General features: G+C 42.3%; 1 protein-coding gene across 2 annotated transcripts; it reads left to right on the plus strand.

Moving 5' to 3' along the window:
• The first annotated feature begins 22,194 nt into the window (after positions 1-22,194).
• On the plus strand, positions 22,195-46,610 carry LOC129811997 (zinc finger protein 420-like). Of its 2 annotated transcripts, XM_055863865.1 has the most exons (4): positions 22,195-22,469; positions 37,997-38,050; positions 38,727-39,465; positions 39,865-46,610. In XM_055863865.1, exons 3-4 carry the CDS (start codon positions 38,895-38,897, stop codon positions 42,690-42,692), a joined length of 3,399 nt encoding a protein of 1,132 aa, XP_055719840.1. In that variant the 5' UTR covers positions 22,195-22,469; positions 37,997-38,050; positions 38,727-38,894; the 3' UTR covers positions 42,693-46,610. The 2 variants fall into 2 exon arrangements, with proteins under 2 accessions (XP_055719840.1, XP_055719839.1); XM_055863864.1 differs by lacking the exon at positions 37,997-38,050.
• The last annotated feature ends 25,479 nt before the right edge of the window (positions 46,611-72,089 follow it).

The raw sequence follows: 72,089 nt of genomic DNA on the forward strand, positions 1-72,089 counted from the left end.
TCATGGGAAATCAGCCAAGACCTCAGAAAAAAACCCAGATACACATGAGAAGGGAGAGACTCTTCATAAAACAAACAATAGAATGGATGGTGTGGGCTTCCTCACTCCATTTACCATGCGGGTCTGTCATTGTGCACCAATCACTTGATCCAATTCTTCATATCCAGTTGAAGTCGGAATTTTACACACACTTAGGTTGGAGTCATTAAAATTCGTTTTTCAACCACTCCACAAATGTCTTGTTAACCATCTATAGTTTTGGCAAGTCGGTTAGGACATCTACTTGCTTGTGCACAACACAAGCAATTTTTCCAACAATTGTTTACAGACAGATTATTTCACTTATAATTCACAGTATCACAATTCCAGTGGGTCAGAAGTTTACATACACTAAGTTGATTGTGCCTTTCAACAGCTTGGAAAATTCCAGAAAATGATGTCATGGCTTTAGAAGCTTTCTGATTGGCTCAAATTATGTTAATTAGCCTATTGGAGGTGTACCTGTGGATGCATTTCAAAGCCTACCTTCAAACTCAGTGCCTCTTTGCTTGGCATCATGGGAAATCAGCCAAGACCTCAGAAAAAAAATTGTAGACCTCCACAAGTCTGGTTCATCCTTGGGAGCAATTTCCAAACGCCTGAAGGTACCACGTTCATCTGTACAAACAAAAGTACGCAAGTATATACACCATGGGACCACGCAGCCATCATACCGCTCAGGAAGGAGACGCGTTCTGTCTCCTAGAGATGAACGTACTTTGGTGCGAAAAGTGCAAATCAATCCCAGAACAACAGCAAAAGACCTTGTGAAATTGCTGGAGGAAACAGGTACAACAGTATATACAGTGGGGAGAACAAGAACAAGGGAGGCCTGTTGTCCGGGCCTCTGGCAGTCTCTATGGGGGTGCCACAGGGTTCAATTCTTGGGCCGACTCTCTTCTCTATATACATCAGTGATGTCGCTCTTGCTGCTGGTGAGTCTCTGATCCATCTCTACGCAGACGACACCATTCTGTATACTTTTGGCCCTTCTTTGGACACTGTGTTAACAACCCTCCAGGCGAGCTTCAATGCCATACAACTCTCCTTCCGTGGCCTCCAATTGCTCTTAAATACAAGTAAAACTAAATGCATGCTCTTCAACCGATCGCTGCCTGCACCTGCCCGCCTGTCCAACATCACTACTCTGGACGGCTCTGACTTAGAATATGTGGACAACTACAAATACCTAGGTGTCTGGTTAGACTGTAAACTCTCCTTCCAGACTCACATCAAACATCTCCAATCCAAAGTTAAATCTAGAATTGGCTTCCTATTCCGCAACAAAGCATCCTTCACTCATGCTGCCAAACATACCCTTGTAAAACTGACCATCCTACCAATCCTCGACTTCGGTGATGTCATTTACAAAATAGCCTCCAATACCCTACTCAATAAATTGTAGGGCCGCCAGAGCCGCCCGCCAATCAGGAGCCGCCAGAGCCGCCAGAGCCGCCCGCCAGGAGCCGCCAGAGCCGCCCGCCAGTCAGGAGCCGCCAGAGCCGCCCGCCAGTCTGGAGCTGCTCTTCAGTCCGGAGCTGCCCTTCAGTCCGGAGTTGCCTTTCAGTCCTGAGCTACCCCTCAGTCCTGAGCTACCCCTCAGTCCTGAGCTGCCCCTCAGTCCTGAGCTGCCCCTCAGTCCTGAGCTGCCCCTCAGTCTGGAGCTGCCCCTCAGTCCGGAGATGCCCTTCAGTCCAGAGGCGTCCTTCAGTCCAGAGGCGTCCTTCAGTCCAGAGGCGTCCTTCAGTCCAGAGGCGTCCTTCAGTCCAGAGGCGTCCCTCAGTCCTGTGGGCCCATTTATTAGGGTTCCCAGGCCAAGGTCAGCGGCGAGGGTCGCCGTTCCTAGGAGACCACAGAAGCGGACTAAGACTATGGTGGAGTGGGGTCCACGTCCAGCGCCAGAGCCGCCACCGCAGACAAATGCCCACCCAGACCCTCCCCTATAGGTTCAGGTTTTGCGGCCGGAGTATGCACCTTGGGGGGGGGGGGGGGGTTACTGTCACGTTCTGACCTTAGTTCCTTTGTTTTGTCTTTTGTTTTAGTATGGTCAGGGCGTGAGTTGGGTGGGTTGTCTATGTTAGTTTTTCTATGATTTTCTATTTCTGTGTTTGGCCTGATATGGTTCTCAATCAGAGGCAGCTGTCAATCGTTGTCCCTGATTGGGAACCATATTTAGGTATCCTGTTTTTCTGTTGGGTTTTGTGGGTGGTTATTTTCAGTCTTTGTTAACCTTGCCTAGTTAAATAAACTTTTATTTAACTAGGCAAGTTATTAGGCAAGTCAATTAAGAACAAATTCTTATTTACAATGACGGCCTACCCTGGCCAAACCCGAAATTACGATCATGTCACACGTATGCAGCGCACATTTCAAGCGAAGTTTATCAATTAATTGGGGAGAACATTGGATGAGTCTTTCCAGGAAGCTAATTCTGAAGACTGCTGCTGTATCAGTGGATCTGACCATAATGTAAGTATCAGAGTTCGATGAGTCTGACATGGTGGCTTTAACTGAGACTGTTTGACTTGTGAACTGCATATTTTCTGTAACACACCTGATAGTCACTATATGGCTTTTGTTCTTCCATCCCTAACCCCCCCTACATTGAGTCTGAGAACTGCTTGCACACGGCTGACACGAAAGAATGTTGTCCACAAAAGGAGATGCATGTGTTTAGTATTTTTAATTTACCCCTGAAAATCCTATTTTGTCATTTTGTCATACCTACCCATTTAAAACAAAAACATTTCCCTTTTCAAAAGCATTACAGGCTACACAGACCGGCTCCTGGATCTCCTCTACAACGAGGTCACCCTTGATCCAGTGCTGTATGTGGGGAAGCTATGCAAGCTGTCCATCCTAGGACGCCTGTCTGCCCAGTGTGAGAGAAGGAGGACGAGGAGGCCATAGCTGGATTTGTCTCCGGCTCCAATCTTGGGGGATGATTGAAGTCTGCTTGATTGAAGCGGGGTAAATGGGTCCCCCTCCTCTCCTGTTCCCCCCCCCATCAATCTCTGTAGTTGGTTGCGTTTCCTAAAGCCTTAGTTATTCACTTTTATGTGATATGATATCACATTTTGCTACTTTGTATTGTTTTCTTTCTTCAATCATTCGGACGGGAGATGAGTGTTACAAATTGTACGAATCAATGGGGTCCTGCACACTGTAGGGTGGCCGGATGCCTATATTAGGCGTACGGCTCTAATAAAAAAAATGTCTCGCCATTATATCTCACCTTTATTAATAATGATGAGTGTTCATGTTGATCAATGTTTTGCCTATTTTAAACATATTGTCATTTATAATGCTAATGCAGAGGCACCAAAAAATTGTCCAGTACACTTAATGCATGCTGTTTTGATGTACATTCCCTTATGTCTAAGCTTCTAAGGTGACTCAGGCTTTATTCATTCTTGTGAAGAAGTGTATCGCTGAACTGTATTCTGTAATTAGTAACAAAACAATAGAAATGCAATTGTGTATTTCCGCTGTTTGTCTGATATCCAACAGTCTATGATCAGCTCTGTTGACAATGAGTGCATTTTGCAGAGAACATGGGGTGAGGTATACTATTTAGGCTTGGAATGACATGTGGCCCATTTTTTTACCTGGTCGTCAAGGACATGTGGTCCATCATTAAACAGGTTTGGATGCTGATTGGTTGATATGCGAGAGTTATGGGACAACATCTTCTGCTAAAAACATTATGTGTTAAACTCATAATCCACTGTCCCGCAGCCCAGGCAGGAAATTCAATTCAACGTAATCTACCTCGAAAATAAAACGTTTACACAGAAGTTTTCTGCTATTTGGTTTGCAACAGTTAGACAGATAGGTTTATACGACCCCCAACTCTACAACCTGTGCAACAATGTATACTTTTACAAATGCGAACTCTCCCATGCCGGCAAAGAAGAGGCATTGCACTGGTTGACACCAACCAGCACTCAGAACAGCCCCTGTAGGGAGTTGTCACACAAGAATTATTGGGTTCTCAGGCATGAGCTCATGAATATAAGCACCACGCCCACTCAGCCTGCTCTTTCAGGCTTCCTGATTGTTAAATATGAGATAAAAGGTCAAATAAAAAAAATTGGAGTATATTAATAGTGTAAAAATATTATGGGTGATGTTTTGCTCATTCAAATGCTATTTTTTACTTGGGAAATAGATTGACTGTGTGGGACCTTTTAAATGCTCCGTATTTCTATAGGTCTGCATAGTACACCTTTGATGCGATGTCATCTCAGAACACCGGAGGAATGATCACTTGAGATGGATAACAAGGTTGCTACCATATTAGCCTATCTTGAGGGCAATAGGGCTGTTGGAGAAGCCTATTCGTTACAGTAAGTTTTGATTGGGCTATTACACAAGGCTATTTGACTTGCTTACAGGCTATTGTTAAATGTGCTACACTTGTTTTCTCGACTTTTAAGGTCACATGTAAGACCATTGCGCAATTCAAATGTAACTTATTAATGTTCTTTGTGTATAGGAGCAATTTCGAGGAACCCTGCAACCCGGTATGCCACGGATGAGGGTTTCCAGGTTCAGGTCACCCGTTACCTGAAAGGGACCTCCGATCAAGAAGGCAAAAGAAGGCGGGGTGCAGGGAGAGGGAGCCACAGTGAGGGTCAATGTCTCTGACCACCAGTCTCAAAGTTAGCTTCTACCCCCAAGCCATAAGACTGTTCAATAGCTGAACCCTGGGCTGACGACTGCACCTTACCACAAACATACCATTTAATTTACACTGTGTGTACAAAACATCAGGAGCACCTTTCTAATATTGAGTTGCACCCCCGTTTACCCTCAGAACTGCCTCAGTTCGTCGGGGTATGGACTCCACAAGGTGCCGAAAGCGTTCCACAGGGATGCTGGCCTACGTTGAGTCTAATGCTTCCCACAATTGTGTCAAGTTGGATGGTAGTGGATCTTTACTCTGAATTGCTCGTTTCATCTCATCCCACAGATGCTCAATTGGATTGAGATCTGGTGCAGGCCACTGTAGTAAGCTAAATTCACTGTCATGTCTGTGGAACCATTCCTGGACAATCAAAAAAGTATGGCATGGGGCATTATCCTGCTGAAAAAAATCTATTTACAGATGGATACACTGCTGCCATGAAGGGATGCACCCGATTCACAATGATGCTCAGATATCCTGTGACATTCAAACGTGTTTCCACTTTTATCAAGGGGCCCAATGTATGGCATGAAAACACACCCCACACCATCACCACCAGCCTGCAATGTTGAGACGTGGCATTATGGATGCATGTTTTCTCCATACCCTAGTCCTTCCATCAGAGTAAAACACAAGCAACCGGGATTCATCAGACCAGGAAATGTTTTTCCAATTGTCCAGTGTTTTCGTTCCTTAGCCCACCGCAACCACAGTTTCTTGTTTTCCGCTGAAAGAACTCTGTAAGGTAGTGCCATACCCCATCCACACCCCATTCAAATCAAGGTACGACGAGTTGTGCATTCTTTTATGGGTTTTTGGGCACCAAAGTTGTACTGTTCTGTCAGTTGACTAACTGTAGCCCGTCTGTTGCTCTGCACAATTCGTGTCAGCCTCCTTTGTCCTCTTTCATCAATGACCCATTTTCTACCACTGGCCTACCGTTGGCTGGACGTCCCTTGGATGGTGGACCATTCTTAATACACACAGGAAACTGTTGAGAGTGGTGAAAACCCAGCAGCGTTGCAGTTCTTGACACACTTGACACACTGCCCAGATTAAACGGCCTGCTCCTCAGTCATAGTTGCTAATATATGCATATTATTATTAGTATTGGATAGACAACACTCTGAAGTTTCTAAAACTGTTTGAATTATGTCTGTGAGTATAACAGAACTCATATGGCAGGCAAAAACCTGAGAAAAAATCCAAACAGGAAGTGGAAATTATTAGGCTGGTCGATTTTCAACCAAGATCCCATTGAAATCACAGCGAGATATGAATGAGTTTTCACTTCCTACGGCTTCCACTAGATGTCAACAGTCTGTAGAACTTTGTCTGATGCCTCTACTGATGCCTCTTCTGTTGAAACGATGTGGCTATGCAAAATCACTGGATGTTTTTGGAATTAGTGAATGTAACGCGCCAATGTAAACTCAGATTTTTTTATATAAATATGAACTTTATCAAACAAAACATACATGCATTGTGTAACATGAAGTCCTATGAGTGCCATCTTTTTTTTTACCTTTATTTAACTAGGCAAGTCAGTTAAGAACAAATTCTTATTTTCAATGACGGCCTAGGAACAGTGGGTTAACTGCCTGTTCAGGGGCAGAATGACAGATTTGTACCTTGTCAGCTCGGGGATTTGAACTTGCAACCTTTCGGTTACTAGTCCAACCACTAGGCTACCCTGCCGCCCCCCCCTTTGATGAAGAACATCAAAGGTTAGTGATTAATTTGATCTCTATTTGTGCTTTTTGTGACTCCTATCTTTGGTTGGAAAAATGGCTGTGCTTATTGTGGTTTGGTGTGACCTAACATAATCGTTTGTGGTGCTTTCGCTGAAAAGCATATTTCAAACCAGACACTTTGATGGGATTAACAACAAGATTACCTTTAAAATGGTATAAGACACATGTATGTCTGAGGAATTTTAATTATGAAATGTCTGTTTTTTGAATTTGGCGCCCTGCACTTTCACTGGCTGTTGTCATATCAATCCCGTTACCGGGATTACAGCCCTAAGAAGTTTTAAGTAGCCTTTGTATTTAAAGGCGTTTATCAGGGTAAACAAAAGCTGGAGGTCAGCTTTGATAGCTTGCTACTACTATAATTGATTTGATTAAAAACTATGTTTCTAGCCCATGATGTATTTGTCAGTGTTATTGACCTCACAATAAGCCAGATTCGAAGATCTGATATTGTGCTGCTGAAACTTGAAGCAGCAGCCGGGCGTATTCAATCGGAAATGGGACAGCTCATGGTGCTGAAAGCAAATTCAAGTAGGCATAATTCATTTCAACCATGTTCATTTTAATTAGACTTTACTAACAAGAGGGATTTATGATGGAGCCTATTTCTTCCTATTTAAGAAATATGAGTTAGGACTACCTGTTTGACAGATGAAATTAGGCTATAGGCTGCTGTATCCATAGATTTGTCAGTCACTTCCTCCAAACTATCAAAATAAAGTCGCTCATTCCATATATAAACTCCCAGCAATTTAATGGGTATTTACCAACGTTTCGGCATTACAGTGCCTTCCTCAGGGTGAATCAATTCCTCCACCCACCATGCACCCTTTAAATAGCCTGCCTCCATGTCAGTGAGTTAAGTTAAAACCAAGACTCAAATTGCGGATGTATGAGCGGGTATGCATAGGCCTACCTTTATTATAGAAAATGGCTCAGGCCTACCCCTTGTTAGCTTACGATTCTGAAGAAAATAAAACAGAACCAATTATATATAGTTATATATAACAGCGCTTTGGTCCACGATGCTTTATGCTAGAAACAAGCTGCAAAATTCCCAGGAAAGATGTGCCTGATGCATATAGGGATATCCTCGCTTAGCTACAACCTTCTACAGCCGAGGAGACAAAAAATTAACTTTGCTTGGGAAGTAATCTAATTCTGTCACTATCATATTGATTAAGCTTTTCACTTTTTGTACAATAGAAGATGTTTAAACCCAGACAGCTTTTAGGGAAACACTTGTGACCTTCTCTCATTGGGTTAAGCCACGGAAGAAGATTAACCAGCAATTAAAGCTTTTATTTTTCTGCTTTGGTAGGCCTACTCTGTCTGGGATGCTGCAACTTGGTCTCAGAGCATTTCGTATTATTCTGTAAGTAAATCTAAGACTCCATTTAGTATGGTATGTTACATTTCGTATGGTATGTATTAATTTGTGGATATCCCTCACCCATTTCATATTATACGTTATGAATTTGCAAAACGTACAATATGTTAGGAATTTGAAAAATGTACTATATGTTAAGAAATCTATCTAGGTATCTAACATTAGCTAGCTGGATAACATTTGGTTATGGTTAAGTTTAGGAGTTAGGTTAAAGGGTTAAGGTTAGTGTTAGGGGAAGAGTTAGCTAACATGCTAAGTAGTTACAAAGTAGCAAGTAGTTGAAAGTTGCTAATCAGCTAAAATGCTGAAGTTGTCCGTGATGAGATTCAAATTCGCAACCTTTGGATTGCTAGATGTTTGGGTTACACACACCAAGCCACCCTACTTTAGTTTTTGCCTCAAGTGACCATCTGTCTTATGTAACCATACCAAATGTACCATATGTTACTTGTTACTATGTTACTTCAAGTCTATGAGACCAGGCTGACTAGTGGAGCTGTGGAGAGAACTCAGCTGCCTTTTCAATATCAAAAGTTATTAAAAGTTATATTGTGTAGAATAGAAAGTCCATATGTTCCATGTCTGACCAACCATTTGCGGGTCCATATTCTGCGCCTCCGTCTCTTTTTTGATGATTCTGAACATAATAATTGTGCACACTAATAAAGCAGAACGCTGTTAGCGAGTTGCCATTTTTTTCCCCCTACAACAACCGAGAGACGTAGGTCAGGATCAACTAGAGAATCATCATGCAATGTGAGCACACATGTCCTGGGGTGGAGGACGGACAGAATGAAACATCTAGGACAAGGAAATCGGGAAATGTTTGGTGTATGCTCAGAATTTTCCCACGATGTGGACATTTTGTCTGGGATGGCAACATCGTGGAATAAGACAGCTAAAATCATACAGTCTGTGTGGGCCTTGTAAGGAGGATGCGCATGTGATAATAGATTAGCTAAAAGTCTCCTCCTACTCAACACAACTCCATAACATACAGTGGGGTCCGAAATGATTGACCCCCTGATTAAGATGAGCAATAATGACTGTACCAATGGAGGTCGGAGGAGGCAATTTTTTTTTTCACGAGCATGGCCTTATTTCTATTACAGCATATTGGATGACTGTCATTCATATTTTATTCACCCAGTTCAATGTAACATCGATAGGTTTAGACCACTACATGATACTCGAATTTGCCCTATACCCATCATGAGGTTGCTACTACCAAGCCTATGAATGGAAGTTTATAACTTAGGTGCACACAGGCCGAGAGAAACATTTGAGGTGACGGGCAGTGACACATTCAATACCGCTTTGCACACTCTTGCCTGCATCGAGCTGATCTAGGGTGTTTAATCATTAGGCCAACAGTTGCAAACAAGAGTTTCTATTGGACAAATTCAGGTATGTTTATACCTGTTTAGTTCCGTTTGCTTACGTTTAAGAAACGTTTTTCAACACAATTGGCAGAATGAATACACCCCTGATCACATCTAAACAGAGTTCACTTTCATAGCAGCCACATTGTATTCCTTCTCACATCTTTGTGCTCTACTCCTCTCCCCTCTCCCCTTCGCTTGTGGACTTCACTGCACAACACATCAGCTGTGTGTGACCAGGCGAAAATACCTTTCCAAGCCAAACCATATCATAACCGCTACACACAGCCTACATCGTTGTCACCATATTAGCTAAAGTAATGTCATGGTCAACATAGCTAACAGAACTAACGCGTTAGTAAACCCGGTACAATCATGCAGTACAGTGTATAGTAACTAAGCAGTATAGCAGTTACACCGGCGGGCCCCGGTGGCAATACATTAGTAAAACCAAAAGCTTACCTTGACTTTGATGAGTTCCAGTGTTGTGTTGGATAGTCATAGCCATCTAGCTAGCATAGCATCCCTCTGTTTGAGCCGGGTGCTTGAGTAAGCTAAACTAGCTAGCTGCAGTGAAATTAAAGTGAAAAAAAAGACAAAATCTTTCTTGCTCTCTCTCTCCTGCTTCTCCTTCATTTTGGAAGAAATTAATTTGTTGAAAACCGTTCAACTATTGTCTTTCTCTCTCTTTGAGTCAACTACTCATCACACTTTATGAACTGCAGTGCTAGCTAGATGTAGTTCATGCGTTCAGTACAATATTCATTATCTGATCCATTGATTGGGTGAACAACATGTCAGTTACCCCACCCACTAGCACCTGTTGGATCTAACCAAAACTGAACCAGTGGAAGCTGAGTTTATTCATTCGAGCAAAGTGAAATCACAGCCAGCAACAACAAATGGAACCCACTCAGTGTTATTCAAAGATACGGTGGGGCTTTGACAGCAATGCCAACTAAATGTATTCAGTGAACACAGACGCAATGTCGTGACTTGACTTCAACATTAGTACGAAGACTATTATCTAATTAACTAACTATGTTTAATTGTTACCCAATTAAATTAATAATGTAACAATTAACTCATTAGGAATTGGGGCACCACGAGAGTGGTTCTTTGAAGAGTTGCCATCTCCAAAATTAAACTCTAAAAGGTCTTAACCTATCACATCTATAAACAGTCAATGTATTAATCATAACCTTGTGTCATATAAGCATTCTGTACAGTCGTAACCTCATGCATCTGCAAAAACCCAAGCCTTACTTATTTGTTTGCAAGCGAATTAAATGGGAACACAGAATAAACATACACACTCTGCACTGAAGACGTAATACGCTGAAAACAGGTCCCTAGCGGAATGACGACAACATGGCTGCTTGTTGAAGACGAGATGGAGAGGAAGAGAGAGAGGGACAGAGGCACTTAACATTGGTACATTCAGAAACTACTCTCACCTACAGTAACCATATACTTTGCACACCAACCACCGCCCACTTTGAGTAAGAAATTCGTGAAATGCCTGGGTTCGTCGGGAATCTCTCAATGAACAGGGCAGCCTTGGAAAGGGGGTTGGGCCTTTTCGCAGCACGCTTGGAAGGCACTAATTGTCCGAAATGGTTCCAACAAGTCTTCTACTGTTGTTCTTCTTTGTAGTTGTCCGGTGACTTATTGTGTAGTCCTGAACAGAACTACAGAGTTGACTTTCCTTCCAAACACTCTTGAAGAGGCTTCTTTGAAGATAGGTTAGCCAGCCTGGTTTGAGCAAAGTAACAGGATGGTCCTACTTAAAGTCACTTTCGAAGATACTTTACTTAGGATGGCTAATCAGCCGTACCAGTGATTGTCCGGGAGGTGAGTTCATCATCTCCACCCTGTGTTGAGATTCAAAGTTCAAACCACTTTAAACGCGCAGTTGCATCTTCCCGCTTTTCTGTTCTAATGTCTTTTAACCCATCATTTATAATATTATTAACCCATCATTTATACATTATGCTTGAAAGTGGCGGTTCCGCCAGGCTGGCACACTCCCTGACCTCACTCCGGGGCAGTGACTACTCACTGTGCAAAGTTTATGGAAAACAATTATCTATTCTAGCAAATCACATCCCTCTCTTAACAAAAACACTTGAATTATTTTTCATATTACATGCACAACGCTTAGCATGGAAACTTCATACATGTAGTGGGTATACTTTCCAAGGTACAGTTTTTCCTTTATAACATTTTTAATAACATCTTAAAATAACCAATAAAATTACATTAGTGTTCTATAGGTCGACTCTGACCATTCCCCACGTTGTCACGCCCTGACCTTAGAGAGCCTTTTTATCTCTATTTGGTTTGGTCAGGGTGTGATTTGGGGTGGGCATTCTATGTTTTGTTTTCTATGATTTTGTTTCTATGTTTTGGCCAGGTATGGTTCTCAATCAGGGACAGCTGTCTATCGTTGTCTCTGATTGGGAACCATACTTAGGTAGCCCTTTTTCCCTCCTTTCGTTGTGGGTAGTTGTCTTTGTTTGTGGCACTATAGCCCTTAACTCTACTTCATCACCCTCCCGGATCCGGGATCCTCCTCATCAAAAAAGCTGACTAGCATAGCCTAGCCTAACGGGACAGGGATATCATATAATATAACTTTCATGAAATCACAAGTCCAATACAGCAAATAAAAGATAAACATCTTGTGAATCCAGCCATCATTTCCGATTTTTTTGTTTTTTACAGCGAAAACACTATGTATTTCTATTAGCTAACCACAATAGCCAAACACACAACCGCATATTTTCACCATGTTTCCACCGCATAGGTAGCTTTCACAAAACAGACAAAATAGAGATAAAATTAGTCACTAACCAAGAAACAACTTCATCAGATTACAGTCTTATAACATGTTATACAATACATTTATGTTTTGTTCGAAAATGTGCATATTTGAGGTATAAATCATAGTTTTACATTGCAGCAACCATCAAAAATAGCACCAAAGCAGCCAGAATAATTACAGAGAGCAACGTGAAATACATAAATACTCATCATAAAACAGTTATGAAAAATACATGGTGTACAGCAAATGAAAAATAAACATCTTGTGAATCTAGCCAATATTTCCGATTTTTTAAGTGTTTTACAGCGAAAACACAATATAGAATTATATTAGCTTACCACAATAGCCAAACACACAACGGCATTTATTCACCGCAAAGGTAGCTTTCGCAAAAAACAGCAAAAGATATAAAATGAATCACTAACCTTTGGACAACTTCATCAGATGACAGTCTTATAACATCATGTTATACAATACATTTATGTTTTGTTCGAAAATGTGCATATTTATAGCTACAAATCCTGGTTATACATTGTGAATACGTAGCAACGATTCACCAGAATCTCCGGAGATATTTTGAACACTCACCTAATCTGACCAAAGAACTCATCATAAACTTGACATAAAAATACTTGTTGTATGGCAAATGAAAGATACACTGGTTCTTAATGCAACCGCTGTGTTAGATTTAAAAAAATAACTTTACCATAACATACAGCTTGCGTTATTGTGAGACAGCGCTCACTAACACGGCGGAGAATAGGAGTCAACATTTTCCACAGAAATACGAAATAACATCATAAATGTTTTCTTACTTTTGCTGAGCTTCCATCAGAATGTTGTACAAGGAGTCCTTGGTCCAGAATAAATCGTTGTTTGGTTTTAGAATGTCCATTTCTTCTGTCGAATTCGCGCCACAATGCTAGCCAAGGTTGCTATCATTCCCATCCTCTCTTGGCGCAAAGAACGGAAAACTCCAAAAGTCCCAATAAACGTTGAATAAACTGATAAAACTCGGTTGAAAAAACCTACTTTATGATGTTATTATCATATGTATCAGATAAAATCAGAGCCGGAGATATTCGCCGTGTATACCGAATGCTTTTCAGAAGACAATGTCGAGGTCCCTCGCGCGCCGTCGAAGACAAAGATATAACGGACCTGTCACTCCAAAAGCTCTTGTTCGGCCTCAGATCAAGCTAGACACCCCATTCCACCTTCCACTGCCTGTTGACATCTAGTGGAAGAAGTATGAAGTGCATACAGATCGATAAATAAAAGCCAGTTGAATAGGCAGGCCCTGAAACAGAGCCTCGTTTTCAGATTTTTTACTTCCTGTATGGAAGTTTGCTGCCAAATGAGTTCTGTTTTCTCACAGATATAATTCAAACAGTTTTAGAAACGTGAGTGTTTTCTATCCAATAGTAATAATAATATGCATATTGTATGATCTAGAACAGAGTACGAGGCCGTTTCATTTGGGCACGATTTTTTCCAAAGTGTCACGTTCCTGACCTTATTTCCTTTGTTTAGTCTTTGTTTAGTTGGTCAGGACGTGAGCTGGGTGGGTGTAGTCTATGTTATGTGTCTCATTCGTTTAGGTGTGTCTGATTTGCCTGATATGGTTCTCAATCAGAGGCAGGTGTTTTACGTTGTCTCTGATTGGGAACCATATTTAGGTAGGCTGTGTTCACTGTTTGTTTGTGGTTGATTGTTCCTGTTCGTGCTGTTTGTTGTTCCTGTTCGTGCATGTTTTTATGTTCTCAAGTTCAGGACTGTAGCGTCGTTGGTTTCTTTCGGTAGGAAGCCCGAGAGACAGCCCCAAAAAATTATTGGGGGGGGGGCACTTGGAGCAGTCGGCGAAGTTGAGGGGTGAGTCTGAGATTGTCGAGGAGTTATTGGACAGATTGGAGGAGAGTGAACGAAGGGGAGATGAGACATTCGAGGAGTTGTTGACAAAATTGGAGGAGAGTGAAGAGAGAGAGCTGTTGGTTTGGCAGAGTATGCATGGCATTCGCCCTGAGGAGCGTGTTAGCTGTCCGATGCCACCTGTGTCAGTTCCTCGTACTCAGCCTGAAACTTGTGTTAACATTCATTTGTATTACACAGTCATTGTGTGATAGGCTACTGTAAAAACAATGTCAATACCATGAAAATGAGACACAGCCTACTTTTTTGCCTGTGTGTGTTGTGCTCGGAATGGAGATTTACTGATATTCGTGGAAGATTTAAATTAGCTACTGCCATGTAGGAAATTTCTCATCAGCTATGACTGTAGAATATTCATTTAGTTGATCTAGTTTGCTTTTCTGAAACTCTCCCACACAGAAAATATTGTGTACCTGGAGAAGTGGCAGCTCATTGAGTACTGTCACAAATGACAGAAATGTAGCCTAGTTCTAATTATTGAAGTGTAAGCTATGAAGCCTGAAAGAATCTTTGATAAGCTAGTGGTGCACATCTTGCCAAGCTGATATGTTCGCGTTGGTAGGCGCAAATTATGTGTAGGCCTACTGCAGCTATGGCTGTATTTCTTATACACATGTTGTAGTAGGACCAATCTACCTTGTGTTATTAGGGCTCTAAAGCAATAAAAGTTGTTTATAAAATTACAAAAACAGAAATACCTTATTTACATAAGTATTCAGACCCTTTAATATGAGACTCTAAATTGAGCTCAGGTGCATCCTGTTTCCATTGATCATCCTTTATGTTTCTACAACTTGATTGGAGTCCACCTGTGGTAAATTCAATTGACTGGACGTGATATGGAAAAGAATACACCTGTCTATATAAGGTCCCCCAGTTAACAGTCAGAGTAAAAACCAAGCCATGAGGTCGGAATTGTCTGCAGCATTGAAGGTCCCCAAAAACACAGTGGCCTTCATCATTCTACAATGGAAGAAGTTCGGAACCACCAAGACTCGTCCTAGAACTGGCCGCCCGGCCAAACTGAACAATCTGGGGACAAGGGCCTTGGTCAGAGAGGTGACCAAGAACCCGATGGTCACTCTGACAGAGCTCTGGAGATCCTCTGTGGAGATGGGGGAACCTTCCAGAAGGACAACCATCTCTGCAAGCACTCCACCAATCAGGCCATTATGGTAGAGTGGCCAGACAGAATCCACTCCTCAGTAAAAGGCACATGACAGCCAAGTTGGAGTTTGCCAAAAGGCACCTAAAGGACTCTCAGAACATGACAAATAAGATTATCTCGTCTGATGAGACCAAGATTGAACTCTTTGGCCAGAATGCCAAGCGTTGGCACCATCCCTACGTTGAAGCATTGTGTCGTGTCTTTGGCTATGTCGGATTAAGTGTTATGACATGCTATTCTATAAAATACTTTCTCCGTAATTAATATTACCTGATTGAGCTAATCATGTAAATGTAATTAACTAGAGAGGAGGGGCACCACGAAATAATATTTATAGAGCTGTTATCTTCCGAATAAACTCTTGAAGACCTAGTAATATTTTACATCAATAGCAGTCAGTATTAATCGTCACCTTATTTCAGTTTCATCTGAAAGTTGTAAATTCATGGTTATCTTCACGAACCCTGGCTAACAAGTTGAATCAGCAATACAAAAATTGGGTTTAATTATTTATTTACTAAATACCTAACTAAATCACACAGAATTACATATACACAGAATAAATCATACCTTGATTAGAAATTACTTCATAAAGGAAAACGTCCCTAGCGGGCGGAACAGATATGACAGCTTGTTACACAAAAGAAAAGGGGTTTGAGTGAAAGAGCGGGAAGACTGAGGAAAAGGGCGAAGCTGTGTTATCGTAAATGCAATATCTTATGCATTCTAAATTACCGCCCATTTGGAAAAGGAAAATGCAATAAACATTTACTCTGAGCTGTGCTTCGGTAGGTTGGTGGTAGATGGAAGGCCGTGTTGCCCAACCGGGTCCTTTGTCCTTTGAAGAATGTCTCTGCTGCTGCTGCTGAGTGGTAGACTAGATACTCTGTCTGTCCTAATTTACGTTTGCAGCTGCTGTTGCTAACAATGTCTAGGAGGTTTCACTTCTACAGTGAATAAGAGTTCAAAGTTCATACCATTCGCAACCAAAGCACATGCGGAGGTTGGCTTCGTTCTGTAGTTATTATCTGAACCATTCTGACATAGGACCGTCGTCCTCACATCCTCGGAACAGGAGGTTAAATTTTTGTCAATGGCTTATATAGTGGAGGGAGAGGGGTGTTTCTGAAAAGTTTATAACCCATGTCTCTTCACAGGGGCGGGCCACTGGTTGAGCAGAGCTCTAAACTTATGAAAACCCAAATCTCTCATTTGGAAGCTAAAATTACATTTAATCTCTTCACAAATAATTTAATATTCAAACATTTGAATTAAACAACAATTCCATGTGAATCCGATACCTCTGATGTGCAGACTTTCCATAGTAGAGTTTATGTAATTTTATCATTGATGAGAATGTGCCAGATGACAACCGAACTGACATAATATACCTTAAGTACCACCGCATATGTTCACTTGGTCGTATTACCAGAATATAGTTCATTTCCCCCCAACTTCTGATGTTCCCAGAATCTCTATGTTAACCAAAGGGGCTTTCTAATGTCACATCAGAGTAGGGAGAGGAAAGGGGGGGTGAGAGGTATTTATGACTGTCATAAACCTACCCCCAGGCCAACATCATGACAGGTGGCAGCATCATGCTGTGAGAATGTTTTTCGGCGGGAGGGACTAGGAGACTAGTCAGGATCAAGGGAAAGCAAAGTACAGAGAGATCCATGATGAAAACCTGCTCCAGAGCGCTCACCTTCCAACAGGACAACGACCCTAAGCATACAGCCAAGACAACGCAGGAGTGGCTTTGGGACAAGTCTCTGAATGTCCTTGAATGGCACAGCCAGAGCCCGGATTTGAACCCGATCGAGCATCTCTGGAGAGACCTGCAAATAACTGTGCAGCGACGCTCCCCATCCAACCTGACAGAGTTTGAGAGGATCTGCAGAGTAGAATGGGAGAAACTCCCAAAATATAGGTGTGCCAAGCTTGTAGCCTCATACCGAAGGCTATAATCGCTGCCAAAGGTGCTTCAACAAAGTACTGAGTAGAGGGTCTGAATGTGATATCCGTTTTTTATTTGTAATACATTTGCAAACATTTCTAATAGTCAACATTTTCATGTGTATTACACGATTTTCATCACAATGCATTTGTTGTGTATTACACAATTTTCTTTCTTCGTAACGAATTTCTGTACATTACACAAATTCCGATTTGTTGTGGCTAACGTTAGTTAGGCTAACTAGGTGGCTAACGTTGGTTAGGGGTTAAGGTTAGGGCTAGTTAACATGCTAGCTAAGTAGTTAAAGGGTTCGGTTTAGTAGTTCGGTTAAAATTGTTAGGGTTAGGGGAAGGCTAACATGCTAAGTAGTTGCAAAGTACCTCAAAAGTAGTATGTAGTTGCAAAGTAGCTAACTAGCAAAAATGCTAAAGTTATCGATGATGAGATTCAAACACACAACCTTTGGGTTGCTAGTGTCAGGACCCGGTGTGAGAAACAGTCACTAATAGTCGGCAGAACCCAGAAGATGAGGCAGACACAGCAGTACTAGAGACGGTGGTTTAATCAAGGTAAAAGATCTTCAGGCAAAAAATATAAATCCACAACGTCAAAAGTAAAGCCAAGAGAAAAAATGGATAACCTCCAAAATACAAAGAAATCCACAAAGTTGTAAGAACAGCAGGGAAAAACAAACCTCAAAAGACTAATCAAAAAATAAACAAGAACAAAACCAGAGTACCTCTGGAAAATCCAACTAGAGAAATATATGTTCACAGCATGGCTGGGGCTGGGTGCTAACATACAAACACAGAGCAAAGAACTGAGGAACACTCAGGGTTTAAATACCTACAAGAAAATGAGGCACAGGTGCAAACAATAACTAGAACAAGGGAAAAACAAAAGGTTCAAAAAGGCGCAATGGGAGCATCTAGCGACCAAAACCTGAATAGTCCTGGCCAAAACCTGACAGCTAGACCTTCAAGTTATACGCCCATCCATCCTCTCCTCTGTCTTAAGTACCCTACTGACATTATCTGTGATAGTAATGCACTGTATACAAAATTGTGTACTGCACATGAAAAAATGTACTTTTACTGGTGCCTGTCACAATTTTCCAAAAGCAATTGGTGTCTATTTCAGAATAATCTGTGATACTGGGTTGGTGTGGTGGCTTCTTGGGCAGTGTTCAGGGTTAGAGTAGTTACAATTGGTGATATCTGTGCTGCAGCGAATTGGGGTTACCCACATGCCTTTGTGAGGTTTTATCACTTGGATGTAACTGCTCCTAGTGTTGCTCATAGTGTTCTTATGGCTGTGTCCAGAAGTGGGTGTTCGGCAGCACTCCGGTTGCAAATGTATCCCAGGAAACCACAGTTCCCCTGTGGGATTGAGCCTTGGGCTGCCTTGGTGTCAGGCAGCAAGCAGATTTCACGTTTATCTGGGTTACCACAGTTTCCCTGTGGGTTTGAACCTTGGGCTGCCTTGATGTGCAGCAGCACGCAACGTGCACATTTATCAGGGTTAACACATTTCCCTGTGGGTTTGAACCTCGGGCTGGTTCATCAACTCTGATTGATGCTATGCAGCGCTTGTGCGATTCCTTATACTAGTTCGGACATTTCAGGCTCGCAAGGTAAGTATTGTTCTTGGAACCGTGGGTTCTAGGGGCTTCACTGGCAGTGTGTTGTTGCACTTATAAGTTCTGATTCCCTATATGGGTCTCTGACAGTTCAAGCCTAATGAGGCTCTGACAGTTCTGGCTTCTCCGGTAAGTATTTAGGAAAAAGGTGGCTTCTGTAATCCCTTTTTGGAGCCGGTGGAACCTGTGTGTGGTTGGGCTGCCGTGGGCCTCCTAGTTTGGTATCCTCTGAGTCAGCAAGCCAGACAAAATTAAACGGGCCTATTTATATAATGAATATGAATTCTGAGGGCAGAAATGATTAAAAATGAAAGCATCAGACCTCACACTAAAGGCTTCAATCATACAAAAGTTATACTTAAATCCGAACTGGTTCTTTAGCAGGTTAGTAAGAATGTCTCACCCCATGTTCAAGAATGCTCTAGAACACACACCTCGGTACTACAGGTGGCCCGGGACCAGTTTAAAAAATGTATGGAAGTACCAGTCAAAAGTTTGGACACACCTACTCATTCAAGGGTTTTTCTGTCTTTTTTTATTATTTTCTACATTGTAGAAAACTATGAAATGACACATATGGAATCATGTAGTAAACAAAAAAGTAGCCACCCTTTTCCTTGATGACAGCTTTGCACACTCATGGCATTCTCTAGTCTACAAGTAGGGTGAGTCAACTTTTTTTTAACTTGCCCACGCACACACACATACCATGGATATTTAGCGACATCGATTGGCATCTTTAAGTTTGTTTTCACAGTATTAAACTAAGCGTATATAGTTCAGTTGATTTGACGATGTTTCAGTAGTGTAAGTAAATTGTTTGTTTGTTACATGCAATATTCGCTTTATAGACTTCAACGGACAGATGTTGCTCTCCGGCTTTGTGATGAAACAAACGTATGCGAGGTTGAAATGTATTCCTCCACTGTGTGACTTTTTGTTGTCTCAACCTTAATTGTATATCCCAGTGGCGTATGAACAAATGGGTTATAGAACAAACAGTACAATTATCACACCATATGTTGTAATATTTTTCCTGGTTTTGCTTCCCCACCCACACACCGATACTGTTTGTTGATATACATGTGCCGCTTTCATCCAGTTATCAAGTTGGACATTTCAAAGTTTCCTAGTTCTGACTAGCACATGAACACGGCATCAATAACAGCAATTAACTCTCTCTCTTTTTAATTTTTAATTTGACTGCCCTAGTTTAAATCCACAGCAATAAAATCACTTCAAAAAATCTGATGGCATGATAGCGCAGACTGCTGGCCCTCAGGTTAGGCCGTCAGGCTCTACATGCAATTTTGATCAAACACAATTTTGCAATTGCAAAGACTAAAAGCACTAATTATTTATTTATACACTTCGCCAAAAGTGTATCACATCTGTATAGGTGACTTACACTCCGAGGTGATAGATGGCGCCAGCAAATCCACTCATCATCCATCAAGGATGTGAGGGCACCACAGATGGCACTGCAGCCCAGTCAGTGGTATCTGTGATCCTTGGGACGTCCCTAACCTTTACCATTTTAAACGTCAACTTCAATGGTGTAGGGACGGGGGATCTGATACTGACTACGCTCAGGCGCTGCATGATTACATTGGCTTTCTTTCCTGCCCGAGCCAAGACGTGTGTCAACAAAATTTGTAACCATCGGGGTTGTTGTAGGCACGTTATTGGGGACATGAGCAGAAATCCGGTATGGGAAAATGGAGTCCCTAGAGAAAGCAAGTACAAGATGGGTGTCAGGGATGGAGCTGCAATATTATCACAGGGAGACGTGTACTTGGTAAACGGAGAAGGAATGGAGGGAAAACGAGAGGGAGAAGAGGTCTAAGAGAGTGAGGGTAGAAGAGGGTGATCTTGAGTCAGATAAAAATGGTGGGAAAAAGGGAGATGGTTTGTCAAAGAAGAATGGTAGAAAGTGTAAGCAGAGGGAGCTGAAGACAGGAGGAGAAATAGAAGTGAATGAGGGTGAAGCATCGGAGGTGGTAGGTGCAGTAAAGTTATCGGAGACCGAGGTATGCACAGTAAAGTTATAGGAGACCGAGGTATGCACCAAGGATCAGGATGAAGAAGAGTCTGTGACAGTAGGAGTGAAGTTTATGTAAAAAGTGGATTCTTGCCTTTTGGCTGATCAATTTGTGGTTTCACGGTGGGTGGAAAAAAAAGTTGGGTCATGTGGAATCGATGAGGGTAACTAGAAGTCGTCTAGAGATAATTGTTTGTGTTTTTGTTGGGCAGAGGAAGAATGCGCTCAAAGTAAAATGAATGGGGGCAAGAAAAGTTGATTGTTTCATTCTCAAGAAAAGGGCACCAATGAAAGGAGTGATAACTGGAGTAGCAGTAGATATAAATGTTGACCAGCTGAGGGCAAATACTCCCGGTGTATGTGATGCTCGTCGTTTGATGCGACGCAGACAGGGTGGTGAGAGTGGGGAAACAGAATCATTGTCTGATCTTTTGAGTTTTGAAGTTGAGTCTGCCTGACAAAGTGAAGTTAGGATATATAAGTTATCCTGCACGAGCGTATATGCCGAATACAATAAGATGTTACAGGTGTTAAGCTTATGGGCATGTGGCAGCAATGTAGCTGGGGATCAGAAATGTCCTGTGTGAGAGAGGCAGGTTGAGGTTTCCAGGGTTAGAGTAGAGCAGAAGTTGTCATATGCTGAACCAGTGAAGAAAGTAGAGTAAGATGGGTTAAGGGGGAGGAGTGGTGAGAGTAGTAGAGATATATTCCAGTACAGAGGGATAGGCCAAAAAGTGAAATAAGTTTCAGTAAGAATGGATTTTTAGCATTTATACCAATGGTTATTAATTGTACTGCAGGGATGGATCGGAAGTCTCTGAAAATTGAGGTTGTGGTGGCAGCTGCAGAGAGGTATTTGGGTGTGCGAGACTTGACAGCAGAAGAGTTACAGGATGTGTTAAGTGGTGATGTCCCATCCTTTCAGGGCGATGGCATGAGGTAGGAATAAATACATTTAATTAGTGGAGTAGGAGGGTGTTAATTTTATTTTATATAATTTTGAAATTAGTGAGTATAGAGCTAGATGGTAGGGTATTTATTTAGTATTGCTATAAATGCTAAAAATCGATATCTACATGTACATACTACCTCAATCAGCCTGACTAACCGGTGTCTGTATGTAGCCTCGCTACTGTATATAGCCTGTCTTTTTACTGTTGTTTTATTTCTTTACTTACCTATTGTTCACCTAATTCCTTTTTCGCACTATTGGTTAGAGCCTGTAAGTAAGCATTTCACTGTACGGTCTACTACACCTGTTGTATTCCGCGCACGTGACAAATAAACTTTGATTAGATTTTTCAAGTAAAGTAGAAGGGAGTTTTACTCCAGTCTAGTAGGTGGCGGTAATGCAACAAAATGGATGCCAACTGCCGTTAAATCTCATAGAAGAAGTGCAGTGACGTCCCAAGGATCCCGTATAGATATCGCCACTAACTACCACAGAGTAATAACCTCACCAGTATTACCATTTCTCATCTTAAAATTATTTAAACGTAACCACACTGCTAACATTATGACTAACCTTGAATTAAGACCAAAAGACAAATTATTGTTTTCAATCATTTTTACGTATAGCCAGTGTTGACTTTGTGGCAACCGCAGCCAGGCCAGCGTCTTCAGAGAGAAGGCAGTTTTTTTTTTGAGAAGCAGGTATGTAAAAAGGTCCGATTTTGGTTCATATAATTTGTTCACCTTTTAAATACATTGCTAATGTTGCTTTGTCAGGAGAAGTCGAATATCTTAGTCCTGAACTGTACCTACCAATGAGGAACGCGTGCACGCGGTCAAAGTATGTGCATTGTTCGAATCACTTGCAGCTAGCTACGGTAACGTTAGCTAGCAAGAGAACGCCAAACGAACTATATCGCTAGTTAGCCAGTATTGCTAATCAGCTAGGCAATTGAACCTTGAAACGACAGAATGATTACAAATATTTGACTTTTCAGCATGGTAGCGTTACACATTCTCATATCGTAAAGCTTGTGAGTGAAATAAACCTACTTAGCGTCTAGTTATGGAACGCCGTTTGGGTCTTTGTGTCAAAACACTATTTGACGTGTCAAATAAGCTTTTAATTTATTTGACAAGTCAAATAACACAATTCTATTATAGACTAGAATGTTGTTTGTGCTTAATTTGCACGTACAAGCCAAGTGCCACCATTATGATCACTGTCAAAGCTGGACAATACTGCGTTGGTAATAAGGCATTATTTGTTCGACCGAATGTGAAAACGTCTGTGTGAGCATTTGAAATTAGATCAGGATCAAACGATACAGATGTTATAAGCAACCAGCCTGAAAACAATAAACAGTAGAAACGGCAGTCATTTTAAATATTCTTAGCAATGATTTAGGAATCCATGTGAGTATGTATTAGCTAGGTAGCCACTTGTTGTTCTCCTATTGAAATAACTAGCTAGTCCACTATTTAACCCTGTTGCCCAAAACTAACGACATAAGCAGCCAGAAAGCATCATTTGACTACTATACAATTGTTTGACTGGACCAGATTATGTTGTGACGCTAGCCACAATGAGGATTAGCCACAATAGTGGAATTTGCGCTTCGCCTTTAAAATAAAAGTCCCTCTTTGAAATTGATGCATACGGTTACAATTGGTGAAATCAGGCCATATTTAGACTTGATCATGTTAAACGTTGTTGGCATGTGGAGCAATGTAATGAGGTATCGGTCTACTTGGTGACACCCAGAGAACAACTGTGAGGAGTTTACGGAAATATTTCCCACAGTCAGTTTATTGTGCGTATTGACATTCATATTGCACTGTACACCCTTACCCCATCTCATTGATCTCCAATCGTTAGGTATCAGCCTACACAGTACCCGAGTGCTTTTTTCCCCCAAAGTCCTTTAGTTATCAGGCTCAAACCATCCACGTTGTATGTCATATTTGGGTCCTGATTGGTTAACAAGCTTATTTGACACTTCAGATAGTGTTATTTGACGTGTATGTTTTTTGACACGCAAATACCCAAACGGCATTCCATATCTAGTTCCACTCGTGTTGTCAATCCTGGATGGCTGGTAGTTTGCCCCTAGTGAAGCGTTGGGCAGACTGCGACACTCTCTGGAGAGCCTTGCGGTTGTGGGCGGTGATATGATGATTTTTATATGCTGTGCTTTGGTCGATCTGAATGATTCCGTTGTGCCATTTGGGTAGAGCACCTTCACCTTGTCGTCATAACAACAGTGCCCCCTTTTATTTTTTTGTTCAACTAGGCAAGTCAGTTGAGAACAAATTCTTATTTACAATGACGGCCTAGGAACAGTGGGTTAACTGCTTTGTTCAGGGGCAGAACGACACATTTTTACCTTGTCAGCTCGGGGATTCTAGCAACCTTTCAGTTACTGGCCCAACGCTAAAACCACTAGGTGACCTGCTAGGTGACCCTTAAACATTTAAAATGTAAGTTAGACCATTGTTTATGATTTTGTAAAAATACTGTACTTTAATAGGTGATATTGTTGTATGGGTGAAATGTAAAAATATTTGGTCTTCTCTGCTTTGCCTAGCCCCATTGAATAGAAAGTATTTCTTATAGCCCAACTACTTTTTCTTTACAATTTAAAAAGGTTTAGCATAGACAATGTAATTGTTGTGGTAGTCTTAGGCAAACCATCTTCATTATCGCAGTGGCATCTCCAAGTGCCACTCACTTTTCTCCCAGAAGGTCTATCTGGCATTGAACTTGGTTGTAGTTGTATGTATGTTTTAAGCTTTGTTTTTCAAGGGTCCCATCTTCTACTTCCAGAAATTTCACCACCTAGATTACAAGGGTTGCATTTGCAATAAAACATTTCATGGCAGCACAAGGCATGTACACAATCTAGTGTAATGATTAGCCTCATATAAACTCAGCCCCAAAAAAAGAAACGCCCCCTTTTCAGGACCCTGTCTTTCAAAGATAACTCGTAAAAATCCAAATAACTTCACAGATCTTCATTGTAAAGGGTTTAAACACTGTTTCCCATGCTTGTTCAATGAACCATAAACAATTCATTAACATGCAGTTATGAAAACCTAGGACACTAGAGGACCTCCATCTGCTGACAGGGTTTGAATATTATGTTGCTATATGTATGTCCTCAGTTTTTCTCGCTAGGGACTGGAACTGGAGAATAGTTTCATAATGTCCTCCCTCAAAGGTACCTGCCCTATCCAGAGTAGCCTACTCTCCCTTCTCTGACAGCGCTTGCTAATCCATTCACCCTCTCCCATGGCTGTTAGTTAGCTAGCTACAAATGGATTTGGAGTTCAACGATAAATACATCAAGATGGATGACTAGCTAGTGTGAGGTTAGCAAGTTGGTGATTATGTAATTTCTAGTAACTTTACAAACTGTATAGCTAGCTAACTAGCGGACATTACGTTAGCAGCTCATTTGAGTTAGCCTGCACACTAAGTGTCTGTAGCAAGCTAGCTAATAATATATTTTGTTTGATCATTTTCAAAATCTATTTATTTACTTGAATAGGTTCTGGGTCCTTAGAAAAACTAAATAGTTGCTATCTTCCCAACGTTTCTGGTGGTAGCAAAATGGACGATTGGAGGACTTCCAATATGGGTCCTGGTGTGGTGGCTAGGTGATTCATGACTCAACTGCAAGCCATCTATAGATGGGTTGGTTATTTAGCAGCAAAACCGATGCATATGCAACCATGGGGCAAAGCAGACAGTCTTGGTTTAGATTGTTGACAACATGTAAACTGTATTTAGTCTCCAAGGCTTATTGAAAACAAACACATCTGCACAATGAGCAACTGTTCTCTCAAATACATTGTTAGTTGTTGATTAGCTAGCTAGCAAATATTTTTGCCATATTAGCATTGCCATGAAATCAGTCAAGACATGGTATCAAGAACAAGATGAAAGGGCAAATTAATGTTTTATCATTAGGCCTACATTTGGATATTTTATTAGCCTAACATTATTTCAATTCCCGTCCATCAAACACCATTTCCCCCAAAATAACAATATTTGCTTTCAGTGCAATTAATGAACCACTAGAAGTTGTGCGTACGCATGGTCTGAGTTGTGAGTGGAGCAGGGTTTCTGTTCTGAAAATTTACCGGACCCAATGTAACCTGATTAGGGCGTCCACCCACGATGCTCAGAATGATGATAATTCATCTTAACAGAACATGCATGTTGAGGATGCAATGACGTGTGGCCTTTTGAAAATGTTAGAATAACTGGCTACATTTACTTTTCCTCAGCCAAGAAGTCGAGTAACGAACAGCAAAGTCACTAGCGTATGCGATGCGTGAGTTTCATGTTTGGGGAAGCAAATTTTCAACATAAAATTCACTTAATATTATAATGCATTCCATTGTTTTTGCAGACTGTGATGAGTAGTTGTAATGTGATGAGTAGGTTGGATAGTTATAATTGAGGCTAATAATATAACTCAATCACTGTTTGCAAAAAATACCAATGCATGGCTGAGCGCTTATACAGTAGAGGCCTGGGCTTCGTGGGGCGGCAGGTAGCCTAGTGGTTAGAGCGTTGGACTAGTAACCAAAAGGTTGCAAGATCGAATCCCAGAGCTGACAAGGTAAAAATCTGTCATTCTGCCCTTGAACAAGGCAGTAACCCACTGTTCCTAGGCCGTCATTGAAAATAAGAATTTGTTCTTAACTGACCTGCCTAGTTAAATAAAGGTTAAATATCATGTTTCCTCTTTCTTTGCACGGGAAAAACACTTCATGCAATTGTTCATGCAACACTTTATAAGACTGGAGACATTAGCAGGATATTGTTTTATGACAAATTACAATTACTACTCTGACAAATTGATCAATAAAAACGACCTTGTCTGTATAATTAGGTCTATGAGAAGGGGATACACAAATAGAATGACTCATCTAAACTGGAGGAGGAAATTATTGTCCCCAAAACTTTTTTAAAGTGGCATTGACCCAACAATGATGGCGTGAATGTGCACACTCATCGGGAATATGCCCGATGCTCTTTACTGGTGCCAATAAGATCGAGACCTACTGTTCGCTCAATTAAGTTGAGAATTTTGATAACTAAAAGACAGATTAGACTTTTCATTGTCCTCTCTTTACACAGAAGATATCTGCTAAACATAAACTGAAAGAAAATATAAACGCAAACTGCAACAATTTCAAAGATTTCACTGAGTTACAGTTCATATAGGGAAATCATTCACTTTAAATAAATAAATTAGGCCCTAATCTATGGATTTCACATTCCTGTGAATACAGATATGCATTAGTTGGTCACAGATACCTTAAAAAAAGTAGGTGCGTGGATCAGAACCAGTCATTATCTGGTGTGACCACCATTTGCCTCATGCAGCGGGAAACACCTCCTTTCCTTAGAGTTGATCAGGCTGTTGATTGTGGCCTGTGGAATTTTGTCCCACTCTTCAATGGCTGTGTGAAGTTGCTGGATATTGGCGGTAACTGGAACATGCTGTTGTGCACGTCGATCCAGAGCATCCCAAAAATGCTCAACGGCTGACATTTTTTTTTTTTTTTTTAATCCATTATTTTACCAGGTAAGTTGACTGAGAACACATTCTCATTTGCAGCAACGACCTGGGGAATAGTTACAGGGGAGAGGAGGGGGATGAATGAGCCAATTGTAAACTGGGGATTATTAGGTGACCATGATGGTTTGAGAGCCAGATTGGGAATTTAGCCAGGACACCGGGGTTAACACCCCTACTCTTACGATAAGTGCCATGGGATCTTTAATGACCTCAGAGAGTCAGGACACCCGTTTAACGTCCCATCAGAAAGACAGCACCCTACACAGGGCAATGTCCCCAATCACTGCCCTGGGGCTTTGGGATATTATTGTTTTTAGACCAGAGGAAAGAGTGCCTCCTACTGGCCCTCCAACACCACTTCCAGCAGCATCTGGTCTCCCATCCAGGGACTGACCAGAACCAACCCTGCTTAGCTTCAGAAGCAAGCCAGTAGTGGTATGCAGGGTGGTATGCTGCTGGCTATGTCTGGTGAGTATGCAGGCCATGGAAGAACTGGGACATTTTCAGCTTCCAGGAATTGTGAACAGATCCTTGCGACATGCTGAAACATGGAGGTGATGGCGGCAGGTGAATGACACGACAATGTGCCTCAGGATCTCGTTCAGTATCTCTGAGCATTCAAATGGCCATTGATAAAATTATATTGTGTTCGTTGTCCGTAGCTTATGCCTGCCCATACCATAACCCTATCTCCACCATGGGACTCTCTGTTCACAACGTTGACATCAGCAAACCGCTTGCCCAAACAATGCCAAACACGCCATCTGCCCGGTACACTTGAAACCGGGATTCATCCGTGAAGAGCACACTTCTCCAGCGTGCCAGTGGCCATCGAAGATGAGCATTTGCCCACTGAAGTCGGTTACGACGCTGAAGTGGAGTCAGGTCAAAACCAAGGTGAGGACGACGAGCATGCAGATGCTTTCCTGAGACGGTTTCTGTGTAGAAATTCTTTGGTTGTGCAAACCCACAGTTTCATCAGCTGTCCGGGTGTCTGGTCGCAGACGATCCTGCAGGTGAAGAAGCCGGATGTGGGTGTCCTGGGCTGGCGTGGTAACACGTGGTGTGCTGTTGTGAGGCCGGATGGACGTACTGACAAATTCTTTATAACGTCATTGGAGGTGGCTTATGGTAGAGAAATGAACATTCAAATCTCTGGCAACAGCTCTGGTGGAGATTCCTGCAGTCAGCATGCCAATTGCATGCTCCCTCAACTTGAGACGTCTGTGGCGTTGTGTTGTGACAGAACTGCACATTTTAGTAGCCTTTTATTGTCCCCAGCACAAGGTGCACCTGTGTAATGATCATGCTGTTTATCACAAGAGACTATAAGTGCCGGCTAGAGAACGTTGTGAACTTTGCTGGGTGTGCCCTTTAGCACATGCATCAGATACATATCAACCCGCTAGGTGTGCAAACAACGGTGCCAACTAGAGGTCGACAGATTAATCGGAATTCGCCGATTAATTAGGGCCGTTTTCATAACAATCGGAAATCGTTATTTTTGGATGCCGATTTAAAAAAAAATCAATATTTTTAATTTTTTACACCTTTATTTAACTAGGCAAGTCAGTTAAGAACACATTCTTATTTTCAATGACGGCCTAGAAACGGTGGGTTAACTGCCTTGTTCAGGGGCAGAACAACAGATTTTTACCTTGTCAGCTCAGGGATTCAATCTTGCAACCTTACGGTTAACTAGTCCAACGCTCTAACCACCTGCCTCACGAGGAGCCCGCCTGTTACGCGGATGCAGTAAGAAGCCAAGGTAACTTATCTTTATATAAAACAATCAATCAATCATAATCACTAGTTATAACTACACCTGGTTGATATTACTAGTTTATCTAGCGTGTCCTGCGTTGCGTATAATCGATGCGGTGCGCATTCGTGAAAAAGGTCTGTCGTTGCTCCAACGTGTACCTAACCATAAACATCAATGCCTTTCTTAAAATCAATACACAGAAGTATATATTTTTAAACCTGCATATTTAGCTAAAAGAAATCCAGGTTAGCAGGCAATATTAACCAGGTGAAATTGTCACTTCTCTTGCGTTCATTGCACGCAGAGTCAGGGTATATGCAACAGTTTGGGCCGTCTGGCTCGTTGCGAACTAATTTGCCAGAATTTAACGTAATTATGACATAACATTGAAGGTTGTGCAATGTAACAGGAATATTTAGACTTATGGATGCCACCCGGTTCCGTATTTCACTGAAAGAATAAACATTTTGTTTTCGAGATGATGGTGTCCGGATTGGACCATATTCATTTACATTACATTTACATTTAAGTCATTTAGCAGACGCTCTTATCCAGAGCGACTTAATGACCTAAGGCTCGTATTTCTGTGTGTTATTATGTTATAATTAAGTCTGTGATTTGATAGAGCAGTCTGACTGAGCGATGGTAGGCACCAGCAGGCTTGTAAGCATTCATTCAAACAGCACTTTCGTGCGTTTTGCCAGCAGCTCTTCGCAATGCTTCAAGCATTGCGCTGTTTATGACTTCAAACCTATCAACTCCAGAGATTAGGCTGGTGTAACTGATGTGAAATGGCTAGCTAGTTAGCAGGGTGTGCACTAATAACGTTTCAAACGTCACTCGCTCTGAGACTTGGAGTAGTTGTTCCCCTTGCTCTGCATGGGTAACGCTGCTTCGAGGGTGGCTGTTCTAGCCCAGGTAGCGGCGAGGAGATGGATGGAAGCTATACTGTTACACTGGCAATACTAAAGTGCCTATAAGAATATCCAATAGTCAAAGGTATATGAAGTACAAATGGTATAGAGAGAAATAGTCCTATAATTCCTATAATAACTACAACCTAAAACTTCTTACCTGGGAATATTGAAGACTCATGTTAAAAGGAACCACCAGCTTTCATATGTTCTCATGTTCTGAGCAAGGAACTTCAACGTTAGCTTTCTTACATGGCACATATTGCACTTTTACTTTCTTCTCCAACACTTTGTTTTTGCATTATTTAAACAAAATTGAACATTACATTTTACATTTAAGTCATTTAGCAGACGCTCTTATCCAGAGCGACTTACAAATTGGTGCATTCACCTTATGACATCCAGTGGAACAGCCACTTTACAATAGTGCATCTAGATCATTTTAAGGGGGGGGGGGGGCAGAAGGATTGCTTTATCCTAGGTATTCCTTGAAGAGGTGGGGTTTCAGGTGTCTCCGGAAGGTGGTGATTGACTCCGCTGTCCTGGCGTCGTGAGGGAGTTTGTTCCACCATTGGGGTGCCAGAGCAGCGAACAGTTTTGACTGGGCTGAGCGGGAACTGTACTTCCTCAGTGGTAGGGAGGCGAGCAGGCCAGAGGTGGATGAACGCAGTGCCCTTGTTTGGGTGTAGGGCCTGATCAGAGCCTGAAGGTACTGAGGTGCCGTTCCCCTCACAGCTCCGTAGGCAAGCACCATGTTTCATTATTTATTTGAGGATAAATTGATTTTGTTGATGTATTAAGTTAAAATAAGTGTTCATTCAGTATTGTTGTATTTATTACAACAACAACAAAATCGTCCGATTAATCGGTATCGGCTTTTTTTTGGGTCCTCCAATAATCGGTATCGGCATTGAAAAATCATAATCGGTCGACCTCTAGTGCCAACACTTGATAAGTAGTGCATAAACTATTGTAAAGGATTAATTGTATGAAGAAATATTCATTGAAATCTATCAATATAAGAAAATAACAACAATAGTCATTTGTTGAGTGTAAAGTATATGTTTTGAATAATTCTACGAAGTACTAGAAAAAACGTAGGCCTATAGCCTATTTTTTTCTAGCCTTACAATAAAAACATTATTGTAATACATTTGATCAGCTTTATTTGTAGATTCGATGAGTAATAGTCGCAGTAAAGTTTACAGCTTCTTTTGTCAACGTAGAAATGAAGATGATATAACCAGCCATGTTGTCATATTCCTACACAAAAGCACCAGTGCATGAACAATTGTAAAGGATGAATTGTATAAAGAAATATTTGTAGGAATATATTCATGACAAGATTTATATAACAAGTCATTTGTTGATTGTATCGGACTCTGTATTGTGCCCTTATACCCGTGCCGTTACGCGTTTATCAATCTCGTTTCTCTTTATGCTTCAGGTCCACAGTCAGCGCACCAGCTTCCGGGCTTTGTGTGTAAACCCCACAAACAAATCGGTTGCACAGCAAACCGTTTTTATTTGCCTTGTTACACGTGCACCTGCCGAAGGTGTGGCATAATCTCTCTGAAGCGGTTGCGTGGCTGGTCTCTCTGGGAGGGGTAAAGTCCACCCCGTACCTATCAGACCAAATTGACTCCACATCCATGCTCTGTCCCATGTCCAGTTTTATTTTAACTTTTTTTCACCCAAACCGCGCCTCGACTCCTGTCTCACGGTGGCAGTTGGGATCACTGTCTCAGTTGGCTCCTGTTTTTTTTTTCCTTTGGTGAGGCTCAGGCATCGGAGGCGGAGGCTCCTTCAACGTCAGAATCAGATGAAGACTCTTCATCAGCAATGTCGATTTCAAGCTCAATATCCTATCCTCCATCTGACTCTAACTCATCTAAATTCTGCAGCCAGTGCGTCCATTCGTTTGGTTCGCCTTGCCGTTTGACTCTCTGAGGAGAAATTCTGTGCCATCTCCAGCCTTTCATAATAAAATAGACTGCCCTCAATTCTTCATTACACTATTGTTCTAAATTAAATCACCCTCTTCATCATGCTCATCGTTCAGTTAATTTAAGTGACATGCACCGTTATCAGTTTCTATCGTCCATTGATGACAGAATAGCATATTTTCTTTTCATTATGTTAGTAGTTTTTGCTTAGTAGCCAGAGCGGTCATGTGCTGAATGCATGGACAGCACGGATATTCTTAGAAAAAGTGACATTTTGGAAATGGAGCTGCACCTCCAAGAACTTCAATATTATTGTCAATTTAATCTTGTCTGTAGACTAACTCTCGTGTGAAATTAGTTTCTGTATAATTTAGGTGACGTTTCGATGGGCCGGCTGTGCAGGCTGACTGGCATTGTTTTGTTTCCCGCTCATCAACTTGGATAGTCAAGGGTATGTTTTGCATTATTCTAGAGGCCTACTGTAACACGTAGCATGCTTTCGTTTCCCTTTCAATACGTTTGACGTGTAATAGTTCCAGTAAATAAGTGGCGTAACAGCTTCTTTTTACAGAGCGGTCAAATGATTTGCTGCTGATATAGGCATAACACAAACTAATCATTACACTTGTCTTTCTAAATTAAATAAACCTCTTCACCCTCCTTATTGTTCAGTTGTGAAGTGAGGTGCACAATTATTGCCCATTCATCCATGTGTCATTCAGTGAGGAGAAAGAGATGCGCTTTAGCGCTTGGCTGGGTACCAACGTCCAACAGCACATTTTCTCAGTGGGTTAAGTTGGGAATAGGTGTGACCGCTAATACTTTTCTGTCTGATTTTCAAAATTCTGACATACAAACATTTAGGAAAAGTCAGGGAAGGAGCAGGACATGGCTGCAGGACATTTGTGGCCTGCTGGAGGTCATTTTGCAGGTTGCTGGCAGTGCACCCCCTTGCACAAAGGCGGAGGTAGCGGTCCTGCTGCTGGGTTGTTGCCCTCCTACGGCCTCCTCCACGTCTCCTGATGTACTGGCCTGTTTCCTGGTAGCGCCTCCATGCTCTGGACACTACGCTGACAGACACAGCAAACCTTTTTGCCACAGCTCGCATTGATGTGCCATCCTGGATGAACTGCACTACCTTAGCCACTTGTGTGGGTTGTAGACTCCGTCTCATGCTACCACTAGAGTGAGAGCACCGCAAGCATTCAAAAGTGACCAAAACATTAGTCAGGAAGCATAGGAACTGAGAAGTGGTCTGTGATCACCACCTGCAGAATCACTCCTTTTTTGGGGGTGTCTTGCTAATTACCTATATTTTCCACCTTTTGTCTATTCCATTTGCACAACAGCATGTGAAATTTATTGTCAATCAGTGTTGCTTCCTAAGTGGACAGTTTGATTTCACAGAAGTGTGATTGACTTGGAGTTACATTGTGTTGTTTAAGTGTTCCCTTTATTTTTTTGAGCAGTGTATAATAAACAAACCGTCATTCTTCTTTCTATCATTCCTCTAAAGCAAGTCATTTTGAGAGTAGTCCTCCAGTACTTTGAAGTTTCTTTTTGTTCTGACAATCAGGCAAATGTTAGCCTGGTTTTTTGATCTGTTTATATAGCCAACTCTTAAAGTTACATGACATGACTACAAGAATACAGTAGGAGTTGACAAGTCAGCATAAACAGATCTGGGACCAGGCTAGCCAAATGTCTCTAACGTCCTGTGTGTGTCCTGTTACCCCTACTCTTAACATCTGGCACATTTAATAAACTGCACAATTGTCAGAGAATAGCCTAACATTCATTTTATTTTGTCCAAGTGTTTCTTGCACAGAGATTTCGAGATCCGCTGTCCCTCTTTCAGCACTCAAACTCTGTCAGATGTATCTAATAGTTATGCACATGCGTAAACAGGATTTATTTACGCAATAAGGCCCAGGGAGGTGTGGTATATGGCCAATATACCACAGCTAAGGGCTGTTCTTAGGCACTACGCATCGCAGCCCTTAGCCGTGGTATATTGGCAATGTATCACTAACCTTATTGCCTTATTGCTATTACAAACAGGTTACCAACATAATTAGAGCAGTAAAAATAATACATGTTTTGTCATAGCCATGGTATATCAGACCGTATACCACAGGTGTCAGCCAATCAGCATCCAGGACTCAAACCACAGTTTATAATTGTAATTATAAACTGGGTGGTTCGGGCCCTGAATGCTGATTGGCTGACAGCCATGGTATATCAGACCGTGTACCACGGGTATGACAAAAATACCTTTTACTGTTGGTAACCACCTTGCACATGCTGCTATAAACTGATCTATTTACAGTATGGAATTCACAACAAAATGTTTGTTTAAAATGTGCTAGATGCTCTGCATTGCATTTGGTTTGCTAATTTAGTAGCATGTTAGCTATCTAGCTAAGGGATTGGCTTCTTCCAAAATCAAGCATTCGCTTGGTAACTGCAGAGCATCCCCTCCTGGATCAATAGCCTTGCTGGCTAATATTTGTTTTGTGCATGCAGCCAACTGAGTAGCATTTTTTTGTTACTTGTATTGTTTAGGTCAGAAAATGTTCAATGCGCTCATTAGCATTTTTGTTACCATTCTCTATGAGATTTTACATGTACTTGTAAGCCTTCGAATTACAGAGTATCAGTGGGATTTGAAAGCAACGCCCCTTATTCGGTATTACCAAATATCCTGGTATGGCACAAGGTCGGTATGACAAGGTCGGTATGACAATCTGAATACTGCCCAAGCCTACATTGCAGGTTTATTTGAACAACTTTTGAGGATTAAAAATTTAGTGGTTGTTGTCTTCAAAGTTGTTTCGGTGGGTCTCAAAAAGCTAAATTAGCATGGCATTAGTTCAATTAAATGTAAGGCTTTGAAAAAATAAAATTGAAATTGTTATACGCTCTGTGCTCTGACATTTCCAAGCAATACGCGAAATCTCAAAGGGAATTTCAAATTAATATGAAGTGTATACTAAAATATAAAAATACTACATGTCTCAAACTCTATCCATCTTACCTCTATTGTTTCATCTCTTGTGGATTCGAGAAGATGACACGGGAAAGTAAGCCCGTCAGTTAGCCAGTAGCCTTAATTCTTGCACACAGTCAAGCCTAGGTGACGCTTTACTATTTTCCAGATTTTTGACCACTTTTTCTCAGGCCTCCATTGATTTAGTCACCCTAATTCTGGCTGTCCTACAAGGGTAAAAACTCTAACTTTTGATTGGCTTATGATCGAGACATAAGGTTTGGACCATTCATTTTCTTAGTTCATCTGCACAATTATTTTACCCAGTGGTCAAATTGTATTTTTGATTGGACACCCTACCTGATAGCTAGCTCTCTCACCAGGTGTCAAAAGTTCATTTTCTGAGTCATCTTAATGAATCGGGAAAATAATAACGAACATGAAAACAAATTGTATAAAGTTTCCTACCTTAAAGGGAAACTTCACATTCATCATCTACAGCATCGCCAAACATCAACATATGTGAAAATGGTGCATTTCTATGTTTTGTTGTAAAAAAGACAGAGGAAGATAAGTGTTTCTAATGACCCTGGTGTGCATTGTGTGATTATGACTAATTTGTGATTAGGCATGCATGGCCTACTATTTGGTTGTCATTTGAAACACTTTTTTTTACTACGGAACATAGAAACGCACCATTTTCACATATGTTGATGTTGGGGTGGTGCTGGAGATGATGAATATGTTGAACAATTGTGTAATTTCCCATTTAAGGATCGGACACTTTTTTTAAATTTATTTTTTTAGCCTAAAATGACATACTCAAATCTAACTGTCTTTAGCTCAGTACCTGAAGCAAGGATATGCATATTCTTGATACCATTTCAAAGGAAACAGTTTGGAAATGTGAAATTAATGTAGGAGAATATAACACATTAGATCTGGTAAAAGATAATACCAAGAAAAAACTATGCCTTTTCATCTTCGAAATGCAAGAGAAAAGCCATACGTTGAGAGGATTCTAGGTGTAATTTAGATGTTGTCCACAAGATGGCAGCAGTGGGTGGGCAAAGTTTGACTGATCCAGTGAAGAATTACTTCACTGCACAATATTTTGTTTCAGTAAATACGTTATTTGCCTTCAGAAGTGAATGTATCAATCCAGTTGCCGTGATAAGTGTTTTATTGTTTTGCACTATCCTCAAAAAATAGCATGGTCTTTTTTTACTCTAATAGCAGTTAGATTAACAAGAATTTAAGCTTTCTGCCTATTTTAAGACATCTCGATGTCCCAGAATTGACTGTTTACAATGCTGACCATACCTCAAACATCCTCAAATAAACGTTGTTCAAAGTACTACAAATATTTATGTTTATCTTAAATGCACGTTTTAGTATTAGTGGATTGAATGCACCGCTTTGCCTTGCTTCTCTTCCCCTTGAAGCTGCCTCAATATTTGCAGCTAAAGGTGGTAATATCTCTCTTGGAGCTGATTCTTCGTCTATATTGTGAAATAATTGTAAAGGTACGATTTTAATGGAGAAAGCTGTTCCGAGAGCAGCCCTGCTTTTCAGTCCTCTTTGTATCAACACATGCACCAATGACACACTTATGAACAATCTCTCTACATGGTGTATTTAGCATCGAATAGCCCCTGCGATATGCAACTTTTCAGCGAAGTCAGGAACCAATATACTCAGTCAGTTAAAAAAGCTAAGGCTAGCTTTTTCAAACAGAAATTTGCTTCTAGCACTAATTCCAAAAAGTTTTGGGACACTGTAAAGTCCATGAATAAGAGTACCTCCTCCCAGCTGCTCACTGCACTGAGGATGGGAAACATTGTCACCACCGATAAATCTATGATAATCGATAATTTCAATAAGCATTTTTCTATGGCTGGTCATGCTTTCCACCTGGCTACTCCTACCCCTGCCACCATTCTGTATACCTCTGGCCCTTCTTTGGACACTGTGCTAACAAACCTCCAAATGAGCTTTAACGCCATAACACTTCTTCCGTGGCTTCCAACTGCTTTTAAATGCTAGTAAAACCAAATGCATGCTCTTCAACCGATAACTGCCCGCACCCTCCCACCCGACTAGCATCAGAATATGTGGACAACTGCAAATACCTAGGTGTCTGGTTAGACTGTAAACTCTCCATCCAGACTCACATTATTAAGCATCTCCAATCCGAAATTAAATCTAGAATCGGCTTCCTATTTCACAAAGCCTCCTTCACTCATGCTGCCAAACATACCCTCGTAAAACTGACTATCCTACCGATCCTTGACTTCGACGATGTCATTTACAAAATGGCCCCCACACTCTACTCAGACTACATCCAAGTTGCGATCACATTGCCATCCGTTTTGTCACCAAAGCCCCATATACGACCAACCACTGCAACCTGTACGCTCTCGTTGGCTGGCCCTCGCAACTTATTCGTTACCAAACTCATTGGCTCTAGGTCATCTGTAAGTCTTTGCTAGGTAAATCCCCACCTTATCTCAGCTCACTGGTTACCATAGCGACACCCACCCGTGGCACGTGCTCCAGCAGGTATATTTCAGTGGTCATCCCCAAAACCAACACTTTATTTGGCCGCCTTTCCTTCCAGTTCTCTGCTGCCAGTGACTGGAACGAATTGCAAAAATCGCTGAAGCTGGAGACTTATTTCCCCCTCTAACTTTAAGCATCAGCTGTCAGAGCAGCTAACTGATCACTGTACCTGTACATAGCCAATCTGTAAATAGCACACCCAACTACCTAATCCCCATATTATTACTTACCCTCTTTCTCTTTTGCACCCCAGTATCTCTACTTGCACATCATCATCTGCACATCGATCACTCCAGTGTTAATGCTAAATTGTAATTATTTCGCCTCCGGCCTATTTATTGCCTACCTCTCTACTTTTCTACATTTGCAGATTTAAATATAGATTTTTCTATTGTGTTATTGACTGTACATTTGTTTAACTGTTTTTGTCGCTTTGCTTTGCTTTATCTTGGCCAGGTTGCAGTTGTAAATAAGAACTTGTTCTCAACTTGCCTACCTGGTTAAATAAAGGTAAAATATTTTTAAAAGTATTGGGAAATGCATGTGACATCTTTGACTGTTTTTATAGGAACTATGCATAATTTAAAGCATTCATAAGCTGAAAGTAACTGTCCAGGGAGAATCTCACATTTTCTGTTAACTCTTACCCAAATAAGGTTTTTGACTCATCCTACAGTATACTCTTTGTAGCCAAAGCTTAAATTGGAGGGGAAAAAACCCACCTCAAACTTGTATCTCAGTTTCAAAAATGCTTGCCATTTCCTTATAGAACATTATGTAATGTTGGCTCATTGGATGAGCAGGCCAATCAGAGGTCTACTGACATCAATCCTTTTAATGGACCAACAGCATTCTGTTGGGGCTATACCAAATCGGGAAGTACTGGTAAGCTCCATCTCTTTCGGGAAACTGGGCGCTGGTGTGTTGAATTTCGCCACTGTTTGATGAAGTGATTTAAATCAGATGTGATGGTTGACGCAAGCCTACAGTTGCCTACCGGTGGCACTCCAGGAACAAGTCAATAAATATTGTTTTAAACAATGTTACTGTTTCGGTGTAAACGCTTGTGATACCATTCAGTAAACATTTTGAGTATTTGTTTACCTTAAGCTCATACAGTGTCAGTGCGGAACAAATGGAGGCTGGCTGATTTTCATTCCCCGTTCTGTGTGTGATTTTATTTCAGGAGAGCGAGGACATGTCCTAGATCAGTTCTGGGCACCCTGGAGGCAACGCTCAGCTTTATGTTCACGTGAGCATCAGCCCATATCACACGGGAAGTGGGCAAAGTGTCCCGAGACGTTACAAAAGCTAGCTGTCTAACCAGTCGTGGTTGTGACGTGAGTAGGGCAATATGAGTCGGGAGAGGGAAACGTTGCTGGACGAAATTGAACTGAGTTTATACACTTTATCTGAGGACAATTTACATTACTTGTGCGGACGTTGTGGAATAGGGGGCAAGGACGGATCAGAAGTCAAAGGGAAGAGTCAGCGCTCGTTGCGTCGTATAGTAGGGGAGTATTGTGAAAATGTAATTATAATGGATTCAGAGGACCAGGGAATCTCTCAGTTACTCCAGCTGAAAGAAGACATCAAAGGAATACAGATAGAGGCTAGCAATGTGCCTACAAGTCCCAGCCAGTCAGCGACGGTAGAGGTGGACAGGTCACACGCAAGCGGCGATGGTGAACCGAATGAGGGAGGGGCTTGGTTACCCAACAACAGGCAGCCGGCGGATCCATCTCCAGAGTGGCTCATTATACCACAGCAGAGGGAGTCACTGCTTCCTGATTGTGACAGTGGAGCCCAGTCGTTACAGCAGGATGCAACGGTGCTGCTGGAGGACTGCAGGTTTATGCTGGGGCAGAGATTCAACATCAAAGTGGAAAAGGAGGAGGATCTGATTTCAGCCTTTGCTAATGCAGGTATGAATAGACAGATTGTATTAAAGATCCACTACAAGTGGTAATGACGTCACATTTGGACTTGAGAGCACAATTGATATTATCATTTAAAGTTGATATCGTGGAAAGAAGTGGAGGGTGCTTAACCGACGTGAGTTGAGGTGCGACCCCCCCCAAAAAATGTGCATTGAAAAGGAAAAAGTGCACACTCTCGCTCATCATGAACATGTTTTATTTAAACAGTTAAAGCTTGATGTTCAGATGAAGTCCATTGAATAAGGCTGAAACGTCAATCTTTAAATAGTTGTTTAAATCAAAGAAAAAAAATTGTGAGCGAGCTTTGCACCTCTTCCTTTCCGAAGTTGATATAGTGTAACTTGTTGCAGCTACTGACATGTTTTTCTGTTGTCATTCGGACAGGAGTGTGTCCTCCTGAGTCCTCAGACTCATCAGTGGAGGCATTGTCTACATCAGGCGTGCAACACCAGGAAGTTGACAAAGGAAAGAGCCCTCGACGTAAGAAGAGCTCCACAAAACTATTACACCCTCAACGACACGTGCAGCCACATTCTGGAAAGACGTCTTCCCACTGTTCAGATAGCGATGATAGTTTCTCTTCTGTGAGTTCTTACCAATGCCCTGAATGTAAGAAGAGATTCTCTAGCAATGCAGGTCTTCAAAAACACATGCGAATTCATAGTGGTGAGAGGCCTTTCCAGTGCTCACAGTGTGACAAGAGTTTCATTAATAGTTCAAATCTTTATCAACACCTGCCAGTGCACTCTGGAGAGAAGCCTCACCACTGCTCTGACTGCGGGCGAACTTTCTCTACAGTGCGGTATTTAACGAAACACAAGCGTCTACATTCAGGGATTAAGCCTTTCTGTTGCCATCAGTGTGACAAGAGGTTCATCAGATCAGACCAGTTAAAAGTTCATATGATGGCACATACTGGCGAGCGGCCTTACCAATGTGGTCAGTGTGAGAAGAGTTTTAAAATTAAGTCAAATCTTAAAGACCACCTGTTATTACACAAGGTGGAGATGTCTCACCACAGCCCTGACTGTGATCAAAGTTTCTCCACTGACGAAACTTTAAAGGAACACATGCTGTTACACACGGGAGAGAAACCTTTCCATTGTCTGCAATGCGACAAGAGGTACAATAGGTCAGATGCGTTAAAAGATCATATGATGACTCATGAGGAGCAGCCTGATTCTCAGCCTAGTTCTGCTAATAGGTCACCAAGTTCCAGACATGAAGAACAAGGATGTCAGGAAATATCACATGCTGTCAAAAAAAGCTCAGATCTTATTCAACACCTGCAAGTAAATTCTGGAGAGAAGCCATTCCACTGTCTGCATTGCGAGAATAGGTACAGTACTTCAGAGGAGTTGAAAGAACATATGAAGACTCATGCTGAGGAGCAGCCTGGTTCTGAGAATAGATCAATTACCATAAATGTAGAAAAACAATATCAAGAGATGGCCCATACTGTCGAAAAACCTGACCGTAGCCCTGACTGTGGAACAGATTTCGCTCAACAAGACAACCTGACAGAACACCAGCAAACAAACACTGGGAAAAAGTCTCACCACTGCCCTGAATGTGGGAAAAAGTACCATAGCGCTTCACATTTCAAAGAACACCTGCGTTCACACACTGGTGAGAGACCTTACCAGTGTTCTCAGTGTGCGAAGACTTTCACAAAACAAATACATCTTAAGCGGCATCTGTACTCACACTCTGGAGAGAAACTTTACCATTGTGAAAATTGCAATTTATATTTCCTAAATGCATTGGAATTGAAAAGACACAAGCACACTGGAAAGAAGCCTCACCAATGCTCTGTCTGTAGTGTTAGTTTCCCTTTATTAGAAGATCTAAAAGCACATGAAAGGATTCACACAGAGAATCCTCACCACTGCTCTGACTGCGGGAGAAATTTCTCTACCGCAGGTTGTTTAAAGAAACACAAGCTGTTACATTCAGGAGAGAAACCTTTCCACTGCACACAGTGTGATAAGCGGTACACCAGAGCCGACCAGTTAAAAGATCATATGAAAATACATTCTGAAGAGAAGCCTTACCAATGCCCTGTTTGTGAGAAGAAATTCCATGATTCTAGCAAATTAAAAGTTCACCAGAGAGCAGTGCATACAGCATCTTCTTACATTTGCTCTGACTGTGGAAAGAGCTTTGCTCTACTGGGCAACCTTAATGCCCACCAGCGAACTCACACTGGGGTAAAGCCTCACCAGTGCCCCATCTGTGAAAAGAGATACTCAAAACGATCACATCTTAAAGAACATGTGCGTATACACACTGGTGAGAGACCTTACCAGTGCTCTCAGTGTGAAAAGACTTTCACAACACAAACAGGTCTTAACCATCACCTGTACACACACACTGGAGAGAAGCCCCGTCACCACTGTCCAGATTGTAACGAAAGTTTTACATCTTGGAGACCCTTTAAGAGACATAAACAACAACACACTGGAGAGAAGCCTCACCTGTGCTCTAACTGTGGTCTTACCTTCCTTATAGAAGAAGACCTAAAAGCACACGAAAGGATACACACTGGAGAGAAGCCTCACCACTGTTCTGAGTGCGGGAAAGGATTCTCTTCAGAAGGTAATTTGAAAAAACACAAGCGGTTACATACTGGAGAGAAACCTTTTCATTGTACGCATTGTGATGAGAAGTTCACAAGATCAGATCGGTTGAAAGTTCATATGATGGCGCATAATGGAGAGAAACCATACCAATGTCCTGAATGTGAGAAAAGCTACAATAATTCCACCCAATTGAAAAATCATCAGAGAATAATACATAGACAAGAAAAACCGTACCTTTGCTCTGACTGTGGAAAGAGCTTTGGTAAACTAGGCAACCTTACAGACCACCAGCGAATGCATACTGGGGAGAAGCCTTATGTCTGCCCTGAGTGTGGAAAACAGTTTAGCCATGGAAAACACTTAAAGATACATCAGCGTGAACATACTGGAGAAAAACCGTATAAATGTCTTGACTGTGAGAAATGTTTCACCCGGGTAGATTACCTAAAAACACACCAAGTTACGCATAGGCCTCCTCACATGCTCTCTACTGGAGTTAAACCACATCGCTGCTCTGACTGTGGGAAGCGTTTCAGGCAGATTTCTGGCCTTAGAGCACATCAGCAAACCCACACTGGAGAATCTCTTTATGACTGTACTGGATATGAAAAGAGTTTTGTAAACCTGTAAAATCTAAACTTTTGAGAAGCCTTACCACTGCTTTGACTATGGGATCAACATTTCCCAATTGGGGACCTTTTTTTAGGAGACACCAGGTCACAAAACACAATCATTGTCCTATCTGAATAGCCTGGTATGGTGGCCTGAACATGGAAAAGGAGTGGTAATTATTACTATGTTACCATATTTAGACTTTTACTTTGCTACCATGCTTAGATCACCTTTTGTAGTTGGCATGTGAATATACTGTTTAGTTAGCGTAGGATGATGTGCAATCACAATAGATAAGCTACAGTCTCCTACTCAACTGTAACTTGAAGTGGTTTAAATGTCTGTTTGGTCAATTATTCCGATGTCAGATAATAAAGATACTTTTCCTGTGAAAAAAGTCACCCATCCAGTCCTTTCAAATGTACTGCATGGACACAGTGTAATAATTGTACCTTTACTGAGCCGAGTCAAGTCGCACTGGCCTGGTAACACATCCATATATGCTGGAACCCTGTTAGAAAGGACTGAAAATTCAATGTCAGAGCCAGTACGGGCCGGCTCTAGTGTGCTCATCCTAAAGCTAATATTATCCTAGAATACTTGTATTATAGGGACAGATCTAAGGATGTAGTCTCCCACAAGCATTGATTGTGAATGTCTCAATTGTGCACACTTAATTTCACCAGCAGATGGGAGTGTTGGCTTTGACCACATTTGAACATATTCTCTCATCCTCACTGAGAAACACCCAACCTTTTATGTTTAAAGCTCATTGATTGCACATTTACTGCTGTCATATTGATAACTTTATATATTTTATGTTTTGTTTATTTTAAGCCATAGGTTTATAAGCAGAGAGGGAAAATACAATTTTATTTACATGAAAACTTCAGATGGTATTGAATGGATAAACTTGAACTATTTACACAGTTCAAGTCAGTCACTTTTTATGGGTCCATAACATGTTCAAATAATCTCAAGAACACTCAGTATGGATTCCTATGTGCCTCAGTTGGCCTCTGTCTCATATATCATGTTTACATTATGCCTGAAAGCAGGCTGGCAACTTTCAGAAGAGGAGTATTGAGGAGGCTTTCTCTGTTGTACAGTAGGGTCTGCGTCTCATCAGAACTCATTAGTGCACAATTAGATTTTGGTGAGTGAACAGCAGCCAGGGTCGAAACTCTACCCCCTGTTACCCCATTCATCAATATCCACCCCTCTCTCCCTCTAACCCATTGTAGAACGAGCCCTAACTAACCCCGGAGCCTCGTGTCCCCCCCCCCCCCAGCTGAGCACAGGGCCTTGAGATCGTTTAAACAGAACATTCCACAATAACACTTGCCCCTGTTTCAGAGAGAGGCCAGGTCCACGTGGGCTGCAAGCATTTTACACAATGGATGACAGGATCCAGGTTCTAGATTTCTGTCTCCAGGTTGACATGGGTTGTTGTTGAGCTCAAATTCTAAACTTGGTAAACTCTCCATGAACAAAATGTAGTTTACTAGGTCATGAAAATGAAACAAGAACACTAAAATGATTCTCCAGACAACTTATCTAAGCGAATGAGTAGTTACCAAACAAGGACTAACTCCACTAGTAACACCAAAGGGAGAACATAATAGAATATTGCGTGCGCCAGAAGGTTTATTCTCTAGATGAGGGGATTTGAATGATGTAGGACAGTAAAGTTGGGCCAGTGTTTTGAATCGCTCACATTTCTGGTAAATGGCTCCTTTGACTGATCGACTTTCCTGTGTGATGCAGCTGCTTCCCTAATAACAGGACAGGGCTGGCGGTGCTGACAGATTTGCTTCCGTTTACTGAACCACACCTCTCAGAGGAGACGGTGACACACCCGGTAGTATCACCCGTCTCTGGTGCATCGTGCATGGCAGCCATTTTGGGCAGTTGTGTGGTCACTGTGGAAACGGCTGTGCCTGTGACCTCGCCATAATGCTTGAGTAAGTGAATACTGGGTCAGTTCCCTGAGTTTTTCCTGATCATGTGATCTAACCAGAAAAAACACTGGTTAAAGTCTATAAGGCCACTGTTGTAGTAAGTTCAGCCGGCTTACACTTCATAAAAATCAGGCTAAACACTAGACTATGGGAGAAATGAACAGTTACCGTTCCGTCTCTTTGTCATTGACTCCACCTGTTGCCGATCTCTGTTTTTGCTTAATGCCCTTGTTTGGTTTTACCTTTACATTGTGTGGTGAAGGCAAGAGATGTCCTGCTCCTTCAAGACAATAAATCATCTTGTCAGTTTGAGTCCCTCTGGTTACATGTCAAGTCTGTTTTGTAGTGATCAATGGACGGCCCATGTTTTTCACATTTTTAAGGTTTGGAGCTGTGGAGAACTCAGCGGTCTGTGGTGGATCTTCCATGGAAACAGCACTGCCCGACATGGAGAAAAACTGGGATGAGGATTGATGACACTTCTTCTCTCTGACTGGCCTTGATTTGATCTGGTCCGAACCAAATCTGAACCAATCGTATGTTTCGTTCAAATCCGGTCCGGACTATATGTGGCCCATATGTGGTTCAGATTTAACATGGTCCCCAGACTCGAGTTGCTGGTGCATAGAGCTTGTTAAAACTGCTACAAAGTGGGACTTGAAAGTTGTGTGGTTAAAATCGAGGCGGGAGAGGAAGCGAGCCTGCTACTGCTGTATCAGGCCTTTGATAAAGGGCAAAAATCGGCAATAAGAACATTTATTTATCACATTGACCAAATTCTTTTTGGGAAGCCCAATTTGATTCTGAGCTCGGACATATTAAGTTTACATGCGAGAACTATTTCTAAGATGTGTACTTTCAGTTTTTCCAAACTCACTTCCTTGTTTAAATCGTCCACAATGTAGGGGGGAGTTTCTAAGGGTAGTGCTAGATGGCGACGGACTGAGAGATCAGCCAATTAAAACCGCTCCTGCCATAGGACTGGACTTGACTGGGAGTCTGAAGCTCTGTGATACCAGACTTCTCGACAAAGAGTGAGCCAGCTGGTGGGTGAGAGCAGTTCAGATTTGGCCAGAACATAGACGTCTATAATTGGTAAAGATTTTTGTTTGACCAGCATAGTATAGTACAGTGAAAAGTATAGTACAATACAGTAGGGTAAAATATACTTCAGTATAGTGCAGTATAATGTACAATATTGTACCCTTTAATGTACTCCAATCTACTGCACTAAACTGTACTGAATTAAACTACTGTATTGTACTCTGCTGAAATAAACTAATGCACCATACTGTACTCTACTGAATACAACTACTCTACTGTATTAAACTGTACTATACTGTACCATACTATACTGTACTCTGCTGAATGCAACTCTACTTTACCATACTGTGCTCTACTGTATTAAACTGTGCAGTACTGTGCTGTTCATACTTGTGAAACAGCCTAGACAGCTATGATTCGTTCAGATTTGGTCCGTTCCGAGTCAACCAAATGTTTACTTGTCTGGGGATGGAGCTCATTGTAATAATACCCAGTATGCTTTGTAAGTGTTGTTTTTACATTTTGGTCGTTCAGCAAACGCTGTTATCCAGAGTGACTTACAAGCAGTGCATTCAACTAAGGTAGATAACAACAATCGTTACTGAGAATATTATGGTAGTTGAAGTGGTCTGTTACAGGTTTAATGTCAGTCGGGCTACTTTGACCATCATTGGTGACAGTTTTTAAGCTTTTAAAACCATAAATTAAATTCTAGTGATGTGTATTGATTTTATTTTTTTGGGCTCCTGAATGGCTCTGTGTCCTAAATGCTTAAAAATGTACCTAGAGCCATGAAAAAAAAAATGCTCATCTCTAATGTAAAGCCCCAAAAGCAGTCTATCATTATGTCAGATTGTGAAATGTGCATTCAAATACATTTTTACCTGGCCAAATTGTTGCAGTGAGTTAAAAATAAACAATCTCCCCACTATTTATTGTTTCTGCAGTGATATTCACACGCTTTAGCAAAATAATTGTAACTTATCTGCAGATAATCATTGTTTTGAGCTCAAAAAGCAGTAGTAGCAGTATGCAAATCAGGGAGCTCTTTCGCCGAAGCGATTCGGTTCCCGGCGTTCACCAAAAAGAGCCGTTCGTTTGCAAACGACCCATCACTAATTAGTGCATGTAACAGATAGGAGCAATAAATATTTGATGTTGCGATCTTTAGTTGGCTCCTCTTTCCTTTATTAAATGGATCAAAAAATATTGTGATATAATGCGTCATTGAGAATGTACTGTATGTACAGATGAAATTTGGCCATAGAATCAATTACCAAAAAAATACATATTTTCAACGTCCGTAAATTACGTGTCTTCAACTTTGATTCAGAACAAAACATTTACCTGATTTCAAAGTCCGAAAAATACGTATTTTTCGAACTGAAAATTAACCTAACGTCTTTGCTCACCGGGTGGACATGATTCATTTCTTTCTTCAAATATGTACAAGACATTCCTGTGTTTCTTTTTTAACATATAAGCAGCAAAACATACAACATGTACCATGCAAAATGCCACAAACGGAATGGGCAGAACAAATACAACACTCTCCCTCCACTTTTCTCTAGGGAGATCTGTGGCAAATTTTAAGAAACTTCTACCTTGAGTGCAATGGCTACAGAATTAGAAATACCAAATGAAATAATGAATCAGATTTAATTTCTATAGAAACTAAGACTTTTTAGTATTTCTACTTTTGTTTTGAAGTGGTAACCAGTGTAACTTCTTACTCAGATGTGGAGAACTAATCCTGCATTGTGAGACTGCAGTGATCATGGTGCTAAAGCTGCTCAGTGTAAGCTGATGTGTGCAGTAATTCATGGTTGACTGACCAGTGGATGTCAAGCATGGAGAAAGGCTAAAGGTTATACTCTTACATTATTTTGTATTTCAACATTTCACTGGATTTGTCTGGTTCCTTTACACTAGCGCTACCAATGACTTTTGAATCATTGAGGAAATGTGTTTTGGCTGGGGGGTACAGATGTTTTACCAGCATTTGCTGTGGCTCTACTTTGGCCTAGATATTTATTTTACTAGGCAAGTCGGTTAAGAACAAAATCTTATTTACAATGACGGCCTACCCCGGCCAAACCCGGACGACGCTGGGCCAATTGTGCACCGCTCTATGGGACTCCCAATCGCGGCCGAATGTGATACAATCTGGATATGAGCAGTGAGCTCCAACCTCTTAGCTCATCGAGGAGATGGCTCTTTGACCAGCCTGGTCTCAGACTAGATGTAACATAGTAAATGTAAATCCGGGACAGAACATAACATAAGACAGAAGTTTACTTATGGCAAAAATGAAAAGAGGGTGTTTGGTCGGGTGTATAACGCAAATGTCTAGCAACCCAAGGTTGCATGTTAGAATCTCATCCCGGACAACGTTAGCATTGTATCTAATTAGCAACTTTTCAACTACTTAACCTTAACCAGAAGTGGAAAAAGTACCTTTATAGAAACCTTAATATAAAATCACTTAAGTAAAAGAGAAAGTAACTCAGTAAAAAACTACTTGAGTAAAAGTCTAAAACGATCTGGTTTTAAATGCACTTATATTAAGCAAACCAGAGGCATGATTTCCTTTAAAAAACAACATTTTAACAGCCAGGGGCACACTCCAACACTCAGACGTCATTTAGAAACTAAGCATTTGTGTTTAGTGAGTCTGCCAGATCAGAGGCAGTAGGGATGACTAGGGACATTATTTTAATGAGAGCATGAATTGGACCATTTTCCTATACTGCTAAGCATTCAAATTGTAATGTACTTTTGGGTGTCAGGGAAAATGTTTTCTTTAGGAATGTCTTGAATTAAAAATACAAGTTGTAAAAAATCTAAATAGTGAAGTACAGATACCCCAAAAAACTACTTCAGTAATAATTATTTTTACTTAAGTACTTTACACCACTGACCTTAACCCTTTTAGCTAACCCTTCCCCTAGCCCAGTGAATGTTAGCCACCTAGCTAACGTTAGTGTTATCCACCTAGCTAACGTTAGCCACAACAAATTGGAATTTGTAACATCTACATTTATCAAATTCGTAACATCATACGAATTACAATTTTTAACATATACGAAATAGATGGACATCCACAAATGATTACATTCCATACAAAACATATCATACTAAATGGAGTGCCTCTAATTGATGTACAGAGTAAGACAAAATGCTCTGAGACAAGATATCTGTGACTAGTGGCATTGAGAGTGTGTCAATCGGTTATATTCAAGGCAGTGTTCTGCTATCGTAAGATCCGATCAATTGCCAATATTTCCACTTAACTTTGTTTTATGTGGATTGTTTAGCCTGTGTCATATGTCTCAGTATGAATGGAATTCTGATTATCCTGGAACATATGTTTATCTCCTCTTTAACATGGCGGTGAAAGGGTTTGTTTTTAATGTTTGTCCCTGGGTGACCTGTAGTGAGGTACGGTATCATGCTAGGTGGAGGTATCTGCAACCAGTGGAGGGTGCTGAGGGGAGGACGGCTCATAATATTGGCTGGAATGGAGTCAGTAGAATGGTATCAACCACATGGAAGCCACACGTTTGATACCATTCCATTGACTTCATTCCAGCTATTGTTATGAGCCGTCCTCCTCTCAGCAGCCTCCACTGGTTGCACGTTATTTCTCCTTCGCTCTAGTTTCTCAGGGGGTGTTGTCTTGTGGTCGTGATATGCAGAAATGGTGATTATACTTTAGAGGTGTTGGAATTCGTAACTCTGTCACTAAAAGTGTAGACAAAATTCCCCAGAGATATATTGGTCAGTTGTCTTTCATCATCTGAGAACAGCAGAGATGACATAGACAACGCCTCGCAGATGCTGAATACCTGAGATGGAACAAGGGTTCCTTGTTCCATCTCAGGTATTCAGCTCATAGACCTTAGTGGTGTCAGGTCCTTTTCATTTTGACCTCAACGCATCCATTTACGCATCATATTGTCACACACCGTGGGGGGCCATGCCACTGTGAGGTCACACGGTGACCTTCCTCATCCCGGGCTAATAATGTTACTGACCTTAATGCATTTCCCCCATGTTGTGGGGTAAAGTGCTAAACAAAAAAAAAGCAAGGAATTCAGTATAATGAGATTCCAGCAGCTGGGGCAACAAACACCCTTTTCAAAGAGGGGTTTCTGGGTTGATAGACAAACTCTGGCACAAGTTCATCAAAGAGACTCGGGTGTCTGCATCTCAAATGGCACCCTATTTTACGTTTGAACAGAGCCCTAAGGTCACTGATCAAAAGTAGTGCACTATATAGAGAATAGGGTGCCATTTGGGACACACCGAGACTCGCTAAGGGGAGACCCTAATAAAGCCCTTTCAAGGGGCAAAGCCAGAGTTATATTTACACAGCCCAGAGACTTGACCTCTTCTCCACTTTAGACTGTCATAAGGAGTAGATGGTGAACGTCTCTCCTCTCTAGGATACCATATGGTGTTGGTTGTTTGTCTGGGATAGAAGGCTATGGCGGAGCTTTAAATTGCGTTTGTTAACTGGTGGTGAGGCATAGTAAAGCCACAAAGCATGTGTATGCCTAATCTTTCTACAGTCATGTGCTTTATCTGAATTTATAAGGTCAAACCACAAAGCGCAGTAAACGTTTAATTAAGAGTATATCTCCAGATTGTTTCGAATCTAAAACAGAACTCTTTACGAAGCATTTCTTTGTTTCACTGCACTTCTTTTCATGGCCTGACTAATGAATGTGACGTTATCTACAAGCTCGCCACTGCATATCCTCATTAATACAACACATGGAATATCATGACTCAGAAAAGTGCTCAGGATTGAATGGCTCTTAGCGTGTTCATGTTGAGATTCTCAGCTCATGATACATTTTCCATCATCACTTGTATTTCAATCCAACAGCAATTATGCCTATAACCCGCTCTGGCAAGACGATGCTTTCTTTTCCCCCTCGCTGCTGAGCTGTTCAGGGTAAATCCAAGGGGAAAACACTGGCCAAGCCAAACAATGGCTTTGCTTTGTTGATGACAGGCCTGGTGGACTGATCTAGTGCATCCAGGGTTTGTTTGACCTCAATGCTCATGTATGGGCAGATGAGAAAACCATATCTAATTGTTTCCATCATGGGTGTAGATGCTCTATAAAACATATGTTTATGTAATTGCTGAAACGTACAGTGCCGTGAAAGTATTTGCCCAAATGTATTTATACTTTATTTTAATTTTAAATGCCAACCTTTATTTAACTATGCAAGTCAGTTAAGAACAAATTCGTATTTACAATGACGGCCTACCCCGGCCAAATCCTAACCCGTACGACGCTGTGCCAATTGCGCGCCGCCCTATGGGACTCCCACGAACTGCTCGTTTCAAGTCCTGCCACAACATCTCATTTGGGATTAGGTCTGGACTTTGACTAGGCTATTCTAAAACTTCAAATGTGTTGCTTTTTAGCCATTTTCATGTAGCTTCAGCTCACAGATGGATGGCCTGACAGTTTTCTGTAGAATTCTCTGATACAAAGCGGAATTCATGGTGTATCTATTAAGGCAAGTCGTCCAGGTTCTGAGACAACAAAGCATCCCCAAACCATCTCACTACCACCACCATGCTGGACCGTTGGTATGAGGTTCTTACTGTGGAATGCAATCTTTGGTTTTCGCCAGGCATAATGGGACCCATGTCGTCCAAAAAATGTGCCTCAAGTTTGCCAAGAAGCACCTGGATGATCATCAAGACTCTTGGAAGAATGTTCTATGGACAGATGATTTAAAAGTATAACTTTTTGTATTTTAAGTTTTGGAATGGCCGAGTTAAAGTCCAGACCCAATCCCAATTGAGATATTTTGGCAGGACTTGAAACGAGCAGTTCATGCTTAAAATCCCACAAATGTCGCTGAGTTAAAGCAGCTCTGCATGGAAGAGTGGGCCAAAATTCCTCCACAGCAATGTGAGAGACTGATCATCAACTACAGGAAGCGTTTGGTTGGAGTCATTGCAACTACAGGTGGCACAACCAGCTATTGGGTGTAAGCGGGCAATTACTTTTTCACACAGGGGCATTGGGTGTTGCATAACTTTGTTTATTAAATAAATAAGAGTGTCATTCTTGTGTTATTAAAGGTAACCTGAGTGAACAAATATTAGGTTTTGGTTGAAGATCTGATAAAATATGCAAAAGTATAGAAAATTATACACTTCTACCTCCCTTCCCCCACTAACTGCTTTTTCAGTCTAGTTGGAGGTTTGCTTGAGCAACCTAGAACTCTTTATGCAAGGTTTGTGGGTGGCTTATGAATGTGTTATAAGGTCATTTTTATGTAGGTACTGTTCAAATAAGGTACTACAGAAACACCTTGTGACCCATTTAGATGCTCTGAGAGTGGTGATGGACCTGCCTCTCCCTCCCTTACTCCTGTCAAACCCCCAGAGGCCTCAGTCATCGCCACACTTCTCCCACCCTTCCCTCTCATGTCCCCTCCTCCTTCTTCCATGGCGGCTGTTTCTCACCCTGAACCGTTTGGTCCCAATCACAACCAGGAAACACTCAGCGCTGTCCAAACAGACGGGACCGCCACGCTGGCCGAGCTGGGACATGCACTTGAAACAGCAGAGAGCCGTTTGATAAAAGCTGGGTATTTCTTCACAGCTGTTTCGCAGGGAGTTTCCTCGTATTTGAAAGAAAATGGGGAAAGTAACAGCTTTAAACTCTGGTTACACTTTGACTTGTCTTTCGATGGTGCAGGGGACAACAGATGGCCAAAGTGTTGGAGAATCCCGTACATATAAAACCTATATAGGATTTTTAACTCTACTTCCTGAGTTATCGGCCATGAAATCTCCAACCTGACCCATGAGGTCAGGCCAAGACAGGGTTCAATCTCTATATCATGTGATTACACTTCTACACACTCTCTCACCTCTCACAGCCATGACATAGAGGGACCAGAGACAGCATTTAAAGTAACACCCTTGACTTTCTTGAACTTGTACTTGTCTTTTTGTACTAGCAATGACTTTGCTGATAGCTACTTTATTGAGGGAAAAATGTACTTACTATGTCTGTGATATGTGGTTGTCTCACCTAGCTATCCAATGATTCCAACCAGGTCTCAGAGCATTTCTTATTATTCTGTACGGAAATCTGAGGTACTCATTTTAGTATGATATGTTTTGTATGATATATATTAATTTGTGGATGTCCATCACCCATTTCATATTGTCACGTTCCTGACCTGTTTTCTGTTGTTTTGTATGTGTTTAGTTGGTCAGGGCGTGAGTTGGGGTGGGCATTCTATGTGTTGTGTTTCTATGTTGGGTTTAATGTGTTGCCTGATATGGTTCTCAATTAGAGGCAGGTGTTTGACGTTTCCTCTGATTGAGAACCATATTAAGGTAGGCTGGTTTCACTGTTTGTTTGTGGGTGGTTGTCTTCCGTGTTTGTGTCTGTGCACCACACGGGACTGTTTTGTTTGTTGTAGTCTGTACCTGTTCGTGCGTTCTTCGTGTTATGTAAGTTCTCATGTTTTGGGTCAGTCTACGTCGTTTATTTGTTTTGTAGTTTATTCAAGTGTTCTTCGTGTTTCGTCTGTTTGTAAATAAATTCATTATGTATTCACAACCCGCTGCGCCTTGGTCCGCTCAATCACCACAAGACGACGTTTACACATATGTTACAAATTACAATTTGCATTATAAATTCCACATTTTCAAAATGGAGAATGTTAACAATTTACAAAATCTTATGAATTTGAAAAACGTATGATATGTTACGAATTCTAGCTAGGTGGCTAATGTTAGCTAGCTGGCCAATGTTAGCTAGGCTAGGGATTAGTGGTTAAGTTTAGGAGTTAGTTTAAAGTGGAACTGAAAGCATTATAGCAACATGAAATAATTCAAATCTGTTCATATACCCCACAGGAAAAATATGACAGGATTTATTTAATATTTTTTACATTTTCACATTTTCATAAATTCTTTGAATTTTGTGTACTAAGGAAAATTCTATAGCAATATAGAGCTAGAAAGTGGCCTGTGTTTGGACAATTAATAGACACTGCAGTAAATAAAACATGTCTTGTCCAGGACCAGAGTCTACCCCAATCAGAGGAGCAGTAGGCCTATAGGCAAACAAGCCATTTACCACAAAGGCCTGCCATAATTCACTTTGAACTGGACTGTGTGTTTACAAGAAGTTGCAACAGTGCAGCTTTAGATCATTAGAACACATTCGGCAAAAGCAACAAAATACACTTGAATGGATTTCTGCAAATATGTAGCTAAATACCACAGGAGTCTTCTTACATTTGGAGGATTTACAGTCCTATTGATCAAACAACCATAAGGTAGGCTATCTTACCCTATATGCACATCAACAACAAGATCAAGAACTAATGCTAGCCAGAGCAAAATGAGCTCAAATCTAACAATGAAACATGAAATAAACCCTCTCAAATGTTTTCAGCTAGTTGGTTGTCGAAATTGCACTGATAAATGATAGGGAATAGCCTACTCGTCCTTCTGCAGCTTGCCTGCCAATGCATGCGTTGTCCCAAACAAGCACTCAAGCTAACTGGGTTAAGTTTGCTAGCTAGCTACGTCCAGACACAAATGAGAGAACACCTCACTGACGATTTTACTCACCCTAGCAGAGCTAGTTAGGCTGTTAACATGTTATATATAGCATTCGTGACTAACTTTTACTTTTTTGCCTATGTTTACTGACACCGGTCATATTCAGTTGGTGTTGTGCGTTTGTAAATTCATCAGTTATTCTGCGCTCTGGCACACTCAGATAAGTGTGCTCTGAAATCAGAGTAGACAGCTAGCCAGAGTGAATTTGCGAATGCAAGCGATATGCTAACTGGCTAACAGTCGTTCCGTATAACTAGTGTTTCACAGTTCTTGCTAGCTACCCAAATGACACGTGCATCTCTAGCTGTGTAGCCACTGAAAAATGATACGAGGGAAAAAGTCAGTCACTCAACCAATGACATGACGTCCTCGTAGCAGCTAGCTATCTAGCTAACGTTAGGCTCTGTGTTTTTAGCCTGCTACATAATTAGATGCGCTAAGATATTAGCCACGTTATGACTGATTGTGATCAATGCGCTTGCTAGTTTGATTGAATTGACATTCCCAGCCTTAGTTACATTCGTCTATGTGAAGGTTTTCTTCCAGGGGTAAAGGAGAGGACCAAAATGCAGCGTAGCCAGTGCTCAACATGTTTAATTAAACAACAACCATGAACACTTAACAAATAACAAAATAACAAACCGTGAAAACCGAGACAGTCCTATCTGGTGCAGAACAAACACTGAGACAGGAAACAAACACCCACAAAACACCAGTGAAACCCTGGCTGCCTTAGTATGACTCTCAATCAGAGACAAACGATACACACCTGTCTCTAATTGAGAATCATACCAGGCCGAACACAAAACCCCACATAGAAATAGAAAACATAGACTGCCCACCCAACACTCACGCCCTGACCAATAAAGACATATAAAACAAGAGAAAACAGGTCAGGAACGTGACATAACCCCCCCCCCCTTAAGGTGCGAACTCCGGGCGCACCAGCACAAAGTCTAGGGGAGGGTCTGGGTGGGCATCTGACCACGGTGGTGGCTCAGGCTCTGGGCGAGGTCCCCACCCCACCATAGTCACTCCCCGCTTCCGTATCCCCCTCCCAATGACCACCCTCCAACTCAACCCACCTAAATGAAGGGGCAGCATCGGGATAAGGGGCAGCAGCTCCGGGATAAGGGGCAGCAGCTCCGGGATAAGGGGCAGCAGCTCCGGGATAAGGGGCAGCAGCTCCGGGATAAGGGGCAGCAGCTCCGGGATAAGGGGCAGCAGCTCCGGGATAAGGGGCAGCAGCTCCGGAATAAGAGGCAGCAGCTCCGGGATAAGAGGCAGCAGCTCCGGGATAAGGGGCAGCTCATGACTGGAGGGCAGCTCATGACTGTCGGGCAGCTCATGACTGTCGGGCATCTCTGGCAGCTCCTGACTGGCGGGCGTCTCTGGCGGCTCCTGACTGGCGGGCGTCTCTGGCGGCTCCTGACTGGCGGGCGTCTCTGGCGGCTCCTGACTGGCGGGCGTCTCTGGCGGCTCCTGACTGGCGGGCGTCTCTGGCGGCTCCTGACTGGCGGACGGCTCTGGCGGCTCCTGACTGACGGACGACTCAGATGGCGCTGGGCAGACGGACGACTCAGATGGCGCTGGGCAGACGGACGACTCAGATGGCGCTGGGCAGACGGATGGCTCAGACGGCGCTGGGCAGACGGATGGCTCAGACGGCGCTGGGCAGACGGATGGCTCAGACGGCGCTGGGCAGACGGATGGCTCAGACGGCGCTGGGCAGACGGATGGCTCAGACGGCGCTGGGCAGACGGATGGCTCAGACGGCGCTGGGCAGACGGATGGCTCAGACGGCGCTGGGCAGACGGATGGCTCAGACGCCGCTGGGCAGACGGGCAGTTCAGGCGCCGCTGGGCAGACGGGCAGTTCAGGCACCGCTGGGCAGACGGCAGACTCTGGCCGGCTGAGACGCACTATAGGCCTGATGCGTGGTGCCGGAACTGGAGGTACCGGGCTGAGGGCACGCACCTCAGGGCGAGTGCGGGGAGGAGGAACAGGGCTCTGGTGATGCACTGGAAGCCTGGTGCGTGGTGTAGGCACTGGTGGTACTGAGCTGGGGTGGGAAGGTGGCGCCGGATATACCGGACCGTGAAGGAGGACACGTGCTCTTGAGCACCGAGCCTCCCCAACCCTACCAGGTTGAATGGTCCCCGTAGCCCTGCCAGTGCGGCGAGGTGGAATAGCCCGCACTGGGCTATGCAGGCGAACCGGGGACACCACCTGTAAGGTTGGTGCCATGTACGCCGGCCCGAGGAGACGTACTGGAGGCCAGATACGTTGGGCCGGCTTCATGACATCCGGCTCGATGCCCAACCTAGCCCTCCCAGTGCGGCAAGGTGGAATAGCCCGCACTGGGCTAAGCACGCGTACTGGGGACATCGTGCGCTTTACCGCATAACACGGTGTCTGACCAGTACGACGCCCTCTCACTCCACGGTAAGCCCGGGGAGTTGGCTCAGGTAACCAACCCGGCTTCGCCACACTCCCCTTTAGCCCCCCCCAAGAAATTTTTGGGTGAGCCTCTCGGGCTTCCAACCTCTCTTCCGTGCTGCCTCCTCATACCAGCGCTCCTGGGCTGTGGCTGCCTCCTTCTTCTCCCGAGAGCGGCGATTCTCTCCAACTCTTCCCCAGGGTCCTTTTCCGTCCATGATCTCCCAAGACCATTCCTCCTGTGTCCAGTAGTCCTGTGTACTGGGCCGCTGCTGCTCCCCGTTGCTACGCTGCTTGGTCCGGGTTTGGTGGGTGTTTCTGTGAAGGTTTTCTTCCAGGGGTAAAGGAGAGGACCAAAATGCAGCGTAGCCAGTGCTCAACATGTTTAATTAAACAACAACCATGAACACTTAACAAATAACAAAATAACAAACCGTGAAAACCGAGACAGTCCTATCTGGTGCAGAACAAACACTGAGACAGGAAACAAACACCCACAAAACACCAGTGAAACCCTGGCTGCCTTAGTATGACTCTCAATCAGAGACAAACGATACACACCTGTCTCTAATTGAGAATCATACCAGGCCGAACACAAAACCCCACATAGAAATAGAAAACATAGACTGCCCACCCAACACTCACGCCCTGACCAATAAAGACATATAAAACAAGAGAAAACAGGTCAGGAACGTGACAGTCTATTTTTGTCAAAAATATTGAGTCATTGAAACTGAAACAGTGCATCCTGAATGGAGGCAGCAAACAATGTACCAGGCCAGCTATGATTTACAACCTGATAAAAATATGTTTTCTACTACAAAGAAATGTATTGGTGAATTATATTAATCATGCATTGAACTGCATCCATCCGTTCTGCCAACAATGCCTTAGTGTACGCCATGGAGTATTGAGTCAAATTGAACCTACTTTTAAAACCTCTTATAAAGTTTGTTTCGTAGCATAAACTGGGAATTGTATATTTGTTGCAGATATATCATTGTTTCTTTCAAATCGGCAAAGTAGTTAAAACACTGTCAGTTCCAATTTGAAGGGTTAGCTAAAAGGGTTAAGGCTATTATTTGGGGAAGGGATACTAAGTAGTTGCAAAGTAGCTAATAAGTAGTAAGTAGTTAAAGTTGCTAATTAACAAAAATTGTCCGTGATGAGATTCGAACTCGCAACCTTTGGGTTGCCAGACATTCGGGTTATATGCCCAGTCATCCACCCTGACCAACAACCCTACTTTCGGTTTTGCCTTAAGTAACCATCTGTCTTATGTAACCATACCAAACGTAACATATCATACTCATTTGAGTGTCCCGGATTTACTTTTACTATGTTACGTCTAGTCTATGAGACCAGGCTGAAGATTCATGCACTAACTGTAAATCGCTCTGCATAAGTGTCTGCTAAATGACAAAAATTGTAACAAATTATGTATATGTAAAGTTTATATTAACTTTATCATCACCGTCATAAAGCTCTCTCAATGGGCTGGGAATGTCTTTGAGAAAAGTCATACAGTAAACAATAGATGGTATTTGGAATTGTGTTATTCATATTTCTGGGCCCATATTCAGTGGCTCGGAGTTGGAGTGCTGAACTAGGATCCGGACCTCCATGTGCATATAATCTTATTCATTATGATCTAAAATACAAATTGATCTTCCTGCTGCCTGCCAGGGGGACTCTGGAAGCAATGGCTGCTGCGACGTAAAACATGCACAATATTCTTCTCTGCAGAGTGGTAACCTTGGTGACCTTCCTGACGATGACAGGAGTGTGGGGAGGCAACACCACTGGGAACAGACGTCCAGGTCAGATCGTACTCCCCAGAACTCCATCAAGCACTGCAACAGCCCTGACCCATAATTTCCTTGGGTTAAAAAGAGGAGGAGAAAGGGGGAGAGGACGTCAAAGGATGTCCTAACAACAAGAAAAGAGAAATCTCCAAGTGTGTTTCCTCTGTATCGTGTTCCTCCAGGGCAGGGAGGAAGACTGCGTGTGTTTTTGAATGAAACCCAGATAATGCTGTTTTTGAGCCAGGTTTTATCTGGTAGAACACTGCCGGCAGGATACGGTGTACAACGTAACACTTCCTGTTTGTAACGAGAGGCATTATTGATTGGTTCCGCTCGGCCATGTGACATCAATTACAACATAATCATATCACAGGTCATGCTAGGGTTATATGCCCTCCAGCTGCCGTTCACTCGCTTCTAGCAGATGTTGACATGGCACACAGTCAAAGTTATGTTTTTGTATCCGTTTTGTGGGTCTCAGAACCCAAGGAGGACCGAGCTGCTGAGGCGTCAAGGTTAGTGGGACTTCCAGATGCCAGACACACACACACAGAGGTGATTTACAGACCCAGGGACTCTTGGCCTGTGTTGATCAAGCTTCCTTTGTTGGATGCTGTGGACGGAGCAGTGACTATTCTAACACCTCAGCCATGATGTTTGCCTTGGTCAGCTCCCCCATGTGAACTTAGATGACTGAATGGTGCTAAGGCCTCCTAGCTGAAGGTTCTTCTCTCTCTGTCTTATTTTTTAAACATTTTTGTCATTTAGCAGACATTCTTATCCAGAGAGACTTAAGCTTGCCGTATGCTTCCCAGTCAAAACAGTTGGACGACTAGTTTTCATGACATTTTTTTCTCTAGAGAAATATAGCACCCAACATCTTAGTTAGATGTAAAATTGTGCGAATAAGAAGTCGGCAAAAACTTCATAATTAATAACAGTAATATAGCCTCGTTTTTCTAATTTTCAAAGTTATTTTAAGGGAGTATGCTTACAGACATTCACTTTGTCCAGCCGAATTCTGCTAGGAGCAAACCAAACCTATGTATGCAGACACATTTACAGGAGCAATTAGGGTTAAGTGCCTTGCTCAAGGACACAGATTTTCACCTAGTTGGCTCGGGGATTCAAACCAGCGACCTTTCAGTTACTGGCCCAATACTCTTAACTGTTTGGCTACCTACCGCTAAGGCTATGATGTCATTGAATCTCCCTGGTGTTCCCATTTTTTTAGGGGTGGAGGAAATCCCTCCGCTCCCACACCAAAATGACTCTATACACTCCTGTTTCTCTCTCTTTCTTTCATTCATTCTTTCTTTGTTTCCTTCCACCTCCCCACCTCACCATGTCAATGGCATTGGAGTGTGTGAGTTACAGCCAAAAAGAAAATCAGGAAATCAGGGTCCTGGAAAGAAAACTCTGATTGTTGATACCGCTCTGATAGTGACATAAAACAATAAAAAACAGAACTTATTTACATAAGTATTCTAACCCTTTGCTATGAGACTCGAAATTGAGCTCCGATGCACCCTGTTTCCATTGATCATCCTTGAGATGTTTCTACAACTTAATTGGAGACCATCTGTGATCAATTCAATTGATTGGACATGATTTGGAAAGGCACATACCTGTCTATATAAGGTCTCACAGTTGACAGTGCATGTCAGAGCAAAAACCAAGCCATGAGGTCGAAAGAATCGTGTCGAGGCACAGATTTGGGGAATGGTACCAAAATATTTCTGCAGCATTGAAGGTCCCCAAGAACCCAGTGGCCTCCATTATTCTTAAATTGAAGAGTATTGGAACCACCAAGACTCATCCTAGAGCTGGCCGCCCGACCTGTTTTTGCTTTGTCATTATGGGGTATCGTGTGTAGATTGATGAGGGGGGGAAAAAACAATTTAATCAATCTTAGAATAAGGTTGTAACGTGGAAAAAGTCAAGGGGTTTGAATACTTTCCGAAGGCACTGTACATACACTCCTCAAAATGCGCTCTGTTCCCAAGCCTGCACACACACACTTATTACCCTGAACATAGATATTAACACACACTCCCCCATTGCTGTACATATGGCAGGGTTTCAGGCTCGTTGTGAGTTCCATTGTGTTGTTGAATGGAGGCTTGCATGGTTGAGTTGGATATTGACCTGGGAGATGATATGTAATGGAAAGCAGATTCTCCTAGCCAGTTAGCCTCTCTATCTCTCCCTCGCTCCCACTCTTGCTTTCTTTTTTATTTCTTTTGTCTCGCTCTTCACGCCCCCTCTTTCCCTTTGTCTTCTTTTTCCCCTCTCCTCTTTCTCCCTTTCTACTTTCCTACCCAGGGCATAGTGAAGTCCCACACTCCCACTGCTCACTCTGTTTTCTATGTAATTAGACCCCTATGGCATTATGTCCAACAGGACTTACCCTTCCTTCCATCCTTCCGAACTTTCTACCGTTCCGGTGGATGGCAGTGACCGACTTAACTGTCTTATTTCTTTCCAAAACTGTGTTGTGGTTTCCTAAGGTACCCTGAGACTTACAGTTTTTTTTCGGAGTGTATTACATTTCCACAGCAGACTCACAGATACAGGAAACTCAGCCGTGGAGAATGCGGTGACTAAACTGCCTTTTTATAAATGTCAGTTTTCTGTTGGGTAGAACGAAACCGATATTCTTCCAAGTCAACTAAGCTAAATCGCTTCATACATGATTTCCTCATTCTCTGACGACTATTTTATATGTAGAAAGTGTTGAGAAGAGAGAGGAAGTTCGCTGCCTGTGTCCGTTTTCAGCTATTTAAATATTTGAACCCTTATGTCAGTAGACTTTCACTTGTGAGTTTCAAATGATTCATCAGAGACAAGACAGAAAGGTGCACTTGTGGCCTGTAAAGGCAATGCCAATGACTAATGTATTCAACCTCCATTAGCTTATTCCTGTAGTCTGCATTGACCTCTCCAGACCTATAGAGCAGTCGACCCAGGCAGACAAACCGTGTCTGGAGAAAAGCTTTAGCCAAGAAAGATGGCAAGATGGAGGACCATACTGGATTTCCACTGTGGTGTGTGTGTGTGTGTGTGTGTGTGTGTGTGTGTGTGTGTGTGTGTGTGTGTGTGTGTGTGCGTGTGCGTGTGCGTGTGCGCGTGTGTGCTTGCCTGTGTGCACATGTGTGTGGGACGTTCTGGATCAGACCCGTCTCCATTATGGTTATGAGGGGGGACCAGCGAGGAGTGGAGAAGATGAATATCTGACCAGATACAGTAGACAGCATTGTACTCTGTCTGGGTTTGATAGACCAAGACTCAGTCATAAAGAACCGTTCACCAGGCTGATTCTATACTGACTGGGTTGGCTGGGTTATTAAATATGCCCCTCTGACTCCATCCTCTATCTCCCGTCCTCCCACATTCAGATCTGCTCAGGAAGAGTTATCTTGTTAAACTGGAGAAATCCATTAATGTTTCTTCTCTCTCTCTTTGGCATGTCAGTTAAGTGTTTATGAACTCTGGAGTGGTTTAGCGTTGGAGGGGCTTTTGTCGGAAAAAGGGAAAATGTAGGCCAAGTATTTGCTTTATATTGGCTTCTCCCGAAGAGCGGGTTTGGAGGTGCGTCAGTTAGTTTCTAGTAATCTAGAAACTAACCTAGTTAGTTTCTAGTAATCTCTCCTCCTTCAGTCTTCTTCTTCTGTGGACTTTATAAGGCGGTTGGCAACCAACTTCAAGGGGCATTACCACCACCAACTGGACTGGAGTGTGGGCCTCAGTTCAACTTCCAATCACCCACGTGGGTACAGTGGCAAGAAAAAGTATGTGAACCCTTTGGAAATAGCTGGATTTCTGCATAAATTGGTCATCAAATTTGATCTGATCTTCATCCAGGTCACAACAATAGACAAACACAGTCTGCTTAAACTAATAACACATAAACAATTATAAGTTTTCTTGTCTTTTTTACATTTATTTTATTTCACCTTTATTTAACCAGGTAAGCTAGTTGAGAACAAGTTCTCATTTACAACTGTGACCTGGCCAAGATAAAGCAAAGCAGTGCGACACAAACAACACAGAGTTACACATGGAATAAACAAGCGTACAGTCAATAACACAATAGAAAAAAAAGAAAGTCTATATACAGTGTGTGCAAATGGCGTGAGGAAGTAAGGCAATAAATAGGTGCGAAGTAATTACAATTTAGCAGATTAACACTGGAGTCATAGATGAGCAGATGATGATGTGCAAGTAGTGATACTGGTGTGCAAAAGAGCAGAAAAGTAAATAAAAACAATATGGGGATGAGGTAGGTACATTGGGTGGGCTATTTACAGATAGACTATGTACAGCTGCAGCGATCGGTTAGCTGCTCAAATAGCTGATGTTTAAAGTTAGTGAGGGAAATATAAATCCCCAGCTTCAGCGATTTTTGTAAATCGTTCCAGTCACTGTCTGCAGAGAACTGGAAGGAAAGGCGGCCAAAGGGGGTGTTGGCTTTGGAGATGACCAGTGAGATATACCTGCTGGAACGCGTGCTACGGGTGGGTGTTGTTATCGTGACCAGTGAGCTGAGATAAGGCGGAGCTTTACCTAGCATAGACTTATAGATGACCTGGAGCCAGTGGGTCTGGTGACCAGTATGCAGCGAGGGCCAGCCGACTAGAGCATACAGGTCGCAGTGGTGGGTGGTATAAGGGGCTTTGGAAACAAAATGGATGGCACTGTGATAGACTGCATCCAGTTTGCTGAGTAGAGTATTGGAAGCTATTTTGTCGATGACATCGCCGAAGTCGAGGATCGGTAGGATAGTCAGTTTTACTAGAGTAAGTTTGGCGGCGTGAGGGAAGGAAGCTTTGTTGCGATTCTAGATTTGATTTTGGATTGGAGATGTTTAATATGAGTCTGGAAGGAGAGTTTACAGTCTAGCCAGACACCTAGGTATTTGTAGTTGTCCACATATTCTAGGTCAGAACCGTCCAGAGTAGTGATGGGTGGTCGGGTTTGGGCAGCGAACGGTTGAAAAGCATGCATTTGGTTTTACAAGCGTTTAAGAGCAGTTGGAGGCCACGGAAGGAGTGTTGTATGGCATTGAAGCTCGTTTGGAGGTTAGTTAACACAGTGTCCAAAGAAGGGCCAGATGTATACAGAATGGTGTCGTCTGCGTAGAGGTGGATCAGGGATTCACCCGCAGCAAGAGCGACATCGTTGATATATACAGAGAAAAGAGTCGGCCGGAGAATTGAACGCTGTGGTACCCCCATAGAGATGGCCAGAGGTCCAGACAACAGGCCCTCCAATTTGACACACTGAACACTGTCTGCGAAGTAGTTGGTAAACCAGGAGAGGCAGTCATTTGAGAAACCAAGGATATTGAGTCTGCCAATAAGAATGTGTTGATTGACAGAGTCGAAAACCTTGGCCAGGTCGATGAAGACGGCTGCACAGTACTGTACTTTTATCGATTGCGGTTATGATATAGTTTAGTACCTTGAGCGTGACTGAGGTGCACCCGTGACCAGCTCGGAGACCGGATTGCACAGCGGAGAAGGTACGGTGGGATTCGAAATGGTCAGTGATCTGTTTATTAACTTGGCTTTTGAAGACTTTCGAAAGGCAGGGCAGGATGGATATAGGTCTATAACAGTTTGGGTCTAGAGTGTCGCCCCCTTTGAAGAGGGGGATGACCACAGCAGCTTTCCAATCAGCTTTCCAATCTCGGACGGTAAGAAAGAGAGGTTGAACAGACTGGTAATAGGGGTTGCAACAATGGCGGCGGATAATTTTAGAAAGAGAGGGTCCAGATTGTCTAGCCCAGCTGATTTGTACGGGTCCAGGTTTTGCAGCTCTTTCAGAACATCTGCTATCTGGATTTGGGTGAAGGAGAAGCTGGGGAGGCTCGGGCAAGTAGCTGCGGGTGTGCGGAGCTGTTGGCCTGGAGTTGGGGTAGCCAGGAGGAAAGCATGGCCAGCCGTAGAGAAATGCTTATTGAAATGTTCGATTATCATGGATTTATCGGTGGTGACCGTGTTACCTAGCCTCAGTGCAGTGGGCAGTTGGGAGGAGGTGCTCTTATTCTCCATGGACTTTACAGTGTCCCAAAACTTTATGGAGTTAGAGCTACAGGATGCACATGTCTGTTTGAAAAAGCTAGCCTTTGCTTTCCTGACTGACTGTGTGTATTGGTTCCTGACTTCCCTGAACAGTTGCATATCGCTGGGACTATTCGATGCTATTGCAGTCCGCCACAGGATGTTTTTGTGCTGGTCAAGGGCAATCAGGTCTGGAGTGAACCAAGGGCTATATCTGTTCTTAGTTATACATTTTTTGAAAGGGGCATGCTTATTTAAGATGGTGAGGAAATTACTTTTAAAATACGACCAGGCATCCTCGACTGATGTGATGAGGTCAGTTTCCTTCCAGGATACCCGGGCCAGGTTGACTAGAATGGCCTGCTCGCAGAAGTGTTTTAGGGAGCGTTTGACAGTGATGAGGGGTGGTCGTTTGACCGCGGACCCATAGCGGATGCAGGCAATGAGGCAGTGATCGCTGAAAACATCAGAGGTGTATTTGGAGGGCCAGTTGGTCAGGATAATATCTATGAGGGTGCCCATGTTTACGGATTTATTGAACACACCGTGTAAACATTCATAGTGCAGGGTGGGAAAAGTATGTAACCCTTGGATTTAATAACTGGTTGACCCTCCTTTGGCAGCAATAACCTCAACCAAACATTTTCTGTAGTTGCGGATCAGACTTGCACAACGGTCAGGAGGAATTTTGGACCATTTCTCTTTACAAAACTGTTTCAGTTCAGCAATATTCTTGGGATGTTTGGTGTGAACTGCTCTCTTGAGGTCATGCCACAGCATCTCAATTGGGTTGAGGTCAGGACTCTGACTGGGCCACTCCTGAAGGTGTATTTTTTTCTGTTGAAGCCATTCTGTTGTTGTTTTAATTCTGTGTTTTGGGTCATTGTCCTGTTGCATCACCCAACTTCTGTTAAACTTCAATTGGCGGACAGATAGCCTTACATTCTTGTGCAAAATGTCTTGATAAACATTCATTAATTTTTCCGTCTGATAGCAAGTTGTCCGGGCCCTGAGGCAGCAAAGCAGCCCAAACCAGGATGCTCCCTCCACCATACTTTACATTTGGGATGAGGTTTTGGTGTTGGTGTGCTGTGTCTTTTTTTCTCCACACATAGTCTTGTGTGTTCCTTCCAAACAACTCAAATGTTCTTTCATCTGTCCACAGAATATTTTGCCAGTAGTGCTGTGGAACATCCAGGTGCACTTTTGCAAACTTCAGACGTGCAGTAATGTTTTTTTGGAAGCAGTGGCTTCTTCCATGGTGTCCTCCCATGAACACCATTCTTATTTAGTGTTTTACGTATCGTAGACTCGCCAACAGAGATGTTAGGATGTTCCAGAGATTTCTGTAGGGAGAGTAGCTAGGGAGAGGGAGAGTAGCAATGGTGCTGAACTTTCTCCATTTATAGACAATTTGTCTTACCGTGGACTGAGGAACATCAAGGCTTTTAGTGCTTTTGTAACCCTTTCCAGCTTTATGCAAGTCAACAATTCTTAATCTTAGGTCTTCTGAGATCTCTTTTGCTTGAGGCATGGTTCACATCAGGCCATGCTTCTTGTGAATAGCAAACTCAAATTTTGTGAGTGTTTTTTTTATAGGGCCTAGCAGCTCTAACCAACATCTTCAATCTGGTCTCATTGATTGGACTCCAGGTTAGCTGAATCCTGACGCCAATTAGCTCTTGGAGAAGTCATTAGCCTAGGGGTTCACATACTTTTTCCAACCTACACTGTGAATGTTTAATATTTATACATTCACAGTGTGAACATTCATTTATCATGTATTCAATATAGACAAGACAAATACAATAATTTGTGTGTTATTAGTTTAAGCACACTATGTTTGTCTGTTGTTGTGACTTCGATGAAGACCAGATCTGTCACGCCCTGACCTTAGAGAGCCGTTTTATTTCTCTATTTGGTTAGGTCAGGGTGTGATGTGATGTGGGGTGGGCATTCTATGTTTTTGTTTTCTATGACTTTGTATTTTTATGTTTTGGTTGGGTATGGTTCTCAGTCAGCGACAGCTGTCTATTGTTGTCTCTGATTGGGAACCATACGTAGGTATCCCTTTTCCCTCCTTTCAGTGTGGGAAGTTAACTTTGTTTGTGGCACATAGCCCTTAAGCTTCACGGTTGTTTTGTATTGTTTATTGTGTTTGTCGGCGTCATTTCTAATAAAAAGGAATATGCACGCTGACCACGCTGCGCTTTTTTCCGCTTCTTACGACGGCCGTGACAAGATCAAATATGATGACCAGTTTATAAACAAATCCAGGTAATTCCAAAGGGTTCACATACTTTTTCTTGCCACTGTATATGCTCCTGAAAACCAATGAGGAGACGATAGAGGCAGGACTTGCAGCGCATCAAAAATAGAACCAAGTTCTATTTTAGCGCTGGCTACGCAGACGCTCGTTGATGCGTGTTAGCAGTTTGGATGAAATTATTGAATAACATGTATGCGTACATTTATTTTGCAAAACGCTCGCACATGCAACGCGGGCGGTGTGGTCATCGTGTAGGTGTAGGGATTGTTTCTTTTTTAATGTTTTTTTAATGTCACAAGTACAGTGAAATGCCTTTCTTGCTAGCTCTAAACCCAACAATGCAGTAGTCAATAACAATGTAATACATAACATAAGGTAGAACAAAAACACAAGAAGTAAAAATAAGAAATGTGAAGAACACAAGAAAGTAAGTAAGCATACGATATACAGGGTAAGTCAGTTACAGTACCATATTTACAATGTGCAGGGATACTGGAGTGAGAGGTAGATACTGTATGTATAGGGGTAAGGTTACTAGGCATCAGGATATATGATATACAGAGTAGCAGCAGCGTATAAAATGATTTTATGTGAGTGGGTGTGTGTAGAGTCAGTATAAATGTATGTGCATATTATGTGTGTGGTAGTGTTTGTGTGTGTGTTGGAGTGTCAGTGTTTTTGAATGTGTAGGGCCCTGTGAGTGGACATAGAGATGGTGAAAAAATTGAATGTTTATGTCGGTGTGTGTGTGCCAGTGGAGGTACTACTTTGTTTAAAATGGACAAAAAAATGTGCTTTTCTTTCAAAAGCAAGAACATTTTTAAGTGACCCCAAACTTTTGAACAGTAGTGTATATACAGTGGCTTGCGAAATTATTCACCCCTTTGACATTTTTCCTATTTTGTTGCCTTACAACCTGGAATTAAATTAGATTTTGGGGGGGGGGTTGTATCATTTGATTTACACATCATGCCTACTACTTTGAAAATGCTAAATATTTTTTATTTTGAAACAAACAAGACATAAGACAAAAAAACGGAATACTTGAGCATGCATAACTATTCTACCCCCAAAGTCAATACTTTGTAGAGCCACCTTCTGCAGCAATTAGAGCTGCAAGTCTCTTGGGGTATGTCTCTATAAGCTTGGCACATCTAGCCACTGGGATTTTTGCCCATTCTTCAAGGCAAAACTGCTCCAGCTCCTTCAAGATGGATGGGTTCCACTGGTGTACAGCAATCTGTAAGTCATACCACAGATTCTCAATTGGATTGAGTTCTGGGCTTTGACTAGGCCATCCCAAGACATTTAAATGTTTCCCCCTTAAACCACTCGAGTGTTGCTTTAGCAGTATGCTTAGGGTCATTGTCCTGCTGGACGGTAAACCTCCGTCCCATTCTTAAATCTCTGGAAGACTGAAACAGGTTTCCCTTAAGAATATCCTTGTATTTAGTGCCATCCATCATTCCTTCAATTCTGACCAGTTTCCCAGTCTCTGCCGATGAATAACATCCCCACAGCATGATGGTGCCACCACCATGCTTCACTGTGGGGATGGGGTTCTCGTGTGATGAGAGGTGTTGGTTTTACGCCAGACATAGCGTTTTCCTTGATGGCCAAAAAGCTCCATTTTAGTGTCATCTGACCAGAGTACCTTCAATATTTTTGGGGAGTCTACCAAACGTGTTTGCTTATTCTTTTCTTTAAGCAAGGGCTTTTTTCTGGACACTCTTCCGTAAAGCCCTGCTCTATGAGGTGGACAGCTTAAAGTGGTCCTCTGGACAGATACTCCAATCTCTGCTGTGGAGCTTTGCAACTCCTTCATGGTTATCTTTGGTCTCTTTGTTGACTCTCTGATTAATGCCCTCCTTGCCTGGTCCGGGAGTTTTGGTGGGCAGTCCTCTCTTGGCAGGTTTGCTGGGGTGCCATATTCTTTCAATTTTTTAATAATGGATTTAATGGTTTTCCGTGGGATGTTCAAAGTTTCAGATATTTTTTTATAACCCAACCCTGATCTGTACCTCTCCATAACGTTGTCCTTGACCTGTTTGGAGAGCTCCTTGGTCTTCATGGTGCCGCTTGCTTGGTGGTGCCCCTTGCTTACTGGTGTTGCAGACTCTGGGACCTTTCAGAATGGATGTATATATACTGAGATCATTTGACAGGTCATGTGACACTTAGCTTGCACACAGGTGGACTTTATTTAACTAATTATGTGACTTCTGAAGGTAATTGGTTGCACCAGATCTTATTTAGTGGATTCATAGCAAAGGGGGTGAATACATATGCATGCACCACTTTTCTGTTTTATTTTTATAATACTTTTTTGAAACAAGTAATTTTTTTGATTTCACTTCACCAATTTGGACTATTTTGTGTATGTCCATTACATGAAATTCAAATCATTTTAAATTACAGATTGTATTGCAACAAAATAGAAAAAACGCCAAGGGGGATGAATACCTTTGTAAGGCACTGTATATGTCAAATGTTTTAGACACACCTACTAATTCCAGGGTTTTTCTTTATTTGTTACTATTTTCTACATTGTAGAATAATAGTGGACATTACAACTGTGAAATAACACGTGGAATAATGTAGTAGGCAAAAAAAATGTTCAACAAATGTTATTTTTTGAGATTCTTCAAAGTAGCCACCCTTTGCCTTGATGACAGCTTTGCCACAGGATAAGTTCATTAGAGTTAACTGCACCTCAGATTGCAGTCCAAATAAATGCTTCACAGAGTTCAAGTAACAGACACATCTCAACATCAACTATTCAGAGGAGACTGCGTGAATCAGTCCCGCGTGGTCAAATTGCTACAAAGAAACCACTACTAAAGGACACTAATAATAAGAAGAGACTTGCTTGGGCCAAGAATCACCGGCAAGGGACATTAGACGGATAGAAATCTGTCCTTCAGTCTGTGAGATTTTTGGTTCCAACCGCTGTGTCTTTGTGAGACGCAGAGTAGGTGAACGGATGATCTCCACATGTGTTTTTCTCAATGTGAAACATGGAGGAGGAGGTGTGATGGTGTGTGGGTGCTCTGCTGGTGACACAGTCTGTGATTTATTTAGATTTCAAGGCACATTTAACCGGCATGGCTACCACAGCATTCTGCAGACATACGCCATCCCATCTGGTTTGCACTTTGTGGGACTATCATTTTAAACAGGACAATGACCTAACACACCTCCAGGCTGTGTAAGGGCTATTTGACCAAGAAGGAGAGTGGTGGAGTGCTGCATCAAATGACCTGGCCTCCACAATCACCCGACCTCAACCCAATTGAGATGGTTTGGGATGAGTTGGACTGCAGAGAGAAGGAAAAGCAGCTAACAAGTGCTCAGCATATGTGGGAACTCCTTCAAGACTGTTGGAAAAGCATTCCTCATGAAGCTGGTTGAGACAATGCCAAGAGTGTGCAAAGCTGTCATTAAGGCTAAGGGTGCCTACTTTGAAGAATCTAAAATACATTTTGATTTGTTTAACACATTTTTGGTTACTACATGATTCCATATGTGTTATTTCATAGTTTGATATCTTCACTATTATTCTACAATTTAGAAAATATAAAAATGAAGAACAACCCTTAGTTGTGTCCAAACTTTTTACTGGTAATGTATATTTGATAAAACATTGAATTTGGCCTTACTGCTATTAGCCCATAGAAACACATTGAATAAAAGATTCATAGCGCAATGACTGTCTATGGGTATCTACTAGCATGCTCGCAGATACCCATAGACATCCAGTCATTGCGCTAATGCTAGATAGCATTGGGTCGCAAAACTATCTCTAGGGTCCTTTATTTTTGACACAGAGACATAAAAATGTATCCATGAGTTCATCTGACTCTGGGGAAGTAGATAAAGGGCCTCATTGCCAAAATCCCAAAGTAGCCCTTTTAAGGGCTGGAGGGGGGTCATGGTTCACTGATAGAAAACATGCTCCCATCCAAAACTCTAAGCTTGTATCCAGAGCAGGGGGAAGTGATGTGGGAGTGGGGCGTGGAGGGATATGGGGGTCATATTTCATCACCAGAAAAGGAGTTATACACTGCATTGGTCCAACCATGATATAGGGCAGCTTTTAAGAAGAAGAAATGGGGGTACAAAGGTACAAACAGAGAGAGCGAGAGAGAGACAGTGGGAGGTTGTGAAAGTTAGTTGAGAAAGGGAGAGAGAGAAAGAGCGGTTCCACTTTTGGCTGAACCCTGTACCATTGTGTAGTTGATACTATCGTCTTTCCCAGAGCCCATTTCCACCGGGAGATCAGAGGGGGAACCTCGGGGACAATCAGAGGATTTAGAACTGTGATAGAATTCAGCTCAATTTCCCAATGTTTGTTCCTCTTCCGTTAGATAGGCCTGACGCATTGTTGTTGATCACTGAGGGAGAAGAGAGGGAGAGAAGCTGGCGCGATTATTTCTTACAATATACGTCAGCTGTCCTATGTCTTGAGTGGGGATATTGAAAGCATTGTGGTTTGTGATGACGTCAAGCCCCTTCGAACACAATGCCAAAAGCCCTCAAGACTTGGCTGGGTTTCTTCCATTACTTTGTACTATTAGCAGTTAGGTGTTCAAACATCACTAACAAGACCTGGCAGGGAGAGTTTTTTGTTTTGTTTCAGCGCTCTCTCTCTATCACCTCCTAACCGAGCGTGATTCCTGACGTCATCCACAGGATCTGTGCTGGGCCTTAAGAGTTAAACCCAATGTTGTTTGTTTTCATTTTGGTACAATGGCGTATTGTTGGAGAAAACGTTATCCATAATTCGGATACAATTTCCTTTTGTTTGGCACGTAATGTACATGGTGGAGCTGCCCCTGGCAAAAAGTGTGTTCTGTTCTGTTCCGTTCTGGTTTCACTGTGTTCTGCCTTCCATCATAATTCTATTTTCCACCTAGTCTAAGCCTTATGTCCTCTTGTCCTTCCACCAGGATAAAGTGGCCAAGGGGGCAGTTGAAATCGTTGAAGGGGCACAGTTTTTTTTTTTTTTGGGGGGGGGGGGGGGGGGGGGGGGTTCTCGCATTGGAATTATATTGAATTCTGCTTATACCATTCTATACCACAATAAACATAAAGTTAAAATGCCGACACTCCAAGACCATTGATTGAGTGCTTTTGAAGTAACAGGTTGCCGCGAAATCTGTAGCCCATCTCCGGCTGCGCTGTATCAGCATAATGGACAGCGCCCT

This window comes from Salvelinus fontinalis, chromosome 15 (assembly GCF_029448725.1).
Source record: "Salvelinus fontinalis isolate EN_2023a chromosome 15, ASM2944872v1, whole genome shotgun sequence".
NCBI lineage: Eukaryota > Metazoa > Chordata > Actinopteri > Salmoniformes > Salmonidae > Salvelinus > Salvelinus fontinalis.

Coding starts and splice junctions, on each gene's coding strand:
- LOC129811997 (XM_055863865.1), top strand. CDS start 38,895: ATGAGTCGGGAGAGGGAAACGTTGCTGGACGAAATTGAACTGAGTTTA. Junction 39,466..39,864: donor TTCAGCCTTTGCTAATGCAG/GTATGAATAGAC, acceptor TCATTCGGACAG/GAGTGTGTCCTCCTGAGTCC.